General features: G+C 38.9%; 2 protein-coding genes across 2 annotated transcripts; both read left to right on the forward strand.

Moving 5' to 3' along the window:
• The first annotated feature begins 28,348 nt into the window (after positions 1-28,348).
• On the forward strand, positions 28,349-52,205 carry NMU (neuromedin U). The gene is made up of 10 exons (XM_060776182.2): positions 28,349-28,641; positions 33,301-33,359; positions 36,568-36,615; positions 36,721-36,780; positions 38,022-38,051; positions 38,156-38,206; positions 40,511-40,582; positions 46,883-46,936; positions 47,528-47,567; positions 51,331-52,205. Exons 1-9 carry the CDS (start codon positions 28,479-28,481, stop codon positions 47,561-47,563), a joined length of 573 nt encoding a protein of 190 aa, XP_060632165.1. The 5' UTR covers positions 28,349-28,478; the 3' UTR covers positions 47,564-47,567; positions 51,331-52,205.
• A 5,037-nt stretch (positions 52,206-57,242) lies between these two features.
• On the forward strand, positions 57,243-66,438 carry PDCL2 (phosducin like 2). The gene is made up of 5 exons (XM_067468377.1): positions 57,243-57,273; positions 59,191-59,281; positions 61,446-61,589; positions 64,866-65,074; positions 66,317-66,438. Exons 1-5 carry the CDS (start codon positions 57,243-57,245, stop codon positions 66,436-66,438), a joined length of 597 nt encoding a protein of 198 aa, XP_067324478.1.
• The last annotated feature ends 5,651 nt before the right edge of the window (positions 66,439-72,089 follow it).

Consider the following 72,089-nt stretch of genomic DNA (forward strand, 5'->3'; position numbering starts at 1 on the left):
ACACTGACCCCTCATGTATTTGTATACATAATTTTCAAAAATGTCCAAAATGTTTTAAAAGCAATTATTTTCTTTATGATTTTATATATTATTATGAAGATATGGATTCAGCTACACAGAAAATGATGCTTTGCTATAAATCTGAAAAACAGAAGCCACAGGTAGGACAACTTTTTCCTTTCTTTCCTTTGTGTATGTGAGTAGATATTTTATGCCTGAGACAAAAAGAAGGGAGAGATGTTTATGTCAAGAATGCGGAATTTCTTTATTTTTCTTTGTTTACAACATTTGATCCCAAAGGATACCCCTGGCATATAGCAATAAACAGTTTCATAGGCACTCAAACCAATCAATGAAATGGACCACTGAAGAAAAACAAAAGTGCAGAGAAATGGACACAGGGCAGGAGACACTGGAGAGCAACAGCACAGAAAAAAGTGTTAGTATAAAGTTGATACCAAACACCTTGTCAAAGGGGTATGACAAGCTTATCTTGGAAAAGAGTTCTGCAACATAAATGCCAAAAACAAAAAAAAAGTATTCTTTCTTAGAGATACCAGTCACATGGTGGTGGTGGTGGTGGACTGTGGAACAGGATATTGGAAAACAAATAGAGAAGAGCCTATCAGAGGAAAGTGATCCTTTAACCCTCTAGTACAGAGTGGTTCTCAACCTGTGGGTCCCCAGATATTTTAGCTTTCAACTCCCAGAAATCCTAACAGCTGGTAAACTGGCTGGGAATTCTCGGAGTCGTAGCTCAAAAAACCTGGGGACCCACAAGTTGAGAACCACTGCTCTAGCACCAGGATGGGAACCTTCAGTCCTCCAGATTCAAGCTTTGCAGGAGAAACCAAAGAAAATGAGACCCACCATTTTACTACATCCATTGTACATAATGGGACTTGAACATCGATTGATTTTGGTATCCATGGGGGAAATCTGGACCCAAACTCCAGCAGATATCAAGGGCCCCCTTTACATCAGTTGCAGGTTATGTACACCTGCCTGACAGAGTTATTGACTTCAGTGGAACTGATTTCCAGGTGGGCATATAGAATCATAGAATCAGAACTATAGAATTGGAAGAGACCTAATGGGCCAACCAGCCCAACCCCCTGCCAAGAAGCAGGAAAATCGAATTCAAAGCACCCCACAACAGATAGTCATCCATCCTCTGTCCAAAGCCTCCAAAGAAGGAGCCTCCACCACATTCCAGGGCAGAGAGTTCCACTGCTGAACAGCTCTCACCGTTAGGAAGGTCTTCCTAATATTCAGGTGGAATCTCCTTTCCTGTAGTTTGAAGCCATTGTTCTGTGTCCTAGTCTCTAGGGGCCCTTCCACACAGCCCTATACCCCAGAATATCAAGACACAAAGTCCCACATTATCTGAGTGTGAACTTAGATAACCCAATTCAAAGCAGATATTGTGGGATTTTCTGCCATGGTATTCTGGGATATAGGGCTGTGTGGAAGGGCCCTAGGATTTAGGATGTATATTCAAATGCATCCTAAATCTACCTAACTTGAATGTTTAAAGATTACTCTGTTCAGCTTTTCTTGTGAAGAATTTGGATCATAATCAATAATTAGGATTATATGGCAGCGCAGAAGGGGCTCTTGAGATTATTAAAGAGACCATATCAATGAAATATGTAAATAATTAAATCCACAAATATTAAACCTGCAGACATATAGACATAAAGGGCCAATTCACTTTGAAACAGACTTCATTTTTAAAAAGCACCAGAAAAACTTGTGAGAACACATGTGATGAATCTTACTTATTTACAGCGGTATATTATATTTTTCCCTGAAGGCTGCTACTTACATTAGCTGACTCACAAGGCATTTCCTTCCTATTAATTATTGTAAGTAATATAAATTAACACAAATTTTGCTGCAGTGTTTTTGGTTATAATACAGCTGTATTTCCTGACCTCCCAGTAGAGTCAAAATGAAGCGCTGGTTGTTAACCTTCCCTAATGTGGCAATTGCTTGCCTGTTGCTACATTTGCTACATTTTGCTTTTCACCGCAGGAAGCTTCATTAACTCCCCGGTTCCTGAAGATTAGGACTCTTGAACAAAGTGATATTTTTGTGAGTATTGACGATGCACAAGCCTATTGAGCCGGAAAGTCTAATGTATTTCTAAAATTGTTTCAGTTAGGCAAGTCTGAAGATTTGCTGTTGCAGAAAATGGTAGGCATGTGGTGCCTGCTGTGTTCATGTGAACAACCTCCACAGCTGACTTCAGGCAAAAGCTGTACATTATCTCATGAATGTGTGTTCCCCAAACTGTATTTTTCCAAAGTTCACATTTGGGAGGAGAACAGATTTGTAGAAAAGACTCAATGCATTACCCTTCCCAGTCTATCCTGCCCCGGGCTATGCTTACCCTTTTCATAGCTACGGAAATGTCCTTGCAGAAGCTGCCTTGTATGTTTTAGTACACCTATTTCCAGTCTTTGATATTAGAAATGCAAAGCAGATTCTGCAAGTGGGGAAATAATTAAGCAACACTTCCAGCTCATCACAATTCACATTTATATTTACATCAAATTTATATCACAACAGGAAGAAATTGTGTTAATTAATGATTCAGGAAAGTCAACATGGTGTAGTGGATTGAGCATTGGACTATGATGCTTTGAAGATTATGGGCCAGGCTTTATCGCAGCAGGTTAAACTGCCAGCTGCTGAAAATCTTGCCAATTGAAAGGTTGACAGTTCAAGCCCAGGTTGGGGTGGGCTCCCAATCGTCAGCCCAGCTTCTGCTCACCTAGCAGTTCAAAAACAGTAATGTGACTAGATAAATAGGTACCACTTTGGCAGGGAGATTAATAAAAGGTGCCCATGTGGACATGCCAGTGATTCGATTGGAAGAGCATCTAAAGCAGTGCTTCTCAACCTTGGGTCCCCAGATGTTTTTGGCCTACAACTCCCAGAAATCCCAGCCAGTTTACCAGCTGTTAGGATTTCTGGGAATTGTAGGCCAAAAACCTTTGAGGACCCAAGGTTGAGAAGCACTGCTCTAAAGGCAACAAAGCTCCTCGGCATGGAAGATGGAGTGACAGCACCCCCGTGGCCGGAGTCGAGCACAGTCTCCAGATGCTAGAGATGGAAAAAGATGGGAAGCCTTTACCTCTGTTTATGTACTGCATGTCTTTGTTAATTGTATAATTGGTTTTGAATGTTTGCCATATATGCATATTGTAATCCTCCCTGAGTCCCATCGGGGAGATATGGTGGAATATAAATAAAGATTATTATTATTATTATTATTATTATTATTATTATTCCCTGGGTGAGCTTGAGCAAGTCACACACTCTCAGCCCCAGAAAACCCTGTGATAGGTTCACCTCAGGGTCACTGTACATTGGAAATGATTTGAAGGCACCCAACATTTAAAAAAATTAAAATTGATGGACAGTCAAAGGAAATTATAGCAGCCTTTATCATTCTTTTCATGCTAGTTTGGAACATTTATACAGTAAGAGAAACTTAAATGAAGTATTATTTTACTTTTCAAGCACCATGTGCAGTGACAGTGCTATATAAATAAATGATGATGATAATAATGAAAAGTGGTGGTGGTGGTGGTGGTGGTAGGGGAACGAATGATGTTCTAAAGCAAATCTGTTGCTTTTTCCTGATAAAAGTGCCTAAACCTGAGATTTAGTTGGATTGCAACACCCATCATCCCTAAACATTTGCTATGATGACTAAGACTGATAGATTTATCTGAATCGTGAATAGCTGTTTTCTTAAACTATATACTTGTCATTATAGGGATTGGCAGATATAATGGATAAAGACTGTGCCCTTCAACTAAGCTTGGTAAGAAATTATTCTGAACAGTGGAAGTAATTTTTTTTCATCTGCCCCATTGAGGTTTTTGATATAATGTTAATTTGTGGATGAAGTTGTAGGCAACTTCCAATTGCAAAAAGAAATTGTACTCTCCAGAAAAGGTTGAGATAATATCAGGCACCAGGAAAAAAATGTGAAGGGTGTTGGTTCATCTCATATGAAGGAAATGACAGGAGAAAATGCTGCTAGAACATGGCCAGTCCAGAAACCATACAACACCCCAGTGTATCTGTATTGCTTAAAAACTGCACAGTTCATTCAAACATTGTTCCAAAGCAACCATTATGTTCACAACATGTCTTGGGTTTCAGTTCAATTAGTATTCTTTGATTAAAAATATATTCCATACTTTCATTGTGAATTCAATTTAAATATACCTTATTCTTTAAACATATTGTAAATATACAGAACAGAAGATGTATTTATGTGCATAGACAATAAAGTATGGATTATAATAGTAGTACAAACCTTCTCAATTTCTCTTGGCTATTTCTTCCTTTCCACAGATCAGTGAAGGAGCAGAGTGCATATTTATTCCCAAAAGGCTTTTCCTAAAAGCAGCACCTGCAAAATCTAGGCAGATCACTCTAGAAATCCTGAGCAGCTATCCCACAAAGAGAATAATCCAGGAGAGATACAATATGCAACAGGCATGGATTACTTACAAGACCAAACTTATTGGACTACACCTGGCAAAGCATTCTAGACCAGGTTTAGTGACTGGTAGGTATTGAATGGGTCTAAGGGCCCTTCCACCCAGCCCTATATCCCAGAATATCAAGGCAGAAAATCCCACATTATCTAAGTGTGGACTCAGATAACCCAGTTCAAGGCAGATATTGTGGGATTTTCTGCCTTGATATTCTGGGATATAGGGCCGTGGAAGGCCCCTAGCTCTGTTGATTGTGCTTGGCCCCATGTAAGCCACCCCGAGTCCCTGTGGGGAGATGGGGGCCGGGTATAAAAATAAAGTTATTAAATACCTTCAATGAACCATATCCTGTCTGATTTTGGAAGAGCCAGCCATGGGTAGTACTCAGATGGGAGACTGTCAATGAACACTAGGTATTGAAGGCAATATTTCAGAAGAAGGAACCGCCAAAACTACTTCTGAGTATTCCTTGCCCAAGAAAAGCCTATGCAATTCATGGGATCATTGTAAGTCAACAGGAGTCTTGGGGCCCTTCCACACTGCCATATAACTCAGAATATCAATGCAGATAATCCACAATATCTGCTTTGAACTGGGTTATCTGGATCCACACTGCCATATAATCCAGTTCAATGTGGATTTTATACAGCTGTGTGGAAGGCACCTTGGGAAGATACAGGCAAACACATTGGGAAAACGCCACAAGTTTCTGCACAGATATGACAAGACATTTTTTAAAATGTGAAATGCAGTTATTAAAAAACAATTTAACCCCCTTTGTGTTTATCTTTTATTTATTTATCTCAAGCTTTCTGCTTGAAATACTGGTCAAAACATCTTGTAAAAGGACATTAAATTATATTAAATCTATGTATGCAATTAATGCCTTAATAAAATCTCTTGATGGGAATAAGCATTTCCTTATTCAGAACATTTATGGGGTCTTTTCCTAGATCCAAAATGATGACAGGACTGAGGCACAGGCTTAGCAGTTATGAAAACAAAGTTTTAGATGGTCCTACCATAGTTTGACTATTTCAAGAAGTGATTAGGAAACTATTGGTTTAGCTGAAAGATTTATTTATTTTTGTCTAAGAATGGTAATAACCTAAATGCCTACTCAGAATGATCTCTGGATGCAAACTCTTGATATGCAACTTCAGGTGATCTGCTACTTTCCCATGCTTCTTCAAAAACAAATCTAGGCAGCCCTTCAAAGAGAGGATTGTTCTTTCCATAGTACAACACAGTATTGGTTATGTAGCAATTTAACTGTCACAAATTCCCTAATTTTAACTTGGAAAGGAGTTTGAGAATATGCTCTGCTGTAATTCCCCGATTTTGAAAACAGCAATGAACATATAGGTAAATCAGGTATGTGTAAGCAACATTCAAGGAGAGCTCTTACTAGAGAATTAAGTTTAATCAGCATGTAGCGGTTTAGGAAGCTGAGGACAACACAGTATTGGTTATGTAGCAATTTAACTGTCACAAATTCCCTAATTTTAACTTGGAAAGGAGTTTGAGAATATGCTCTGCTGTAATTCCCCGATTTTGAAAACAGCAATGAACATATAGGTAAATCAGGTATGTGTAAGCAACATTCAAGGAGAGCTCTTACTAGAGAATTAAGTTTAATCAGCATGTAGCGGTTTAGGAAGCTGAGGAGTGATATGGAAATTTACATAAATAAACTCTTGGATATGCAAAGACATTAGTTCTTAAACTGGGGATAATAGAGCTTGGAAAAGTTTACTGAGTAAAATTCACAGAATTTCATAGTGGCCATGAAGACGGAGTGATTCTGGAGACTGCACTCCCAAAAAGTAATTTTCCAGTCCCTATTGTTGCCTTTTCATCTTTGCAGAAACCTTTAATCTGTTTGGTGATTATTTGAGTGACATTTTGCTGGAGTTCCCCAAGCAATATGCAGATTTGGATGCCTGTTTCCCTTGTGCACAGTTATTGAATTTCCTTCAAAATAATAGTCATAGATCTGGAATTATTATTATTATTATTATTATTATTATTATTATTATTATTATTATTGCATTAGACTCTCACTCCAGCTGAGTGTTAGTTACCACTGACTCATAGTGTTGTAACCCTAATACTGAATTGTTTGAATCTGTTTCCGTAATTTATCATGCTTCCAGGAGGCATTCTCCACTGATCAATTATCTCCATCTGGAGATTCACTATTCGTAATTTCCCTTCTCAATTTTCCTCTTTAAAATAGCAATTTTATCAAAGTATTATTATATTAATTTAATAGGTTACATTTTAGACATTTTCTGTTAGATGATCTTTCTTGTCTAATGGTAAATAATATGCTGCATTTTATAAACTGCTGCTTTATTTCTTCAGGAGTTATCAAACATATTTCATAATTCCTGACAAAATGAAAAAGAGGGAATTGTAAACATAAGCAATGTTCAGCAAATGGCAAAAATACAATTGCTGTTATAAATGTATTGCTATAAGTGTAATTAGTCTTTATAATTTCTAAATAAAATAAAACTTTTATCTCAAATACGGCTGCAGATAATTGGGATCTTGAGTGGAAGAACAATAATATTAATGGACTTCAATCTTTAGCAAGGGTGCTGGAGAACTGGAATGAATCCAGAGAACAGCAGGAAAGACGGTGAGATTTCAGTGGGCCTGAAATCATTGAGAAAACAGGAAAGAACTTTCAGTCATTTGTGTTGAACCCCCATTTCCTCTTCTATCTGCATAATTCGATCCCACGTCTGGTTGCCCTTTATATCTGTGCCAAGAAGAGAGCATCTGAGATAGATGTCTCTCAAGTCATCAGAATTGAAGAAAAGGAAATGACAGTATAATCCTTTTATCTGCGAAAGTGGTATCCATGGTTTCATTTATCCACGTCTGACAAAATATAGCCTCTCTAGGGATTTTCAAAGTCCTCTGGTATGACTCTATGGTATCTTGGGGCCAGAAGTCCCTCATTACAATAGGGTTTGCTATTGCCCATTATTTTGCATATCCACATGAAGTGTGGGGGCATATCTCCATGGACACAGAGGTTTCACAGGAGTTGCACTGTATTTTCAAGTAGAGTCCTTCAACTAAAAGCAACGATTAGAAGAGAAACTAAGCAATATAAACTTTACTCTTGCTTTTATGATGTACTTCCTCTAGTATGTATGCATTTGACCGACAATACAGTATGGATACATTTGATTAAAATTACATCTAATGTGTACATACAGTATGAACATATTTGGTTTATATTACTAGAGGACAGAGTCAGTGTGATATGCTGCTTTGAGTAGTAGACTAGAACTCTATGAGACTAGAATTTGGATCACTCTTCAGCCATGGAAGCCCAATAGATGACCTTGGGAAAGTCACAGTTTTTCAGCCTAAGAGGAAGATAATGGCAAACCTTCCCTTTATAAATCTTTTCAAGAAGACCGCAAGATAGGGTTCCATAAGTCGGAACTGACGTGAAGGTACATTACTATCACCACAACTTAGTTCCTTTGAATATTGCTAAGTAATTGCACTATAAAGCAAATCTAAACTATAGAAAAGAAAAATCTAGGATGGAAAAAGAATCATTCTATATGCTGAAAATCCACCCTACCAAAAAAAAGCTATGAAAAAGAGAGATAGTTACTAATTTCAGGCTTCTTTGGTTTTACAAGTTTTATGGCCCAATGGGAGAATAGTTCTTGGAATGACCTGATGATGGAGGTTAAGGGCAATATCTATGATTCAGACTATTGTTTTGGCTGGAGGTTGTTTTCTTCAGCTGTTCCCTTAAGAGTTCAGGCAAATGAGAAAATGCAGTGTGGGCTTGAACACAATCCAACTCACGGTTATCCAAGAGCATTTAAACTACAACGGTTGGAAATCATTCTGTCTAAATCCATTTTAATTCCAACAAACAAACTAGATTGTGTGCAATATTCTGTTTGCTATTATGATTTGAACGAGTTCTTGGCTGGTTAAACTTTTAGCAAGGTCCTACCAGGCCTACAAAATCTGAGCCCCACCAAGCTGAATTGAACAAGCAAAGCCACACCTGCAATCCTGGATCAAAAACCAAAAGTAGGTTTATCTTAGGCCCTATCTGCACTGACAACTTAAGTTGGTGAGGATCAGTGGTTTGTTTTATAATCTAAACATGGACCATTCTAAAGTCTATTCTGCTTTTCAGTTGCTTGTTTATGATTTTAAGCTGAAATTCAAATAAAGTGTGCTGCATAAATAATACATTATAGTTGATTGTGCCAATTTCCCTAGAGAGGCAGATAGCTGTGGTGGTGGATGATTTCCACTGGGAAAATGGCACAGGAGGACAGAATTAATCCTCACCCACCCACCAGCATTATGGTCCCGAACCACCCTTCTTTTGTTGCTTTTTTGTAATACGCTTGGGAGATCCAGGCACAGATCTCCAGCTGAAAAATCCAGATGACCTTCTGGTTTTTTCAGCTTCCTTTTCTCTTCATATTGACATACAAGGAACTACTTCTATTTCTAAATTCAGAAAATAGAAAGTGGTGGCTAAAAGTAATAAGCAAAGAAATTAACAATTTGAATGTGCCACCTGTCATGTATTCCCTAAAATGGTTTATAATTGGTGAGTAAAAATGAAAAACAAGAAGCTGAACATCAGGCTTCTGACACACAGTGAATCTTGTTTTTTACAGACTCATTATGTAGTTGACAGGAATTTCAGAGCTTCTTGGAACATATAGTGTCCTTCAGCATTATTAGTTTACTAGCAAATGCCATCATGGTGGCCAATGTGAGAGGGTAGGAAGGATACATCCCTTGCAGTTATCTGTAGCAGCACTGCTGATAATGTGGAGGCTGGAGGCAACCTTTACCTTCACCACAATCTGTTTACCATCATCTCCATTTCCTCTCATCTGAAGAATCCCAGTTTGACTCCTTGCTTTATCTTTCACAAGAGCAAAGTCCTCAGTGATGGCTAGGAATATGCCAAGATAGGAAATAGTGGATAACTCTTCCATGCCATCACCCAACCAACCCAGCCACCCAGAACTGAATTCAAGATATTCAAAAAGTTTCTTTTTATACTACAATTCCTAGAGCCCCTTGTGCCCCTCTTGTGTCTACTTGTGGCCTCTGCCCAGATAATGGAATGGTACCTAATGAATCACATATGTGTCAATGTCTATGGGGCATTTTGTCTTTTTTTAAAGGAACTGTTAACGTATTGTGATGACTAGTAGGCTGGTCAGATATATTCTTAGACCTCCCAAATGTATAATCTAAATGTACACTCTAGATATGAAAGTGGATGTGAAAAACAGCTTTTTATTCAAAGTGGTATAAGAGCGCTATGGCAATAAGGAAAGTCACACTCAAGCTACAAGTATGGTATTCTCAAGATGCAAATGGTACTGAAGAAGCGATAATTATGTGGAGGCAAATTATTATTTTTCTCAAGCCTGCAAAACTGCTTCATGCAGAACAGACTTTAGATTAAATTCTTTTAAAGGTCCTTTTTTACTATTTGCCTCCATTAGTAAAAGGCACCTCTTGAGACTTTCTCTTTCTTTTTAGTATTTTTGTATCCTTTCCCAACCCACAATGTGATGAACAAATAAAAACCAATTTCAAAAATACAAAGATAAAAGCATTTAAAAACACATTAAAATACTGTTTAAAAACTCAAAAAAATAGTCTTTAAAAATAGTGTATAGCTGTACATATATTGAAGGCAAGGAGAGAAGGCAGAGAAAATGGGAGCCAAATCTTCAAGATAAAATCAGTAAGGGAAGGAGGCACAGGGCAATGTAAAATGAGATAACAGAGGACATGATGAGGGAGAATGGAAGTTAGATTACAGGGCAATAGTGGTGGAAGCCCTGAATAATAGTGGAATAGTGATTCACTGCTTCCAGAGCTCTGCAATTTAAGGTGACCATTTCTATCAACCTAATGGAAAGGTCAACTCTGATACTATGACTCCATAATACCTTGTTACTTTCTGCTAGTGGCTGATTAAGTAAAGAGTAGGCAGCTGATTTAGGTAGAAGGTAGGTATCCAAGTGTGTTAGAACTTCATTTCTCATCACTCTCTGCCAGCATTGTTAATGGTTAAGTCTGAAATATCTGGAATAATATCACTAGTTTGTTAATAAAAGTTGTTGTTTTTTTGTCGAGCCACAGCACCCCCCTCCACAAAAGTTTATGATCAATAAGATTTCAAGTAAGAGATATGTTTTTTTCTTTATTTTTAAACATTTTCTGCTCTTTCAAAGTTTCACAATATTGAAGCCAATGGAAGCTCTGGAAGGACCCAGCAACAACTGTATCCCAAACTATATAGAATCATAGAGTTGGAAGAGACCTCATGGACCATCCAGTCCAACCCCCTGCCAGGAAGCAGGAATATTTCATTCAAAGCACCCCTGACAGATGGCCATCCAGCCTCTGTTTAAAAGCTTCCAAAGAAGGAGCCTCCACCACACTCCGGGGCAGAGAGTTCCTCTGCTGAACAGGTCTCACAGTCAGGAAAAGCTAAACACTTTGAAAATGTTTAAAATATAACAAAGCTAAACACTTTGAAAATGTTTTAAATTGATTTCTTTTGTGTAACTTGTATTGCTTGTGTACTGTATTAATTTCTAAATGTATAAACTTGTAGCAAATACATCCTGAAGTCAACTGCTTTCCCAATGTACCTTTCTGCATAAGCTCTTGGGAATGGCGATTGCTGTACAAAAAGTCCCTCCAGCAAGCTCCCAAGCCGGATAATATCAGATCCTTTTGTGTATGAATGTGGGATAGATGACCCTTAGACAGAGAACAAAGTTGGCAGCATAAGCTTTCATACACTACATCTATTTCCTCAGATGCATGGAGTGAAGTGCCTAGTAACAGGCATTTATAAACTGAGAAATATAAAACTTGTGGGTATAGTAATGAGATGATAGGTTCAGTATTAAAGATGGTCGTTGGGTAACCGGTAGCCAATGGATCAGTCATAAAAAGGCATTTGTGTTCTTCCTCTATTAGAGTATTTATTACTTTACACATGGACAGAATGCATATGCATGTCACACTTATCACAATCACAGCAGAACGATGACAGGCTCCTGTATTATCACCCTGCTGCCTGTGAGTTCTGGCATACCTCGATCTGTGGAGTGTAATGTGCTCTCCAGAGGTCTTTGGCAAGCTCTTTCAATTCATGGTTTCTCTAACAGAACATCTGTAGTGCCCTTGGTTTATTGCTCTGTCTTTTCATTTTATTTCACTCTAATCCCTAGAATCTTTCCATCCCTCTTCCATTTTGTTTTGTTTTTTGCTTTTTAAAAAATGTATAATCATTAATTTGTTTTGGTGACAAATCTGACAACTATAGCTGCAGCCAAATCATGACAAATCTGACAACTATAGCTGCAGCCAAATCATAGGAGGCTTCTTAGGTTTCAATAATAATCTGAGGGCACAAATGCAAAAGAAATCTCAGCTTTATGGGTGAAATTCAGCTCCCCTTATCTTTTTCCTTGGCAAAAGCATCTGGCTTTTTCTCTCCTACTACTAAACCAGCTTCCTGCTGCCCTCATGAAAGAGATATTACCACTTATTCTTAGAAGTGGTTCATAGCAACAGTACACTTGCATTAATTGCACAGGCTATGGTTCACTTGAGAGGCAGGATTGTATACCGTAATGGTCTGATTAGGATTCCAGGAGACATAGATTTGAATCCTTGCTCAGCCACAAAACCTTTTGGGTGTTAGGGGAAGCCACACTCTCTCAACCTCAGATGTTAGCAATGGCAAACCCCTCCAAATAATAAACCTTGCCAAGAAAATCCCATAATAGGTTCACTTTGGGGTCACCATAAATTAGAAACAACACAACAACAAGAAATGTTTAACACATGGGTGACAAATAGCCTAGATTTAGCTTTTCATTTTTTAAATTATGAAATAACATTATAAGGCAATCTCAATTAAATGGTTTATATAGACAGATATCATTTGCAGAATGTTCCAAGTTTAAACTCTGACATTTCCTTCTTATGGAGTGTTTATTTTATTTTCAGATATTAGCTAGTAAATGATGAAAAGTACTGCTGATAAGAGATCCCAGAGAGCAGCTGTAGTACAGATCCATGACATGGGAGTGACTTTTCCTATTGCTGGTCCCCTTTCTTCCAAGTTCTCCAATCCCATTCCCAAAGAATTAATGATAGGCGACCATCAACAGAATTTGGAATCATAAAGTTGGAAGAAACCGCAAGGGCCATCCAGTCTGATCCCCTGCCATGTACAAATGCTACTTTCGAGAATGACTTTTTAGTTAATAACTCATTTTGTTATTTCTTGCAGTGTTCAAAAAGTAATGGGCTGAGGTTTATGATTGATAGGAAAACAGCATAACATTTTTAAAAATCTGCCAAAATGCAGTTTAATAGATTTGTTTAATGGTTTTAACTATGTATTTTTAATATTTCAATGTCTAATTCTATTTGAAGGTTGATATGTGTTAGATTTTAATTCACACATTGTTATGGTTTTTAGTTAGCTGCTTTGAGTCCGCTTTGGCAGAGAAAAGGCAGTATAAAAAATAATGTGTTCAGAGTGTATTTTAAAAGCAACTGCAAAACATTACTTGTTACAAGAATAACAATCTTTGTTCCTTTTTGCTAGGTTATTTTTAAAATGCAACTTTTTCACACCCTTGTTACCTCAAAGGATAACTCATTATAGGGAACTATATCGCTTGTAAATTGTTAACACCAAGTCCTGGCAGTGGCCACCAGTTGAATGTATCTCCAGCTCAATGACAAAAACACCCCCTTTTAAACATGTCCTAAGGACAAACGGCCTATATTTGTCCCCATGCAGTTTTGTCCATGAAAAATAGTTCAATTGCGAAATCCCCTTTATTATTTACTGACTCTGTCTGGAGGGAATTGGTTGTATTTTGGAACCTTGCACTACATCTCCCATCCCACTGGGATTAAGATATCTGAAAGCTATCCAACATCGTTGTGGTGTCTCTTTTATACCACATACTCATCTCCATACACATCCAGAGGGAGAATAAGATACTTGTTCTGCTCCTTCAGTGCACTCTCTGCTAAATATGTTAATTATTCATTTTCTTTCTTCTTTGAAGAAAAAAAGTCTGTATTTGCCAATTCATGTACTACATGAGCTGGATACTGAAGAATGATTTTTGAGTTTTCCACTGCACATGGATATAACATAGGGTAAAGAAGTATTATTATTATTATTATTATTATTATTATTATTTACACCCTGCTTTATCTCTCCCACAGGAGACTCAAAATGGCTTAACATAAAAACATACAATTTAAAATATATAAATATACACATATTAAAACAACATTAAACATAATTAGTATTTTAAAATTCAGATTAAATCCATAAAAACAAAACCACAGCACTCCCTGACATGATCTTAAAAACCTTCTTTAAAAGTCTGCCTGAATAAAAAGGTATTAGCCTGCCACCAAAAGGACAACAGGGAGAGAACCATTCTGACTTCCTTGGGTGGGGATTTCCAGAGTCAATGGGTAGCTACCCAGAAGGAAGGACCTCTCTCTCATTTCCAGCTAGAGTCCCAGTGAATCTAAACCTGATCAAGTAGTGATTGGTCCATGACAATGGAACCGTGACAAGTTCCTCCACATAGAGTGTTGTAAACACAAAATGTGTATGTCCTGCGGTTGGGAAACCTATGGCTCATTTTAATCTGTTTTTATATGAAATATTTTATTATCTGCTGGTAGTTTTATCTTAAATATGTGTGCATTTTAACTGTTTCTTTGGCTGGTGCTCCATTATTTTATTATTTCATTTTGTATTTTTAGAGTTATATAGCAGGAGTTTTATTAATGTCTAGATCAAAGTTTGATAAATAAGATTTAAACACAAATTATTAATACCCAGGGGCAGGGGAGGTGTTTTTCAACCAAAGAGGCAAATTGCTCACAACAGATGACAACAGATCTCAAAACAGGTGAACCCCTTTACTGCTGGCATGTTCTCTTATTGTTGACAGCCAATAAAGTGTCCCGTCCCACCACTCCAATTCGATTAGTCTCCAACAGACACAAATAACTGCAATATCAAGTCAACATGGGATGTTCATAAGTGTAAGACACACTCATTCACACTGTCTCTCATTTTCTTTGGCATCCCACATGAAGTGGTAGCATGTTAATTTCTGGTTCTTCACATTTGCTTAACATTTTTGTCTGTTCCAATTCTATTCCCATTTATTTCTATTCTTGTTGGAAGATGATACCACTACTAGTTAATAAATGTACTGGAAAGATATACAGCACAACCATAAAAGAGACACCTCAAAATCTGTGTGGATAATTCCTAGAATTTGGGGAATAATCAAAACATAGGTGCTTGTGTTTGTGCCTTTTACAAGTAGGACAGCTAATGAGAATGGATGAAAATAATTCTGTTCAATATGCTCATTACTTCACGATATAAATTTGCCCGACAAGTCAAACATTATAAAAGCAGGGATTGCTGGTTTCTGCAGGCCTCCCTAGAGTGTTAAAGTATCCTTTAGTATCATATTGTAATTACAACAACAACATAATATCTAAAATTGGAAGAACATTGGAATTAACACAGCTGCAGAAAACATTCAGAAATATACAACAAAATTGTTATAGCTCCTTTTCATATTACAGAATTTGTCCTTAAAGCTTCCAAGAGGCCACGGTCTGAAAATATTATAAGATATTTTCTTTTCTTTTTAAACAAAAAGCCTTATGGATTGTGTACACATTTTATAAGATCATTGTAAGTAACTTTGTAGACTCAAAGATGAAAGAGAGTGAGAAATGGCCAGTAAGTACATTTATTAACTAGTAGTGGTATCATCTTCCAACAAGAATAGAAACATTGAATAAATGGGAACTTGATAAGTCTACACTCATGTAAATTTCATTGACTTAGGAGTGAACAGGGAGGAGGCATTTTCATTGCCACACATTTCTTGCAGTTTATACTGGTATGCCTAATTTTGTTTTCCACTGTTGCTTAGTCAATTTGGGATTTTTTGTTTGTTTGTTTTTAAGATTTGTGAGGGTCTGGGGGGTTAGAGGGACCAAAGTCCAGCATTTTAAGCCATAAGGAGTGATGTGGGGTTTTTTTAATTTGGGGGGGGGGGTCTTGAGGTAGTACAAAATGGGTCCTGTTGACCATGTGGCCATACCTCCTCAGCTGTATATTGATTCAATGGGTCTACTCTGTTGGGAGTAACAATTTGGTCTAGGCTCATGGTAGGAATCCTGCAGCCTTCCACATGTATTTTACTCCAGCCCCCAGTATTTTACAGCAATGCATTCTACACCTCATACCATATAAATGGTCCAGATAATTATTGTTTTAAAAGATAATATAATTCTAGAGTTGGGGATCAGAGCATCACCAGTATGTTTGTGTTGGGGTTCAGTCTGTGATTGTGTCTAATGATCCGGGTACTCTGGATGTTGAGAGTGACAATGAGGTTCATGTGCCTAATGATGAGGTTGATCTAGATGCAGAGAATGACAATGGGATTCATATTCAAAGTGACTTTTCTGATGGGAATGTTTCTGAAAGGTTTGAGGATGATGGTCTGTTCCCAGGGCCTGAATTGTTACCAAAGAATTCCCAAGGCTTGGAGCCCGAGAAAGGCTCGCTGCCTGAGAAAGGCTCAGTGCGTGCTCCAGGTGCAGAAATTAATGAGCCAGTAGATAGGAGAAGTGCTTTCAGTCAGCAAAGAAAAACAAACCAAGCTCTCAGGTGCTCTGCCAGATTGCAGGAGAGACTGATAGCAGATTAAAGGCTGAGAAGTAATCCATTTCTGGCTGCTTGGGATATAGAGTAGATTAGGGGATAAAAGTGTCAAGTACGGAATCTGTAGCCAGACAAAGCAACATTGGAACTGAGTCAAGATTTCATCTCAGATCCGTGGAAGCCTTGCCTTAAATAGATTCCTGTATTAAGTGCCTTGCAATTTCCATGCTGAAGTGCCTTGTTTGATTCATGCTCAAATTCTTTGAGGTTTTGCTTTGCAAGTTCCAGTGTTCGTTTTCATGACCTCTGATGGACTAATTTCCTGGATTATTTGTTCCTATCTATCTTTTCTACCTATTCAGATTTACCTATTTTTGTGAATTGTTTTTTACTGTTACTGCTTTCAATTATCTTCAATAAGCTGCTTGCATTTTCCTCAGCTGTGTGGTGTTTAAATTCAGAGGGTTTCCTGGCCTGGAGTGCAACAGTTCATGACATCCAACTCCATTACTGCTTTCCATTCAATTCCAAGGAGGTTGCCTCTGTGTTAAACCAATGTTTGCCATCAATAATTAACTGGATCAGAGAAACATATTGAAGCTTAGAAATGTGTTGGAAGACAGATCAGAGGAGAATTTGTATGGAAAGGGATTAGACTTCCCCTGAAATCTGTTTGTATTATATGTTCAGTGTAGACTCTTATAATGCAGATAACTGCATTGAACTGGATTATATGAGTCTATACTGCCATATAATCTAGTTAAATCTGTATTATAATGGCAGTGTAGCCGGAGCCTCAGATTTGCAGTTTATGCATACTCCTGGACTCAAATTTGATCCTGAATGTCTGGTTTCAGCAGTGGCTAGGAGTGTCTTTGTAAAGCCAGTAATCATGCCCACACTGCACCTGATACTTGAGATATCCGATCTGCCTATGGTTACACATGCCTTGATTACATCCTGTTTGGGTTATTGTAACACACTCTATGTGAGGCTGTGAGGTTATTGTAACACACTCTATGTGAAAACTGTTTGGAAATTTCAACTGGTCCAAAATGCCCTGGCCAGATTGCTAATTAGAACACTTTTTTGTTGTAGTAGTCTGTCTTCAAGTAATTTCCAACTTATGGCATGCTTGAGGTTGAACCTATCATGGTGTTTCCTGGGGATTTCAGTGTGATTCACCCAAGGTTGCCCAGCAGGTTTCCATGGCTGAGCAGGGAACCAAACCAAATTTCGGAATTCTGAATAAGAGATGCTCAACCTGTATTTTCTTATTTCCCCAATGAGAAAGATGTATAGATTTTATTTTATTAGGCTGAATATTCACATTACTTTAATATTACCATTTCGGGGAAATAACTGTTTATTTAATTCTTCCAATACCAGTACTGCAAGCACTATGTAGAACTATTGTATACAGTTCCTGCTTCGTCACACATTGCCTTTTCACCTAGATGAGAGGCTTTCCTCATCAGTGATAGGGCTGTGCTATGAAAAGCTAGGGAACTGTGATTAGTGTTACATATTAGGGCAGCAGAGGAAGTCATAAAGTAGGAGCCATTTTCAAGCTCTCTCCACAGTGTGGAAACTACCCTGAACAGAAAAAGAAGGAATTACAAAAGTACAAAGTAGAAGTTACCAAAGTACAAATTAGGAAGTACACAATATTCTCAAGGCCTATCCTCTTATCTTTCCCTTTTATATAAGCAACTTGAGAGATAATATGTGTCTTTACAACAGTGGTTCTTAACCTGTAGGCCATGGACCACCAGCAGGCCATGAGGATGAAAATCTGGTCTGTGAGTCTCCTTCCTCTTTATTTTTATTTCCACTCCTTTTGTGCTGCCTGCCACTTTTTTCCTGACCATGGCATATGCTCTGTATCAGAAACTAGAGCTGATATGGTCTATCCAATGCAATTTTCTGAATCAGCACCCCAAACCCCATCTAAAGTTGACCAAAAGCTGATTCATTACCCATTTGTTACTAATGTTGGAGAGTGATCCCTGGTCAAGTAGTCCCTTGTCAAGTGGTCCTTGGTCAAAGTGGTCTCTGGTTATGTGGTCCCTGGTCAAAGTGCTCCCTGGTCAAGTGGTTACTGTTAAAAAAAAGGTTGGGAACCACTGCTTTACAAGAAAAAGAGCTCCATGCTAGTCTATGTTTTACACTCTCCTCTCTCCCAGTTTTAGAAAACAAAAAATTAAAAATATCATAATGAGTAGTTGTTGTGTTTTATAATTTGTTTCTAAAAACATTTTTCTTAGAAAATCAGTTCAATGGAACTTCCATTTAATTATAAATGGGAATTTGAGCTTATTTCATATTAGATATCCTCAATTCCCCCAATTATGGGTAAAGGGTAAAAATGTAGTAATACTAGGGGACATTCCACTACACTTTTTAATGAGCTGCAGTGCAACAATTTACAAAACTATATTGCCATAAGTGAAGAATGCAAGAGCATAGTATGGTACATCAAGTTTACAAATAATGAATTAGTTCTATGCAGACTCTGAAATAACCAGACAGAACATAATTAGTTGTTTTTCTCTTCAGAACACAGTTCAGTGCTTCTTTGGATACAACATGTCTAAGGAAGAAAGTGGGGGCTGACCTTAGCAAAAAGAACCATTAGTAATATTTGTCTGGCACCCCAACAAACTGAGGGTGTACTTTCACATTGCTGTTTCTTTTTTAAGGATATAACACACTTATTTAGCATATGTGTATGTGTATTTGTGTATTCCTAGTCTGTGGACAATCTTCATTGACTCCCTAATGGTCCATACAGGAGACAATAGAAATGTAATGGAAATTGCTAGCTCAGCAAAAACAATGTGTTATGTTTCTGCAGTCTGAACTCTTGCTCAGCTCCCATTAATTTCAGTAAAACTTGCCTTGAAGAACTTCCTAGTGGATTGTAATGTCCTTCATCTGGTTTCATTATGACAAAATGCAAAAACCACTTACAGAAAATTTCAAAGAGACTATCAAGTGGATAATACTCCTTTCCTACTAATCAGAGATGACTGATTACTTTAGGTTGCCGTTTCTTTTGGAGGACGTACTTTATTCTGGTTGCGGACTGAAGTGCACTTTAAAGAAACTTTAAAATTAGCCCATGCACCAAGGAAAGTTGTGAATTCTGCACAAAAAAAACTGGGAAGCGTTTGAACTGATTTACCATTTATTTCCAGGTTTGTTACTGTTTCCATCTTAAAGTCCTCTCATCAGAATTATATTTGCAAACTAAATGAAATCCTGATAAGAATACATTGTTTACCTTATTAGGATTTTTGTTTTCCTGGAAGAAACATGAAATATAGTTGCACTAGAACTATTCTATTGTATTTCTTTTTTAAAATCCTTTTTTCTCACAAGGTATTTATGCAGTCCAGAACCATTAAAATATTTTGGAACTATAGAAGTATAAAAATTCTTATTCCTTACTACAGCATTAGAGTATGACAAGTTCTGTGTCAAGGGAAATAGTTCATCACAGGCATGGGAAAACTAAGGTTTGAGGGCCCCCAAAATTTCCCCCACCCTCTTCGCATAAGGATGCGGTGGCCCGCCATGTCCTTTTTGCCAAAAGGAGGAGGGAAGAAGGCATGCATTGGCTGTGAGCCCTCTGAGGTGCTCTCAGTTGCCACGTGCCTTCCCCGGGCCCTCCTCCCAGCATTAGGATAGGGCAAGTAGCCCTGTTCTGATGCCAGGAGAAGCCTGGTCTGAGAGGAGACAAGCAGGAGGCAAAGCTGCAGGCAAAGTGGCTCCAAAGTGGACTCGTCCACCACCTGCCTGTCACTTCTCCTAGCATCAGAGGGAGGCAAGGCCCGGTCCTGATGCTGGCAGAAGAGAGAGATTGGGGGGGGGGGTGAGGGACCTCCAACACCTCAGCTTTTTCCCACCCAGCATAAAGATGTGAAAATATAAAATCTGCCTTAATGGATCAGACCTCGACTTTGTAGTTTCAAAACAATAAGTTGGTTTCAAAAACGCAATAACAAAACAAAACATGAAAATCAAGCAGACCAAATATTCAAGCACAGGGATAAATTAGCATTTAACTATTTGTCTTTGTAGTTCCTCTAAGAAGATATACTACTCAGAAAGGAAGGAAAAACAACATCAACAACAATCACAGAAATCATTAGCACTGTATTGACTCTATATAAGTTCTTTTCTCCTTTGGTAGGGAGATGCCTTGGTACTGCACTTTGAATCTCTCAGTCAGATAGACGTTTTCAGTCAGCTCCAATATGGAGTTTCTTCTGCTACTTTCTAGGATGAATACAGTATTTTCAGCACATACAGACATCTCACATAAGAGTCTGCATGGAAATAACTTTAGTAGGATTCTGCAAGTTTTGTGTATTCCAGCATGCTGATTCCTACAGTAGCAAGGTAGATACTTCAGAAAGGACTAGAAAACTTTCCCAATTTTTCATCTGCATTAAAAGTATAGTGCTTCTAAGAGCAACCAGAAGTATAATGGAGGCTCAATTTAGTAACTGTGGCTAGTATGCTGGACATAGGTTTCCTTCATCCCCTTTGAAAAAATGTATTCACAGGTGAGATGAATCCCAGGGTAACTAAGTGAGTATACTTTTGAAAATTGAGCAGAAAATTGACTGCTTACAACCTGAACAGGCAGACAATTGCTGGGAAATGGAATTTACAGGAAAGAAATCTGATTTCTAAGCCAATCCCTTAAACTTCAGAAGCCATGTCACTTGCTCTAATCAGATCTAAAGTCCAGCTGGGGCCTTATACTCAAGGCCAATTCACACACACAAAGAGAGTAATTCATAAAGGATAGATAATGGAAAGTGTAGGTTATTCTTGGTAAGCAGATACTGTTGTAGGATACGCAGCCATCTACGCAGAGACCTCACTTCAGCATCATACAAGTCGCAAACCCACACAGCCTGTGTTGTCACTCAGATGGGCTGCAGGCTCATCAAGTGACGTGATATAATTCATTTCAGCTCTCATTATGGTCAAACACTGTCCCTTCTGTTTCCTTCCATTGTTTCCTTCTGTTTTCAGCTACCAAGGCTACTGGAAAAGGCCTGGACTGTTCTGGACATCCTTAACAGTTGGCAATTTCAGCTCTCTCGACTTACCAGTCTGTGAGGATTTTCAAGACTTCATGTACGTCTACACTGCGCTGAAAGACAAGGCAATTTCCCAGACTGGTGGGCTTGTTTCCATTCCCTGCAGCAGAACGCCTGAGCATCCATTACTTCAGCTGTTTCCTCTAGAGATGAAAGGTTTTTAAACATTTACATTTTAGGAGGTGTGCATATCTAACAGTATATAAGAGTAAGGAGTCTATGTGCACCATAAGGCAAAAAGAAATCACCATATTTTATTGATTTTAGTACCACCATCAGAATAAAAACTATATATATATATATATATATATATATATATATATATATATCGCACCAGAGATTCTAAGCAGTTTTTAGATATGTTTACATGGGGGGGGGGAGTATTGAATTGAGGAAATATAGTACTTCAACTATTTTGCTGCAGCAGCAATAACAGCAGTACTATTGTAATTCCACTATATAATTAAATATATGGAGATTTTTAAAATACATATTTCTCTTTATTGGCTTAGAATCTAACAAAGCTGATAGGTGAAACTCTGGCTTACTGCAGGTTTTTTTCTTTTTTCATATGCAAAAGAAATTCGTTCTTTTATCCAGAAATTGTATACAAATTCAATTTGTATGCATTTTGACAAAAACAAAGTGCACAGTGGTTTTCTCTTAGTGCAATATTTTCCAACACCCACATATAAAAACACTGGGGGAAAAAACCCTAAGTTATTAAAAAAGAGTACTTCCAGAGTTCTCCTGTCATTCTTGTTCTCCCTTGTGTCCTTATCTTTGGACATTACATCCTTTTGGATGGTTTTTCTTACTCTTTTACAAAAGGTCATGACATTTCAGGGCATTCATTTCCTTGAGAATTACAACATCTTTAAAATCTTGAAGTAATGAGTTGCATCCACCCTGTCAATGAAATTCTGTCATAGAGAGAAACAAATATTGCAACTACAAGACCAAGAATCTTCTGCCCACTCTCTCTGACAGTTTTATGATTCCTGGAGATCTGAAAATTATTATAATGCACCTTACAAAGGGCAGCAAAACACAATGAGCCATGTTCTCTTGTCATACTTGAAACCTCTCTGTGGTTCTCTACCTTCCTCTTGTCTTACAAGACAATTTACAGGCTGGAATAAATGTATTTGTTCTTTACTTAGAAAGCAATGTATTGTTTTCTGCCTTATTAACTGTGAGCATTTTAACAACACAGATTTACTATTAGATGGAAGGAAAGATGGGTAGGCTTTTTTATGTACATAGTTGGATACAGATGCCACTAACTGAGTACTATATATTTGTTAAGAGAGTAAGCTGATCCTGATTGAAACTGAACCTCAAATATAAAATATTTTGAGCTGATTAAATAGAGACATTGGGGAAAGTTACTAGTATGTGGAAGAGTTTTAGTAAAATATGGTGGGAAAAATAATTCTTAAAAACAGACTTTTAGGGGTATTGTCCAGGAAACAACAACCTGTGTAATGGTCCAAATGTGACCAGCAAATATGGGACATCATTTCCAGTTGCGCCAAATGATGGCTCTATAGTTCACTCTAGAAGACACTGAAAGGATGTGATGTTGCTCCGGGATCGAGCTCACCCCTGATGTTCCTGTTTTGGACGTGATTTTACATTGGGAAATGACCCAGCTGAAAAATCAAATAATGGTGAGCTGTAGAACAGATTCCTAAAATAACAAAGAAACAAATAAGAAACAGACTATGGACACTAAATTATATACAGTTACAAAATTAACTGTTACAAATGTTGTTATTAAATAATAGCAAGTCAAATTTAATTTACGGTGATCCCCAAAATTAATTAAAATGAAATAGTGTACTGGTAAAAATAATACTGAGTCATACTTATAGAAAAATGTACATGAGTGTATGTGTCTGCCAAGTTATTAATTTCACCATGTTTTCTTAGAGAATTTCAAAGCACTTTCTTAAACAAGGCATACTCCAATGTCATTTCTTCCTCCAAAATATGCCTACAGCACCTGGTTTCCATTGACAGTTTTCCATCCATGTACTAACTAGGGCTGGCCCTGCTTAACTTTAAAATGAGGTAGGATCCAGTGCCTTCAACTTATTTAGGTTCTTTTTTGGGGAACATACAAGTTAACAAAATGTACTTTTATTCATTCCTCTGTCATTTATCTTCTTCCTTTAATTTTCATTCCCTTGTGTGTTGTTGCACTGCTTTTCATATTGTTTTTATTATTCTAAAATGATTCCTGGTGCATTAAGATATTTTCCTGCTAGACTGTAAATGCACCAGGACCATGAAAAATATATTGAAATCTGTTCCTCTTCAGTTTTGTATAAAATATGTAAATGCATCAAAAACCTATTAATTAACAGATGCAGGAGGTGATGTGTGTGAAAGAAAACATGAGCCTTCCTAACATATTAACAGACAATTTCAACTAACCACTATTTTGCTTTCCAATATACATCAGAAGAGAAGCTATACGAGAGCCTTATGATCTATCTGTGCAAATTCTTTTGCAGTGGTGGCTTTATATTTGTATATTCTTGGCTGTTATAGCAGTGTTTGCCATCTGGCCAAGCAGAGCTCATGGGTAGGATGTCAGGCAGGAAACAGTCTGGCAGGTTTAATCTTCAAATAGCCTGTCTACTTATGGTGACCCCTTGAATTTCAAAGCGCTTTCTTAAACAAGGCATACTCCAAGGTGGTTTTGACAGGGTTTTTTTCCCTTTGAAATTGCTGCTATTGTTGTGTTCCTTCAAGTAATTTCTGACTTATGGCAACTGTTAAGTGAACCTATCATGATGTTTTTCTTGGTAAGATTTGTTCAGAGGGGTTTGCCTTCCCCTGCGGCTCAGAGAGTGTGACCTGCCCAAGATCACCCAGTAGGTTCCCATGGTTGAGCAAGGATTTGAAATCTGATCTCCCAGTATCCTTGTTTAATACACAAATGACTACATCATGCTGGTTGTCTTCTTCCCTGAAATTGGCTTCCTAAAAACAGAGCAGCAAGCTTTTCAGGACCCTGGACAGTGTCTCTAATGAATGCAACTGTATCAACAGAAGTCCTTTCCTATTCATTGTATTTGACATCTTTCAGCAGGTAAACATAGAATGCAAAGCCTTAAAGTAAGTATTTTGGCCTGACATCTACAACTTTGCCATCTCATGTTGTCACTCTGGCTTAGTGGCATGCTTGCCTCTCAATGGAAATTGATTTTAAGGCTACAATTGCTTAGGAGCCATGATAATTTCAGATTTGGGGATCTTTGATGTTTTAGATTCGGAATTCTCTGGTTCATTGCTTAATTAATTTATTGTTTATTATTTATTTCAAACATTTGTACCCTGCCCTTCTCAACCCTCCCCCCCTCCGGGGGGGGGACGGACTCAGGGCGGCTTACATCTGGCACAATTGGATGCCGTTACATATAAATAATACATATTGTAATTACACAGTAAATTAATTTTAAAATTAGTTTTAAAATAAAAAGTACATTAATAAAAATGCAAACCAGTAGCCTCTCATAGTCTCTGACTTGGTTACTGCCAAAATTTGGGCTCACAACAACTTCCTTACTTGGGCTAATTCTGTAAAACTGATACTGAGTCCAACTAGCTCAGAATTGTTTCTCCAGGCCTTTGATGTCTACTCTGATTAGTAATGACTGATGGGGATCTCTGGAACTATCTTTCACTATGATGCTTTTCATTTCCTTTCATAAGTTAGGATCCAATGTTGGGGTGTGCGTGTGAATATATAACTTTTTACATGTAATTTCGGATGCTTACTCTTTGCAAACCTTCCCCAAAGACACTTTTCATGAATCCCAAACTTATGCCCATTTTTAGAAGTATGTCTCACTATGTTCAATGCAACCTACACCCACAACTTGCTTAGGGCTAAACTAGATGTGACATCAAAAGATTTTTTTAAAGAAAAAGTTTAATAGTAGCTATAAAATGGGCCAGAGAGAATTATAGGAAGGACTGCAGAGTTGTGCAAGAGATTTCAGTGTTTCTTCCTGTCTTTTCCCTATTAAAATCCTAATGTCCAATCTGTTCTCCCTTGTAGAAACATATAGGTATTTGCATACAACACCAGAATTTTTATATCCATAACAGGAACGGATTTTTTGAGGATCTTCTTCATATGTGTCTTGAACACCAATTTCCATAAACCCCCAGACAGCTCCTTAGGTGACTGCAAATTTAGGGAAGCTCTAGTCCAGTGGTTCCCAACCTTTGGACCTCCGGGTATTTTGGACTTCAGTTCCCACAATTCCTAACAGCTGGTAAACTGGCTGGGATTTCTGGGAGTTGAAGTACAGAATAACTGGATGACCAAAGGTTGGAAACCACCTCTCTAGTCCAACAAACCTGGAGAACAACTGGGATGGGGTGGCTGAAATGTGCGCACAGATGGAGTCTTTATGAATAGGAATACAGTAAATCAGGGGTGATCTATGGGGTCCCTCCACATGTTGCTAGACTGCAGCTCTTAGCATTTGTTACAATTGGATATGCTGATAAGGGACGATGAAAGAGGAAATCTCTGAAGCAAATGAATATAGAAATGGAAGAAATTTCTCACCTGGAGCATCTCTACCACCTTCTGCTTGGGAAGTCTGGTCTACACATAACATTGAATGATGCAATAATCCTGGATCATATCAGAATGACATTTTTAAAATGTTCATCCCTGGGAAATGAATCTCCTTGCAAGCAGAAAACTATCACATAATTGAACTGAAAGAGAAATAGAATCATTTTTTCTAGTGCACATTCTCTCGTAGAGCACTGAATAGGTATTGAAGAACCAAGGTCTGTTTTGCCACCTGAGGATTCATCACCTTGTTCCATGCTTGCTACACTACATGTGCTAGTCACAAAAGACTGATGGGACCAACAGCTCTTTTCATGATATTGTAACCTTCAATCCAGTTTTGGGGATGGTTAACTTCCAGACTCAGGTGTTAACCCTGTGATCTTCTGAATTAGTTCTTTGTTATTACATTTGTTTGCTGCATTAATGTAAAACATGGTTGTGTATTCATGTTGTAGATGGAATAATTTGGTGATCTGTCAGGCATGGAATGTTCCATGTGAGGCATGGATTATTGGGACTTGTGATCAGCTGGTTTTCTGAGGGGATTGTAAAAGTGAAGATGCATATGGTTGTTAGTCTGGTGAGAATTGGGTCTGTCAGTATTAGAAATTAGTTAGTGGGATGCAGAATGTGAATGATTATAAGTTAGGATCTGAGATAGAAGAGAACTAAGACTCAGAGTCAGACTTAGCAAGGAGATGTGTATGAGAGGGAAATATGTCATTTCGATGCATTAAAAACAAATCTAATCTCATGTTCGATTTCTGATAAATACATCTTTTTGCATGAAATGCTTTGGTCTCTTGGAAAGCCAAGTTCAGACAAGGTGTCTATGGTGGCAGTTCAGAATCAAGAGTGGGGTGCCCAGTGGAAAAAGAAGATAAATAAAATCTCACACAGAACCACAAGGGCTTAGAGGAATAAATGGAAGCCCTCACATTTGGTAGTTTGCGTGGGATAAATGGAAGCCCTCACATTTGGTAGCTGTGGGTGATAAAATGGAACCCCTCACGTTTGGTAGTTTGGTTGGGAGAAATGGAAGCCCTCATATATTGTAGGTGTATTTGGGATAAATTGAAGCCATCACATGAGGTAGTTGTATTTGGGATAAATGGAAGCCAGCATATGAGGTAGCTTGGTTGGGTTAAATGGAAGCCTTCACATTTGGTTGCTTGGTTGGGAGAAATGGAAGCCCTCATATTTGGTAGCTGTATTTGGAATAAATGGAAGCCCTCTCACAAGATAGCTTGGTTGGTTAAATGGAAGCCTTCACATTTGGTAGCTTGGTAGGGATAAATGAAAGCCTTCACATTTGTTTGCTTGGTTGGGATAAATGGAAGCCCTCACACTTGGTTGCTTGGTTGGGAGAAATGGGAGCTTTCATATTTGGTAACTGTGTGTGGGATAAATGGAAGCCCTCACATGAGGTAGCTTGGTTGGGTTAGATAGAAGCCTTCACATTTTGTTGCTTGGTTTGGAGAAATGGAAACCCTCACATGAGGTAGCTTGGTTAGGTTAAATGGAAGCCTTCCCATTTGGTAGCTGTGGGTGGGAGAAATGGAGGTCCTCATATTTGGTAGCTGTAGTTGGGTTAAACGGAAGCCTTCCCATTTGATAGCTTGGTTGGGATAAACGGAAGCCCTCACATGAGGTAGCTCTATTTGGGGACAAATGGAAGCCCTCACATTTGGTAGCTTGGTTGGGATAAATGGAAGCCCTCATATTTGGTAACTGTGTGTGGGATAAATGGAAGCCCTCACATGAGGTAGCTTGGTTGTGTTGAATGGAAGCTTTCACATTTGGTAGCTTGGTTTAGAGAAATGGAAGCCCTCATATTTGGTAGCTGTATTTGGGATAAATGGAAGCCCTCGCATGAGGTAGCTTGGTTGGGTTAGATGGAAGCCTTCACATCTGGTAGCTTGGTTGGGAGAAACGGAATCCCTCATAGCTGTGTTTGGGATAAATAGAAGCCCTGTTTGCTGGCAAGGGTTGGGATAAGTGGAAGCCTTCATATTTGGTAGGTGTAGGTGGGATAAATGCAAGCCCTCACATCTGGTGGCAGATGTTGAGATAGGTGGAAGTCTTCATATTTTGAGGAAGGGGATTGGGAGAAGTGAAAAACCCTCATATGTGGTAAAAAAAATGGGGGAAAGCCGTTTAGTCCCTTTCCCTACCAACTGCTAGCTAGAGCTGGTGACTAAATAATTTGAGAAATAGGAGAACTCTTTGGAGGGTGTGTGCGTGACCAGGTTTAGACAGTTGCCTTTCTGACAGAGCGTGACTCTGAGCCAAGCTCTGCCCTCCTCTTCCTCCTCCTCCTCCTGTCCGGGAGATTTAAAAGTCCGCTCTGTTTGGCTGGGAGTTGCAAAGCCGGGAGGAAAGCAGCGGCGGCAAAAAGCGCGCCAAAGGCAGAGAGGTGCCCAGGAACCATGCAAAGCCGGGCGGGCGCTTGTTGGCGACCCCAGCCTTCCTTGGCAGCCTCGGAGGAGGGCGGGAGAAGCCTTTGCCGCCCCAGGAAGATGCCCCTCGGGTCGGGCACCCCTTGGGGGCTGCTCCTCTTCCTCCTCGCCTTTGGGGTCAGCTCCTGCAAAGGTAAGGGCTCTTCCCACCCTCCCCTCCCTTCGCCACCCCACGCCTTTCTCCCTCTTTCAGGCGCTCCTTCTGTCTAGAGATCTACTCCTCCCTCCAAGTGTCCCTCCTTATCTTTTCTCCTGGGCTTGCTTGCTTCTGAGATCTATATGGATGCATTTGTATGTATATGTATATTTATGTCACTTTTGGTTGTTAGAGGTATCAGGCTGGATCTACACTGCCCTATATCCCAGAATCTGATTCCAGATTATCTGATTTGAGAGTTCTAGTTTTTGTTTAATAGTTTCAGTTGTTAGGTTGGATATCTCTTTTTATTGTTAGAGGTATTAGGCTGGATCTGCACTGCCCTATATCCCAAGTTCTGATTCCAGATTATCTGATTTGAACTGAATTCTACACTGCCAGATAATCTGGGATAAACAGATAATCTGGGATCAGATCCTGGAATATAAGGCAGTGTAGATCCAGCCTCATATCCTACAAGCAGTTTGATAATATCACCTAGATCAGATCATAATTAAAATTCATATATATATATATATATATATATATACTTAGTTATAATTATATTAATTATGATATGATTATTCTTAATTAGGATATAATTTAGATAATACTACAAAACTGCTTGTAAGATCTGAGGCTGGATCTACACTGTCCTATATCCTAGGTTCTGATTCCAGATTATCTGATTTGAACTGAATTCTATGAGTCTACACTGCCAGATAATCTGGGATAAACAGGTAATCTGGGATCAGATCCTGGAATATAGGGCAGTGTAGATCCAGCCTCAGATCCTACAAGCAGGTTTGTAATATCACCTAGATCAGTGTTTCTCAACCTGGGGGTCGGGACCCCTGGAGAGGTCGTGAGGGGGTGTCAGAGGGGTCACCAAAGACCATCAGAAAACACAGTATTTTCTGTTGGTCATGGAGGCTCTGTGTGGGAAGTTTGGCATAATTTTATCATTGGTGGGGTCCAGAATGCTCTTTGATTGTAGGTGAACTATAAATCCCAGCAACTACAACTCCCAAATGTCAAGGTCTATTTTCCCCAAACTCCATCAGTGTTCACATTTGGGAACTTTGAGTATTCATACCAAGTTTGGTCTGGATCCATCATTGTTTGAGTCCACCGTGCTCTCTGGATGTAGGTGAACTACAACTCCAAAACTCAAGATCAATGCCTGTCAAAACCTTCCAGTATTTTCTGTTGGTCATGGGACCTTGAAGGAGCTGGGGGTGGTGACGGCCGACAGGGAGCTCTGGCGTGGACTGGTCCATGAAGTCATGAAGAGTCGGAGACGACTGAACGAATGAACAACAACAACAACATGGGAGTTCTGTGTGCCAAGTTTGGTTCTATTCCATTGTTGATGGAGTTCAGAATGCTCTTTGATTGTAGGTGAACTATAAGTCCCAGCAACTACAACTCCCAAATGACAAAATCAATCCCCCCAACCCCACCATTTTTTAAATTTGATTGTATTGGGTATTTGTGCATAATTTGGTCCAGTGAATGAAAATACATCCTGCATATCAGATATTTATATTACGATTCATAATGGTAGCAAAATTACAGTTATGAAGTAGCAACAAAAATAATTTTATGGTTGGGGATCACCACAAGATGAGGAAATGTATTAAGTGGTCATGGCATTAGGAAGATTGAGAACCACTGACCTAGATCATATCACAATACATCATCTCTCTCTCTCTCTCTCTCTCTCTATATATATATATAATTAAAAATTATCATAATTAAAAATTATGATATGATACATATATGTGTGTGTGTGTGTGGGTGGGTGTGTAGAGAGAGAGAGAGAGAGTTGTTGTTCATTCGTTCAGTCACTTCCGACTCTTCGTGACCTCATGGACCAGCCCACGCCAGAGCTCCCTGTCGGCCATCACCACCCCCAGCTCCTTCAAGGTCAAGCCAGTCACTTCAAGGGTACCATCCATCCATTCATCGTGCCCTTGGTCAGCCCCTCTTCCTTTTTCCTTCCATTTTCCCCAGCATAATTGTATTCTCTAAGCTTTCCTGTCTTCTCATGATGTGGCCAAAATACTTCATCTTTGCCTCTAATATCCTTCCTTCCAATGAGCTGCTCTCTCACCCCCTCCCTCTATATATAATTATATTTAATTATAATTATTTTAGTTATGATGTGATTATTTTTAATTACGATATGATTATTGTTAATTATGATATGATCTATATAATACTACAAAACTGCTTGTAAGATCAGAGGGTGGATCTACACTGCCCTATATCCCAGGATCTGATCCCAGATTATCTGCTTATCCCAGATTATATTATTTGGCAGTGCAGACTCATAGAATTCAGTTCAAATCAGATAATCTGGGATCAGAACCTGGGGTATAGAGCAGAGTAGATCGAGCCTGATACCTCTAACAACCAAAAGAGATATCCAACCTAACAACTGAAACTATTAAACAAAATCCAGAACTCTCAATCAACCCAATAACACTGTGCAACACCAGTTTTGTTCCTGGGTTATAAATGTCGTTTCCTAATTGGTTCTATCATAAAAACATGGGGCAAGTTTATTAAACTGCCCATATTTTGTTTTAGACGGACCTCCTGCAGCACATTTTTGCTATGTTTTTCAAGGAATATATTTTTAAGTTTCAACCAATTTGACCTAATTTGTGGCAGCCACAAAAACAAAGTTTCTGAAGTAGAACTATTATTTTCAAAATAAGTACTGCCCATTTAAACAGGAAATAACACTTTCAAACCAGGAACAGATTTTGTTTTCACATTTTGTTACATATTTTCAATAAAAAAGCTGTTTTTTTAATCATTCAGTAAAACAGTAAAAGTGTGAGACCCGAAATTCAATGTGCCTTCATTGGTCTTAATATGCATCTAAAGACTGCATTTCAATATTTATACCAAGCCAATGCAGAGCATGGTATAGTGTTGGGTATATAATAGAGAGCAGCTATGAGTCTCTCATGTAGAGAGATAAAGTGGATACAAATAACAACTACAACAACAATATAGAATAAGTTAGGGCTATTTTTAATATTGACTCTTAAGTAACCAGAAATTAAATTTATTTGACGTCGACTAATCCCTATGGATGCTTGTTAACTGAGAGTATACTGTACTATAACTACATGACTATCAAGGGAACTTCGGTGACTTGCAAGTCATATAATATCCACTACATTTATCTCCTCTGTGTTTTATCGATACACATGAATATTTAACTTGTATCCTTTTAACTATTTTAACTTTCACTTGTATTTTATTTTAATTAGCTACCGAAGCCTAAAAATTACCCCTGTAGTTTTGCTTAGTAAACACCATACTTATTTGAACTTTTCCATTGTTTTTTCTTTAATTAAGTTAATTAGTTTCTCCATTTCTTCTAGGTTATTAAAACCCTTCTGGAAGTCATAAAAGGCTTGTGTGTATTGCTGTTATAAAACAGATCTAGCTTCTTTCTTCCATTTTTCTGTGTCTCTCTCCAACTCTGGTGACCCACTGCTCTGCTCTCATTGCCTTCGATCAAACATAGGGCCCTTCCACACAGCCATATAACCCAGAATACCAAGGCAAAAAATCCCACAATATCTGCTTTGAACTGGATTATCTGAGTCCACACAGTCATATATTCCAGTTCAAAGGTGATAATGTGGAATTTTATTCAGCTGTGTGGAAGGGGCCATAGACGGTTGCAGGATTTTACACTGACCTTGAGAGCATTTTGCCTGTTTACTAATCATATAATACGTTGAACTTTTAAAAAATGGAATGTCTTAAATAGAAATAAATCAGCCACCTACACAATCTCAAGGGCTCTGGTATTCCTTGCTAATTGATCCCACTGTTGAGGAATATAAAATAAATTTTAGAATCCTGCCCTATTTGAGATTATACATTAATATTACATCAATTCTGGTCACTCTTCACTTACCTACTTGTATTCTTAACTAAGTATCTTAAGTGTAATTGCTACAATTTTGAAATATTGTTTCTTTCATTCTTTTCTCTGCTCGAAATTTAATTAAACATTGTGAAAATTCTCAGTCAATATGTTGAGGTAGGATCTTCCCACGATTTCATTTTTTTCTTGTACAAACACCACTGGAATGAATGGGAGCAGTTGAAAAATATAAGCCTATGCAGTTGTTTCATTTTACAGCACAGTGTGGTCCTTAATGAATTATGTTCAGTATTGGTACTGAAGTTCAGTGTTGTTGAAATTGATACATGTATGATCTTGAGCTTGGTGTAGGTGCTAATGTGTAAAATAAGAGAACAATTTTTTTGCTTATGATAATTTATTTATTTTCACTCTCCTGTTTGTTCACAGATATCTCTGTGTGATAAATCATATTATCAATAGGAAATTTTATGTATTTAAAAAATATATTGTTTTATAGTGTACATAATAAACAAAACGGATGAACAAAAAGAAAGAAGAAAAGAAGAAAAATATGCAAAAGGTTTACAGAAAGGTGTAGAGTCATTGCTCATTAAACATATGAAAAATCAGAATTGGCTGCACAATTATACCTTAACATTTCTTATCCCTCTATCCCCACACCTGTGAACCCAACCCCCATGACCTCTGAGGAAATGTTATGGATTTAAGAACAGGAAATGTCTTCTTTTTTCCAGGTGCACCAACAGCACCCCACATCCTGCAAGGAGAACAAGATTTACAGTTGTGGAATGAGGTAGAGAAGAATTTCCCTTATATTATTTGCTTTTAATTTTGCTATTGTTTATGATGTTGGCATGCCAATTCCAGACCTGTTATATGTGAAAAAAGAGAGTGAATAGGATTAACAAGTAAAGATTATAATGGGACACAGTAAACAGGCATATGAAGGATTCCAGCAAAGTACAAAAATGTGGCCCACAACTTTGTGCTAGCATTCAGATTAACTTGGATTTTTGTATGTGTCTGTAAAAGAGAGAGTGTTTTTCATTTACTCTATATATGCATGTATAAATTGACCTCATGTATACTCCAAGGGCAAGTTTTAGGACCAAAATTATGTATTTTGATATGACCTGTGGATACATCAAGTATCACAAAGAGGGACAACATTAATGCTGCCTTGGGGGTTAGCGGCCTCCGTCCACTGCCATTCAAAAAACCCAGAAAGGTTTTGATAGAGTAGGGGGGGGAATAGCGCTGCTATTATGTTTTCCCAGAATGGACTAAGCTTTCCCTTTCTCTGCTCTACTCAGAGAAGAGAGTGGTTATTTTTTTCATAAGACTTACTTTTAACTCATGGATAAGATGACCCAGGTTTTGGGGGATTTTTTTATGTGCATGTTGATTTTTTGACTAAAATTTGTAGACGTGTACATGTGTATACAGATTACGTTAAGCACTTTTCTAGACTCATACTGTTGCACTAGAGCAGGGGCCCTCAAACTTTTTAAACAGAGGGCCAGATTCCAGTCCCTCAAACTGTTGGAGGGCCGGATTATAATTTGAAAAAATATGAATGATTTCCTATGCACACTGCACATATCTTATTTGTAGTGCAAAAAAACAAAAAAAATGCATAAATCCAGTGGTTCCTCAATACAATAATTAAAATGAAGAATAATTTTAACAAATATAAACTTATTAGTATTTCAATAGGATGTATAGGTCTGCTTTTGACCGATGAGATAGGATTATTGTTGTGTGCTTTCAAGTCATTTCAGACTTAGGTTGACCCTGAGTGAGGGCCGGGTAAATGGCCTTGGAGGGCCATATCCGGCCCCCGGGCCTTAGTTTGAGGACCCCTGCACTAGAGCCCTGAAGCTTGTATTCACCACAAACCACACAGATAATCCAATGTAAGGGTTTATTAAAACCAGAGTATAATAAAAGTTGAAAATATGAAAAGTAAGCAAATATAAAAAAGAATAAAGGTTTACATGTTATGTCCATCAAAGCCAAGGGTTCCAAAAATCCCTTTGGAGAAAATCTCTTAGATCAATCCAGCGAGATATGTAAGTACAAGTAAATAAATCCAAGGTAAGCAAAACTTTGTCATTCAAAGACAAGGTACATGAAGTTAAAACTATGTCTCACAAAATCAGATCACAGAAACAGCTTAACTCTTGATTACATGTATTCCACGGCTCTTCCTGAGAGGTCTGTACCTGAAAGCAGTGTTGCTCTCACAACTATTGTATCAACATGAACCACTTTTAAAAGCCAAAAATCCCTCCCATAAGATCACTTCATTTGCACCTGGTCTCCTTAACTCTGAGCCAGCAGGAGAATTGCCTGCCCTGTTGACGTAGCTCTAATCTCTCTGACTTCACAAACATTCATCTGCTCCAGTTTCCTCAGACAATACTCCTGGTTGGTTCCCATGAAAATGGCTTTCACCGTTCTGCTGGGAACCACCAGGCAAAACCAAAACATTGCTGTCGGAAGATTCCAAAACATTTCCCTTTGGCCCCTCTGAAACTATCCCAGCATCCCCAGCCTCATCTTCTGAGAACTCAAAATCTGATCAGGCTACAACAAAGGCATGCAATGATGCAGGCATCCTCAAACTGCAGCCCTCCAGCTGTTTGGGCCTCCAACTTCCAGAATCTCTAGCCAGTTTGTTCAATGCTCAGGAATTCTGGGAGTTGGAGGCCAAAACAGCTGGAGGGAAAGCAGTTTGAGGATGCCTGCAATGAGGTGTTTGAAAATCAGTTGAGAACATTGCTTAAAATCATCACAAGGAAAGAAGAAAACATCAAGAGGGTTAAGCAAGCCTTTGTGTTGGCTGGTGTGTTATTTAACATCAGAGAATGCTGTTGTACACCAGAGACACCTGTGGAATATACCCATCTTTACACTTTTTTGGAATGGAATGTCTCTACATTTCAGGTTCAACATTATTGTGACAAGAAGGTTAAAATGTTGATAGGAAGGGAACACATAAAGGGATATTGGTTTATGGACTTTCATAGCACAGCAGACCACTAACTACAGTTATAAGGGAAATATGAGGCTCTGAACAGCAGAAGCTTCATATGGAATTGAAAATTCCCCTTTTAGGTTCTTTTTTGTGAGCATTACCATCTCTCCCAAGAAAACATGCTTTCAAGGTCACATAGCTAATCATGAAGAAGCAGCAGAGTCACTGGGAGTGAGGGGTTGCATACCAGATCGTAACTGTTCTAAAAGGTACAATTGTATATGGATAGAGCATTGTAGTTGATAGGATACTTGTAGGGGCTTGTATCATACTAGCCTTAGTTCATTTGCATTGGCTAAAATTGTTATGGGATGAGTTTAAGGTGTGGGTCTTGACCTTTATGTCCTGAATAGCTTGAGGTATGCTGATTCGAAGGACTGTATTAACCCATTTGCACCTACCTGGCCAGGTGCTGGTGTCTGATCTGGCAGAAAGGACCAGGTTGCTGCATACTAGAGGCAGTCTCAGGACACATCTCTCTGCTTCCAGTACAATTTCTCCATCTTTCTGCTTCTATTACCATTCTATTAAATTGTCAGATATAATTAGACTTCTCGTGTTCTTACATGAGTATTTGTGAATTATTGTAATTTTCTTGTTGCAAATTATGATTCTTACCTTTCATTAATCTATCTGTTAGCACTTGATTCTGATGCTATTTAGTGTTTATAAAACCTGCTTAAAATTCATTTACTCCCCATTAGACATTTACTTTTCCATTGATCGACAGGTCCTTTTTCTGGTTGTCTTTGGAATCCCATATTCATCTGAGTTGCTGATATATTTGAAGCAGCTCTGAGTTGTTTTCTGAATATATATAATTGTAGGGACATTGAATTGTCTGACATTATCATTTTGACATTACAAATTGTAGAGCCTCATTTAAAGTTCAGTTTCCTTGTTTTTTTCCTCAATTCAACCTTTTTCTGTCTTGTCCTTGTTCTTTTGTCAATCTTTATAGATAGATGATGTGTGTTCTACATACCTGACCAGGGAATCTCCACCTCAGGTCAGCTCAATTTACAGAATATAGTTATAGTAATGCTGAATTTTTCAAAGCAAGTGCTATCAGTTTAGTAAACTCATTTCTAATATTCTGTTTCCTTGCCTTTAGTCCACTAATACAATGGAAGAGCTTTGCTTTTTGGTTCTGGAATTTCTGCAAAAAACTCAGGTAATGGCAGTTAACATTTCACTGTATTTCTGAAACATGATTGACAGATCACCTTGTACAATGCATTGTGTTATAAGGAAGATCTATGCCGATATTAAGCACTAACTGGTTTCTCGGTTGTGTGGTTCCACAACAGAGGTCACTCCAGGGACATCCATAGACAACTGGGTGGTAGTTAGCAAAATTACTGCTCAGGAACATTAATGATGTACTGTTGAGGTGAAGTGATCTAGGAAGAACTATTTCCTGACTGGATAATTCAAAATAGGTTATTTATTCTCTGTCTAAGGGAATTAATACATTACTTCATGTATACATTCAAGAAATTGCTCTGCTTGGAAAAGCAACAGGACAACCATCAGTGGAAGTTTGGGCCCTTCCACACAGCCATATAACCCAGAATGTCAAGGCAGATAATCCATAATATCTGCTTTGAAGTGGATTATCTGAGTCCACACTTCAATATAATCCAGTTCAATGTGGATTTGATGCAGTTGTGTGGAAGGGGTCTTAGATGAATCATGGTTACTTTCACTCTTTTCCAATTTATATTAATGGTGAGCAAACAGTATGCTTATTGAGAAGTAAAGACACAGCCAGATTGAATAGATTTTATTTATACCTAGGACTGCAGCCTCAAATCAACAATTAGGAATCTACAGATTCAGTCATCCTTATGCAAAAAGCTCGGGATCAGAAGATTGTGTGTGTTTTTTTAATGCAATACCTGTGAATGAGGAATGGGGATTAAAGGGACCAGTCACACACCCAGCGCTGACAGAGTTCTTCAGCATTTGTCAGCACACTTTCTACCCTTTTATCAAAGGAATCTCTCTGGGCTGAATGCAGATGGCGGGCAATGGAGTCATTACTTGTTCATCTTCATGGCTGTTTCCAGGGCACTAACATTGCTATGTGCTGCCATTGCCAGGTGGAAGGTAAATGCAAAATCATATGGGAGACCTGCATTTTACAGGGGACTCCATCCCCCCTCCCAATTATTAAACCCTGAAGGAAAACTCAGTGAACACTGGCCACGTGACTAACCCCCCTTTCCCCAAATATGAAAGTGATTAATGTTTTAGTTTGTCAAGTATTTCATATTTCCAGTTAAGGGAGACAGATAGGGGAGACTCAACCTGTATAAGCAAATGTAGTGTCTATTGTACCACACTGTTTTGCATTGTCATAAAAATGAACCATTCTGCATTGTCATATGACTTGTGTCAATATTTCCACAGGAATTAGATGAAAAGGACATCACAAAAAGGGTAAGTTGTGTTTTTTTTCCAGTCTTTTTAAAAGTATGTTTAATACCTGTCTCATAATGGTCACCTCTTCCAAAATAAAATCCACATTTAATTTCTTTGAACAGTTCTTATTTCATTATTCTAAGACCCATGATATGGGCAACTCAAACAATCTGGTAAGTTAAACTGCCCTTCTTCCTGTGAGTAAACCTGTGCCTGCATCTAAAAGCAGCATAACATCATTATTAATCTGACTTCATTTAATCTCTCCAGGTAGAATTATTGATAAACTTTGTGTTAAGCGGTGGGGGGGGGGGGGGGGGACGACGACGAGTTAATCAGGTGCTGCTTTTAAAGTGCACAAAACATCACGACTTGTCCTTCATGTACATCTTCGTCCTTGCAATATCAGTGTTCTATGTCTATGGTTGCTGTTGTCAAAGTCTTTGTATATTAATGGGAAACAGCAAGAATCCTTGCTCCAAAGTGTTGTATAATATCAAAATAGTATGTATTTATTAGGGAAAATAGAATATTCTTTCTGACAGTAATGTAATATCTCGTACAAAATAGCGTGGCCATGATTTTTCCAAGCACCCTGATGATTCTTTTGAGATTTGAGATATCATGTTACTTTTGAGGCTATATATTATTTGATGTCCATCTTATGACACAGCCACCATGTTTATGTCCTACTGTAACAGCTAGGAAATGAGAAAAGATGTATTCAGCTATGTAGCTCGGTAAATGTTGAAGACAGCTTGAGACCCATTTTGGCAGAAAACTGAAAATATATCAAATTATTTATATGGAATTTTTTAAAGTAAAAACAGTTGTATCATACATATACCTAACTTAACATAGGACTGTAGAACAATTAGTTTTTTAAATCTTGATCTTTTGTTTTGAGTCCCAATGGTAGAATGTGTAGATTCCAAGACCACGTTTATGGGTAGCATTCACATTGCCTTGTGCACATTAGTTGTGTGAAATATTTCCCACTTGTGTAAAAATAGTGTGAAGAATAATTAGAAACATCTGGTGTACATCCACTGCAATCCAGTTACAGTAGAGTCTGTAACATTATGTAGTAATTACTGTATTTACGAATTTAGCACCAAAACATTGCAATGTATTGAAACAGCTGTGGATCTGGGTGGGAGGCAGACTGCGTTGGATAATGCAGAACATTGGATGAGCAAAGGTCGGATAAGCGAGACTCTACTGTATACCAAACGTCTGATGCCCTAATAAGCCAATCTATGGCATTCATTATTAGAGCTTGTTTAGATTGGCAGGTTCTAGCTGGCCACTAAAATGTGTGGGCATTGTGGCAACAGAGAGGAATGAGAGCATGCAAAGATAAGAAATGAAAAAGTTAAGAGGTTAAGAATTTAGAAAATCAGGGATTTATTGTATGACTTGTGGGCAGAAATCAAGAGCTTCATTTTTAATCATACAAAACTGCAAATGGCTGCTTTGCTTTTGCATCTTCCAACTACTGAGGAATATTGAAGGATCAAGGCTAGAGTTGTGTTTAAGCCACTTTGACCAACAGAATTTTTGTCTTGCAATGAGTGTATTGATTAAGAATTTCTGAAGTGACATAGTATTCATGGGGTGCTGAGTAAAATCAAAAAGGCACTGCTTTTCGCCTGGGAGAAGTTACCTTTGGGGGCTGCAACTCCCAAAATATTCCAGCCACCCACAGTAGCCATGCTGGTTGAGAACTGGAAATTATCATCTCCAAAAAAATAATGTTTCTAAACACTGTATTGTTCCTTGATTAGTGATAATTCATTCTTTGTTTTGTGACTAAAAGATGCCCAGAAACTAAGAATTATCCTGTTGTTTCTTCCTGATCTAGAGTTGTGAAATTTTTGCTTAGAATTAGCTTTTTACCAGGATTGTTTTTTGTTTCATACCTACAGTGGAAGACAGGCTGCTTTTTTGTTGGTTGAGAGAGCAGTAGTAAAGCCAGTCAGTAGATATTGCAGGTATAAGTGAAACATTGACAAAATCACTCTAGCAAGGAAGTTTGTTTGGCAATGAAACAGATTTCCCCCAAAAGTGGTGACTCTGCTTTGCTTGGGATATTTAAGCATAAGGTGATCAGGGAACTGTCAGTTGTTATGGTAGCATTCCTCATTACATACTGTATTGACCACAAGGCTGCACCAAATGGTCTTAGCTCTGCATGTATATTAGTTCAAACATGCAAATTAACACAGTAATGAAGACCTTCTGACATTATGATTTCCATCATGAATGGCCTTTATGATGTCCATCTGTGAAGTAAACTACAATTTCAGAAGCCACCCAAGCAGTCTAAAAGTATGCTCCATTAAGAATTGTCTGTCCCTTGCTTTGCATGTTATACGTATGAGTTATTGATGCATTTAAAAGCTTCTGTTTTATTTTTTACTTCCTGAAGTCAGGATTTTGTTGTTGCTCATATGTCTATATTCATGCCCTTTTAGTTGTCTGTTCTGCATCCTTTGCTGAAACTTGTTCCCCAACTGCATGAGACGAGGCTGAAGAGATACAAAGACGTATGTAACTTTTTATGCATTGTATGCAGTTGCATAAAAATAAACAGTTTTCATTATTTTCTTTCTTTCTTTCTTTCTTTCTTTCTTTCTTTTAAAAGCACAGCACATTTATCCTTGGTTATTTTACTCAGTTTAATCATGCTTGTGAACGGAGACATTATATTCCATTGTGTTCAGTGAGGTCCCTTCTATACGCCCAGATACAATCTAGATTATCTGCTTTGAACTAGATTATATGGCAGTGTAGATTCATATCATCCAGTTCAAAGCAGATAATGTGGACCCCTCCCAGCAGGCCCCAAAACAACCCATAAAACTTTATTTATTTATTTATTTATTTACTTACTTACAGTATTTATATACTGCTTTTCTCATCCCCTGGGGGGACTCAAAGCAATTTACACAAAAATAATGGCAAAATTCAGTGGCTTACATACATAACTTACCCAGACAACATTAAGGTCTTCATTGTGTCCTCCTGGTGCTAGGAAATGATGCACCAGGAGATTTGGGGGCGGAGGTGGGGACAGAAGGGATGTTCTGCCTCCCCCCCCCTCCCCGTGTAATTTCCTCATGCCAGGAGGATGCAAGTAGGATCTTAATGGCAGCCGGGTAAGGTTTTTAAAAAAAGTTTTAAGGGTTGTTTTGGGGAGCTTTGGGGTGGCTGCATATCATCCTGGTAGTTACAGGGATGGCATGTAGCTAACCCCACAGGAAAGCCTGGGTTTTTTTGGGGAGAGGAGGAGTTATCTTTAGTGTTAGGCATCCTATCTGAAATTAAAGCTAGATTCACAGTGTCATATAAGTGGACAGTTCACATTATCTGCTTTGAATTGGATGACAGGAATCTACCCTGCCATATAATGCAGCACTTGAATCATAATGTCCTGAGGCCTAAACATATAATCCACCATGTTGGCACACATGCCTTGTAGGCTGAAGCTTATGGACCTAATCCAATGCTGGGAACCTATATTTGATGTAATAATAGCAGTATCAGTGGTACCACTGCTGTGCTTGGGAGTTACTTTTTGTGACAGAACTTTTTTCCAGGTTGGTCTCCACAATTCCAGTTCTTGGGCCCCTATTTATCGCATTGTCCTTTTCCTAAATCAGATACTTGGGTCTTCCATAAGCATGGTATTTAACAAATTGATGTGTTTATTGATAGGTTCCATTTGGAAATGCATGATCAATGTATTAATCTTTCAATTAATATATATCCAGGCATAGATGTAGAAAATAAAACATTAAAGATTTACTGTATTTTTACTAATATTAGTACCATACACAATGAAATACCTTAGTTAACATGAAGTCAAATGAGTTTTTAGATGTGAGGGAGGGTACATGCAAATTTAAAGTTTTATTTCAGTTTTTTAAAATGTTACTATCACAGTGAGGAACTCAGAACATTGTAAGCAGCTTTCAGATCAAGATTCATTTGTTCTCTTGAAGCTTTGTAGTAACCCAGTTCCAAGTATGTGTGGTTTAGAGTAAATCCTACTGACTTCAGCGGAGTTTACTCTGTCATTGTTGTGCTTTAGGCCTCTTCTACACTGCCATATATCCAGTTTAAATAACATAATCTGGATTTTATATGGCAGTGTAGAAGGGGCCATAAACTTCAGTTCCTATCATCAATGAACATTCATGAAGTTAACAAGGACTTTTGGGAGTTAAAGTTCAAAACATGTGGAGAGTCAAAGTTTGAGACCATTATGTTATAAATTCCCCCTTGTATAATTTTAGTTAATCTAAGGATAATTATACACCATTTATAGTTATAAAGCCAATTATCTGTTCTGCCTGTCACTCACTTTAATGAGGCTTTCTCCTATGTATATACAGAATTGTAGTCTTCACCAAGCATTTCTACAGCAAAATGTTTTGCCAGCATCCTCTCAATTTCCTGCACTAATTAGGCTTGTCCACCATAACTCTGAATACCAGATTTCCTTGAGCAAAATACTCACTTGAAAGAAAGTCTGTTGTAGTATCACAGGATCTTTAGGAAATAACCTGCAGGTCACTAGGCATAAGTAGGGGTAAAGTATTGGTTTCATTGGTTAACAAACATTTAGTGTATTTATCTGACAAATCTGATTTAAGTCACAGATTGATCCCAAGCTGTAATATATGCATTCCTTTAAAAGGGGAATTTCTGTTTATTTATGTATTTATTTATTTATCGTGTCAGGCAACCAAACAGTAGAACTGTTCGGAATTTCTACTGATCTGCTCTGACACATTTTGGTTCCATCTTATTATAATTTACAATTCGTAGCTCACTTTTTCTTCCAAAATAACTGAAAGCAGCTAACATAACTCAGATATGCAAGGTTAAAATTAATAAAATAAATTAGTAGGGACACTTAAGTGCAAGGACATAGATAATGTATACGGTAAAGGTTGTCCCCTGACATTAAGTCCAGTCATGTCTGACTCTGGGGTGTGGTGCTCATCTCCATTTCTAAGCCAAAGAGCCGGCATTGTCCATAGACACCTCCAAGGTCATGTGGCCAGCATGACTGCATGGAGTGCCATTACCTTCCCACCGGAGCGGTACCTATTGATCTACTCACATTTACATGTTTTTGATCTGCTAGGTTGGCCGAAGCTAGAGCTGACAGCGGAAGCTCAGTGCTTTAACCCACTGTGCCACCGGGGGCTCAGATAATGTATATCCTCCAACAATTCACAGATAAAAATAATAAGCCCAAGCAACACCAAAGTGTGGTCAAGCTGGCAAGAGTCTCCAATGTTGAGGAAGCATCCACAACATAGGAGAAGGCGAAACAGTTTACTTTTGTCTGAATCTACTGAGAAGAGCAAGAGCCTGACTCCCTTCTGTCCCCACTAGAAGTTAAATGAGTGTGAAGTGCCTTTGTACTTTGAACTCAGCTCCTTCTACATTGTCATATAATCCAGATTATCAAATCAGATAATCCACATTATCTGCTTTGAAATGGATTATATAACTCTACACTGCCATATAATACAGTTCAAAGCAAATAATCTGTGTAAAGGGAGCCTCAGATTGTAGATTTAAGGGGGAAAATGGAAGGAGGAGGGAGGTAGTGGGCGATGATCAAGACTTCCTCTGCTAAATAGGAACAGCTGGAGAATAAGGATGACGACAAGGAGGGGTACACAGGAGAGAAGAGTTTCTTGGGCACGTTCTACACTGCCATATAATCCTGATTATAAAAGCAGATAATACACATTATCTGCCTTGAACTGGATTATATGAGTCTACATTACTATATAATCCAGTTCAAGTGGATACTCTGAATTTTATATGGCAGTGTAGAAGAGGCCTCAGACCCCTTCTATACTGTCATATAATCCAGATTATCAAATCAGAGAATCCAGGTTATCTGCTTCGAACTGGATGATATGACTTTACACTGCCATATAATCCAGTTCAAAGCAGATAATCTGGATTTTATATAGTAGTGTAGAAGAGGCCCCAATTGTCCTATACTATTCAGCATTTTCAAGATCGTTGCAATCATCTTAAATTGAGTATGTTATTAGTGTAAATAAATAAAGTCATTGGTTGCCCTCTCCCTTATTTGGAAGAACTGTATAGGTCCCGCAACATTAAGAAAGCTCAGAGCATTCTTAAGGATCCATCTCACCCGATATATTCTTTTTTTGAAATATTACCATCTGACAGAAAGTACAGGATGACAAAGACAAGGATAAACAGACTGAGAGTTAGCTTTTGTCCTAGAGATGTAACTATATTGAACATGGTTTCACATTGATGTGGCATTGGAGGCTGTGGAAGCATGAGTGTGTTGTTTTTGTGATATTTGCTGGGAAAAGCATTTCATTTCATTATACAATGTACAATGACAATAAAGCTATTCTATTCTATTATATAGCAGTGTAGCTCCAGCCTGAGAGAGGTGTTCTCTGTACCTCTTCAGAGGTACAGAGAACACTTCTCTCAGGCTGAATCTACACTGGTCAACTTCTGCTGGAAATTCTGGAGGAAATTGACACAAGAATCATGTTGGGAGCCTAGAAAACACACCTCTTTGGGCATTGCTAAGTCCTCTTGTATGGTTACATGGGATGCTTCCACTGGAAGCCTAGGACATTGTTCATTTCAGACAAGAAAAATAGCGTTCCAGATTATATGCATAAATTGTATTACACAAAGGGACCTGGAATAAATCCTTTATTCAATGTATAGTTCCTACTGTAAGGCAGCTTGCCAAATAAGATACAGAAATACTGGAACAGTCCTTTGACCATTTACAGTGTCTTGTTGTATGTGAAATGGGCTAATGTTAGTGCATATAAATACGCAAATGGCCTACAGAAAGGACTAGACATTCTGGGTATTTTTGAAAGGGAGAAATAATTGGCTCAACCCCTTATCAGAGATGACCTCTGGATTTTTCAACAATCTTCTGAAGTGTTCTAGCTTCACTATACACCAGGTAGGGTAGGTGCAGCTTTTTAGACTGATCTTCAACATGCTTTTTGGCATGGATCATTTCTCTCTTTTTCCTTTCCTTTCCAAACCATCTGATTCATTTAGGCCTGTCCCACAGGATGCTGGAAATATAATTATTAAAGATGAACTACCCAACACCTCCTCACTTGCCTTTAAGGGCAAAGAGAGAGATCGTGATTTTAACAAAACTTTAATATGTGACCTACTAATAAATATTTCAGAGCATTTGTTATTAGCGCCTGATGGTTATAAAAATGTAACCCTGTATTTGGGATAAACACTGATCACAGTGAGACATCTTTTGAATAGATTTATATAGAAGTGAAATATTAAAAACAATCTATGTGAACAACATTGAACTAAGGTGGGTTGGTTGACATTGTTTAACAATTTAATATAAATTACTTGCAGTTTAAAGTACTATTGCTTTATCCATGGATTTGTTATCCATGGCTTCAGTTAACCATGTTCCAAAAATATTCCACCCTGGCAATGTTTGTGTGCCTCTCTCTAGGGGAGAATTAATGCAGTTTGGCATCACTGTAGTTGGCATGGCTCAATGCTATGCAACCATAGAAATTGTAGTTTTACAAGCATTTTAATCTTTTCTGCCTGAGAGTACTGGTGTTTCACTAAACTACAAATCCCAGGATTCTATAGCATTGATTCATAGCAGTTAAAGTGGTGTCAAGCTGCATTATATATCCAGTGAGGATATACCCTAGGTCCTCCAGTGGAATTGTTTATGAAGATGGTAGGGTTGAGTTGATCAACAGCTTGGGAAACATACTTTTTGGACTACATATCCCAAAATCCACCAGATGGCATGGCCATTCCTTTAGTGACCATGTAATCTGCAAATGCTGAGTGTTGCCATTCAAAAAATAACTTCAGGAAACTTTCACCATTTCCCACAAACTCCCATAACTGAGTGTTTGAAGATATTTCTCTCATTTGACTCAATAATTTACTATTCAACAACTGCTTTTCAGTAATGATACATATTTATTACTAGCTTGGGTACTCAGCAATGCCCGAGTTATTTGAAAAAGTCAAATTTTTTAATTGTACCAAATGCATAAGGTTGTGGGTAAACCCCAAAAACCCCCATCAGTACTTAAAGTTTGTTATGATGGGCAAGTTTGCTCTAGATGCATCATCGGTGGGGTTCACTATGCTCTCTGGCTGTAGGGTAAACTACAACTCCCTTTATGGTGAGTAAGTCCCCTCAAACCCCTCCAGTAGGTTGAGTTAGTCATGGGGGTTCTGTGTGCCATGTTTGGTCCAGGTGTATCATTGGTGGAGGTAACATTTTCTCTGGTTGTGGGTGAACTACTACAACTCCTAGAAAGGAAGGTCAGTTCCCCCCAAACCTCTCTAGTAATCAAATTTCGCCATATCGGGTATGTGTGCCAAGTTTCATCCAGATCCATCAGTGTTCACAGTGCTCTCTGGATGTAGGTGAACTACACCTCCCCCAAATCAAGGTGAATTTTCCGCAAAGACCTCCAGTATTTTTTGGTGGTCATAGGGGCTCTGTGTGGCAAGTTTGATCCAATTCCCTCTTTGGTGGAATTCAGAGTGCTCTTTGATTGCAGGTGAACTATACATCCAATACCTACAACTCAAAAATGTCCAGGCTAATTCCCCTCCAAACCCACCAGTATTCAAATTTGGGCATACTGAGTATGCATGCCAAGCTTGGTCCAAATCCACCATTGTTTAGGTTCATAGTGTGAACATACTGTGCCAACTTCTATCCTTTCTGGTGTTGTATCCCCATGAAGTTTCAAGCTGTCTTTATTAATAATCTATTCTCATTTCAGGATGAACTTCGAATACCTGGAGGAATTCAAAGTAGGGGCTACTTTATTTTCAGGGTATGTAGATTGGTGTTTGTTTCAAACCCATGGTTGTATTACAAAACATGAGAGTATTGTCAGAATTTGGAATAAATTTTTTTTAGTAATTCCTGGGCTGATTAATACATTATAGTCCATTATAGGGAAATAGATAATAAAATCAAAACGTAAATGTGGGTCTATAAATTTGAATGTATAGTGCAGAAACACTGAGCTGAACATCTACGTCAAGGGAGCTTCTTTACTGGTGAGACAGTGAATCCACCCTGGGTTTTAATTTTTTTAAAATGAGCTATCCAAGGTTCTGGTCCTAATTTAAATTCTGATTCAACCCAGAAACATATTCTCCACCCAAGTGACAAAATCTGTCATGCAGTTAAAATTGATATTAAAGTCTGAGGGCACTTGTCATCTGTCCTTGAAGTGTGTGCTTTTATCTAGTTTTGAAAATGTTTGGCTAGAACTCAAAGGACCGCTACTTAGCTGACTGCAACACAACAGTTCCTCAAAGAACTGTTCCTCAAAGAGCTTTAATAATGTGCACTTTAAAAATTCTTCAAGAAGCAATTTAGTTTCCTTACTGTTTATCCATCATTATTTCTTTTCCAGCCACGCAATGGAAGGAGATCGGCTACATTTCCTTAAAATGGTATTGACTTGATTTTTCAATCAGAATTAATATTTACAGGCTGTTCTATACTGGCTATGCTTTTTGAAAAAAAAGTGCTATAGAACTGTTGTGCTAGAAAAATGTGTGCTTGCTATGAATAAAATTTGATTAAATTCACATTATGCCCAACACCCATGTACTTAGCATTTTGAAGAAGTAATTCTTCAGGATGACACCTAAGGATGGCTTTGCTGGTTTATTATTCATCACACTGAATGAGTCATTAACAATCTGTAATATTATACTGGTAGAGAAGAGCAAGTAAGAAATACGGCTCTTGAAATTTTCTGACATATAGGCAGTCCCCAAGTTACTAACAAGATAAGTTCTGCAGGTTTGTTCTTAAGTTAAATTTGTATGTAAGTTGGAACAGGTACATTTTTAAAGTGTAACTCTGGTCAAATATAGAATCTATTTGCTGCTTCTTTAACATGGGTGATTTAGGTCTCCTCTACACTGTCATATACTCCAGATAATAATATTTATACCCCGCCACCATTTCCCCAAAGGGACTCGTGGCAGCTCACAAAAGGACCCCAAAGTGCCGCACACATAAAATACACAATACATAAGCACATAAAATGATGACAACATAAATTTACACAACGATTACACATAAAACATCACATAATAAGATTTTAAATTCCATAAAACGCAGAAGTACCTATGGATAAAAATGGCTGTCTTCAAGTATCAATCCAGTGTTGGAGTGAAGCAAATCACTAAGTCCTTGAGTCTAGCCATTACAATTCTAATGAAAACCGAAGGCCTGTTCAAAAAGCCATGTTTTCAGATTAGACTGAAAAACTTGGTGGAGACTAATCTAATCCCTCTAGGGAGGCCATTCCAGAGCCGGAGGGCCACCCAAAGAAGGCCTTCTCTCTTGTCCCCACCAACTGTGCTTGAGAGGTGGGACTGAGAGAAGGGACCATGGGAGATCTCAGAGCCTGCACCAGTTCATAGAAGGAGATGAGGTCTTGAATTACCAAATTATCAGATTATCAAAGCAGATTATCAAAGCAGATAACCCACATCATCTGCTTTGAACTGAATAATATGAATCTACACTGCCATAAAATCCAGTTCCAAGCAGATAATTTGGATTTCATGTGGCAGTGTAGAAGGGACCATAGTGTAGAAGAAAGTTTGCTCTCTCCACTTCAATTTAATGCAGAGCTTGGGCTTCCATTCCCATAGGAAAAACTAGTGAACTGAGGAGGGAGTGATATAATAATAATAATAATAATAATAATGATGATGATGATGATGATGATGATGATGGACTCTTAAGGCTCTTGAACAACCCACAACTCTGCCAAATTGGAACATGATACAAGAAGGACTCTCTTAGGAAATTGCTAGTCGTCTCTGGTTCTGGAGGAAAGCAAGAGTCATCGCCATCTTGAAGCCAGGCAAAGACCGTAATGACCCAAAAAGCTACAGACCAATCTCCCTGTTGTGCCACCTCTACAAAGTTCTGGAGAGACTTATTTTGCATAGAATTATGGAAAATATAGACCCCTGTCTGATCCCACAGCAAGCTGGCTTCAGAAAAGGCAAAAGCTGCACATCGCAAGTGCTGAACCTGACCCAGCACATAGAAGATGGTTTTGAAAGGCAGCAGATCACAGGAGCTGTCTTCATAGACCTGTCAGCAGCCTATGATACTGTGAACCACCGCCTCCTCCTGAGAAAAATGTATAATATCACAAAGGACTACCACCTCACCCGCCTCATAGGAAACCTGCTACAAAACAGGAGCTTTTTTGTTGAGTTCCAGGGCCAGAGAAGCAGATGGCGGAAACAGAAGAACGGCCTGCCTCAGGGGAGCGTGCTTGCTCCATCCATGTTCAACATCTACACAAATGACCAGCCACTGCCAGAAGGGACAGAGAGTTTCATCTATGCTGATGATCGTGCCATTACTGCTCAAGCAGGGAGCTTTGAGATAGTAGAACAGAAGCTCTCCGAAGCTCTAGGTGCTCTTACTGCCTATTACAGGGAAAACCAGCTGATCCCTAATCCATCTAAAACACAGACATGCGCCTTTCACCTTAAGAACAGACAAGCATCCCGAGCCCTGAGGATTACCTGGGAAGGAATCCCACTGGAGCATTGTAGCACACCCAAATACCTGGGAGTCACTTTGGACCGCGCTCTGACCTACAAGAAGCACTGCCTGAACATCAAACAAAAAGTGGGCGCTAGAAACAACATCATACGAAAGCTGACTGGCACCTGGGGATCACAACCAGACACAGTGAAGACATCTGCCCTTGCGTTATGCTACTCTGCTGCTGAGTATGCATGCCCAGTGTGGAACACATCTCATCACACTAAAACAGTGGATGTGGCTCTTAATGAGACATGCCGCATTATCACGGGGTGTCTGCGCCCCACACCACTGGAGAAATTACACTGCTTAGCCGGTATTGCACCACCTGACATCCGCCGGGAAGTAGCAGCCAATAGTGAAAGGACCAAGGCAGGGACATCTCCAGCTCATCCCCTGTTTGGGTATCAGCCAGCACGTCAACGACTTAAATCAAGACATAGTTTTCTTAGATCTACAGAGACACTCGCTGGAACACCCCAGCAAGCGAGAGTCCAAAAGTGGCAGGCCCAAACCCAGCACCTCAATTCATGGGTGATACCAGATGAGAGACTCCCCCCTGGGCACTCAGAAGACTGGGCGACTTGGAAGGCGCTGAACAGATTGCGCTCTGGCACCACGAGATGCAGAGCCAATCTTAAGAAATGGGGCTACAGGGTGGAATCCTCGGCATGCGAGTGCGGAGAAGAACAAACCACTGACCACCTGCTGCAATGCACCCTGAGCCCTGCCACATGCACGATGGAGGACCTTCTTGCGGCAACCCCAGAGGCACTCCAAGTGGCCAGATACTGGTCAAAGGACATTTAACCAAATACCAAATTTACAAAATCTGTGTGGTTTTTTTTCTTTCTTTTTTTTCTTTTTCTTTTTAATCTCTGTGTTTGTTTTGCTCTGTTAGAATTGTAATACAATGGTTGCTGATGACACGATAAATAAATTAGGAAATTGCATTTGCATCATCATTTTTGTGATTAGACTAAAAGAAGGATATGCTCAGAAATGCAGTAGTGGAAGGTCTGGAATAATTTAAAAAGGGTGCATCTACACTGTGGAATTGATGCAGTTTGGCAGCACTTTAACAGCCAAAGTTCAATATTAGGGAATCCTATGATTTATAGTTTGGTGAAGCACTAGTGCTCTTTGGCAGAGGAGGCTAAAGACGTTGTAAAGCCGTTACTGCCATGATTCCATAGCATTGAGCCATGGCAGTTTAGGTGGTGTCAAACTGCATTTATTCTGCAGTTCAAATGTACCCAAAGTCACTTCACTAGAAAACAAGCGGGCACAGATCTTGTATTGAAACCAATGCAGCAGATGTATAATGAATGATATCAATATGCTATTTGACACATAGGTCCCTTTTATTGACTGACAGAAAAACATAATAAACTCACATGCTGACATGGAGAGCTTTGTAAAAACGTATTAAGCAAACTCAGTAGGATTCATTTGTGGAATAAAGTATTACTGGTAAGGGAATAACCCTTGAGTTGTCCTTTGTACTGCCTTGTGTGTTCATTGATTGCTACCTTTTCAGGTTTTTTGTTGTTGTTGTAAATTCACCATGAATTATGTTGTTTTTTTTAAAAAAAAATATTCAGTGTCAAAACCTTCTGTCTTTTTCAGAATTGTTCATCCTTGAACGTAGAATCACCGTACGACTACAAACAAGATGAGCATCTTATCCTTTATTACATATACAACTGGATTTTTTTTAGATATTTTATTCACAAGTCAATTTCTATAATTAAAAGTGCAATATAATCCTCTGCATGTTTACTTACTAGTAAGCCACATTAAGCTTATTGGAGCTCACTTCCAAGTAACAGTGTACAGGATTGTAGCCTGAGGCACAAATGTTTCTTTCTTGAAGCACCTCGAAATAATTATGTTTCTCCTTATTATAATGTTTGTAACTGTGTGTAATAAAACTAAAATAATAATAATTTCGGTGTTGGCATAATTGCATGCAAAAAAACGTTGTCAATAGCAGAAATGCTAAATAAAGGGTTCCCCTATCCTTTTATTGTAAATAAAGGCACTCAGTAGAGAATTGTTTTTAATGAGAATATTTTAATGAGAATTTTTCTGGTTTTAGTGTCATCTTTTTCATGGTGTGGGTCTTGTGATTTGCAATTATGGTTTAAATATTTTTGTAATATAACTGGTCGGCTAATAGCTAACTTTGAATCAAATGAGCCATCCTTGCATTGTGTGAGAATTTTGCTGCCGAAGGAGCAAAGCAATGGAACTATAGTCAAGGAAATTTTGAAGTGTAAAATCTTACAAACAGGAGAACTGGGTGCCATGAATGCAAATCGCATTTAAAATACACAGAGAACAGTGCCAGTTACTGAGATGACTAAATCCATTTGTAGCAGAGGGGTGCTCACCCAGATTCTGACATTAACCACGAGAGCAATCTGCTACCCTTTGACTAACAAAATATATCAAGCCATTCCATCATCGCTTAGGACTTACTTTGTGCTTGAGATCCTCAGAAGCTGTGGAACACGTTAAGTTAAAATAAAGTGCTTTTGTGTGCCTTCTGTTCTTCTCTTGTGACCAATGAATAGCCACAATATTCCACTATGTATCAGAGAAGGAGAAAAGTGTTAATGCTCTGTAGTCTCTCTCCTTTCAAAAAAATCAAGCACAGCATCATGTCAGATGATACCCGCCATATACACAGAAGAGAGATTAGGAAAACATTGGCCAGGATATGTCTTCCTGTGGGATATGTCAGCCTACAGAAGTCACTCACAAACAACATTTGTTTATTTTAGGGCAGTAGTTCTTAAACTTCCTATTGCCACAACCTTTTAATACAGTTCCTCACATTGTGGTGACACCCAAATTTTTCGTTGCTACTTCACAACTGTCATTTTGCTACTGTTATGAATTGTAATGTAAATATCTGATATGCAGGATGGATTTTCATTCACTGGACCAAATTTGGCAAAACACTCCATAAACACAAATTTGAATACTGATGGGGTTGTGGGGGATTGATTTTATCATTTGGGAGTTGTCGTTGCTGGGATTTATAGTTAACGTACAATCAAAGAGCTTTCTGAACTCCACCAACGATGGAATTGAACCAATCTTGGCACCCAGAACTCCCATGACTAACAGAAAATACTGGAAGGGTTTGGTGTGTAATGACCATGAGTTCTGGAGTTGTAGTTCACCTACATTTAGAGAGCACTGTGGATTCAAATCACGATGGATCTGGACCAAACTTGGTACAAATACTCAATATACCCAAATGTGAACACTGATGGAGTTTGGGGGAAATAGACCTTGGCATTTGGGATTTGTAGTTGCTGGGATTTACAGTTCACCTACAATCAAAGAGCATTCTGAACCCACCGACGATAGCTCCCTGTCTGTTTTCTAACAGGAAGAGAAGGACAGGTGGAGAGATTTTCAGCCTTTTCTGGCAAAGGGGTTCCTAAGGCAAGCAGAAATATGTGTTTTCTGATGGTCTTTGGTGACCCCTTTGAAGCCCCTCATGACCCCCCCCCCCACCCTGGTTGAGAAGCACTGTCCAAAGGCTATCTCTCTTCTTACTTTCCTAAGATTATTATGGAGACTAAAGTCCAATACCTGAAAGAAGGTGGAGTTTCACAAGGCAGCTGGAATTCTGTAGTTGTTCTATGGGCTCCTCCCATGTCTTCTTCAGAACTGGCAGCATTCTGAAACAGTTTGTTGGCCTTTCTACGTACTGGGCTGAACAGCTGTATGTAGGTTTGGGTCTCATCTTTCAGACGACTGGAGGGCTGGGTAATGTGGAAGTCATTTTGCCACCCACGAGGAAGCTAACATGCAGGTCAGAAAAGTGGGATATATCTGAAATGGAATACATTTAGGATGCATTTATTTATTTATTTCAAATATTTGTATCCCGCCCTTCTCAAGCCCTGGAGGGGGACTCCTGGCGGCTTACAATTCGATGCCCCCCATATACAAACAAAAGAAACAGCAGTTACATAATAAGGAAAACATTAAATTAAATTAAACTTAAATCCATTTAAAATAGTACTAAATTGGTTGGCCATATCTAAAACTGAATTCTACAACCAACGACTTAGTCCGAAGCTTGTCCATAGTCCATTTTCGTAGCATTGTCATAATTTTTATTATCAGCCTGCTACCCAAATACTTGGTCTCACAACCATTTTTTCAACTATTTCCTAAAGGAAAAAAGAGGGAAGCAGTTGACCTAATTTTGCTGGGGAGTAAGTTCTACAGGCGGAGGGCCACCACCGAGAAGGCCCTGTCTCTCGTCCCTGCCAAGCGTGATTGTGACGGTGGCAGGATCGAGAGCAGGGCCTTCCCTGAAGATCTTAAGCTTCGAGGTGGAACGTAGAGAGAGATAAGTTCAGACAAGTAAGCTGAGCTGGAACTGTATATTTGAATTTTTAGGCAGCAACATTCATTCCTTCATTAAGTTCAGTCATGAATGCAGCTCAAGCTGCCACTTCAGTAGGAACTGCTATTTCTGTCTGCTTTTTTGCCTTGATCAAGAAGTACTTTGCCATCCATGTAGCCCCTTATGCAAGATAACAAAAGTAATATGATTATTTTAGTTGCCTGTTATTTGTTTAATAATTTACTACCTCTAAAAGATGAATTATGTGGAATGGGCATATTGAGTAGCTGTTCCAGAAATAAAGTGCCTGTGCAAACAACACAGGCAAGGAAGAAGCTAAACAGATAATTCCCACCACCCTCCAACTCTCCTTCCACCACATGCTGTTGGCAGGACCCAACTAGTAGCATCAGGGTTGTGAAGAAGAAATTGACTGAACATGGTAGTGCTCGGTAGAGAGTAGATGGCTGAAGGTATGATAGAAGGAATATAGAGATAGAAGCAAAATGCTAATCATGGTCTACTTGTTGATTCGTCATGTAATCTACACCAACCATTGAGTAGATAAAATGCTTCAAGATCAAGCAAAAAATTGTTAAAAGTTCTGAAAACTGAGCTGACCAAGAAAGCAAGATACATGAAAATATTTAGGACATGTTATCCACACTGAGGTGTTAGAAGCTTTATTCAGCACACAGTGAAGAACTTGTCCATCATTTTGCAGATAAGCTCGCTCGGATTTGATTTGACTCTGGCCCCATCCACACTGCCATATAAAATCCAGATTATCTGCTTTGAACTGGATTATATGGCAGCATTGACTCATCCAGTTTAAAGCAGATAATGTGGATTATCTGCTTTGATCACCTGGATTATATGGCAGTGTAAGAGGGCCCTTACAAACCACATTTGATACAACATTGTAACCTTGTGCACCTGCTTTTTTAGTGTTGAGGGATACTTTTCAGTGTGTGTAGTCTGAGCATGTGGACAGAATCCTTGGAAAGATGAGAGCCATCACGTGTGTTAGACCCTTGTTCCTTCTGGCTCATTAAGCAGATGAGAGGGGAACTGGGGGAGAGGGTCACGGAAATGATTAATGCTTTGTTGCATCACGGCAGGGTCTCAGGATCCTTCCATACAGCCCTATATCCCAGAATATCAAGGCAGAAAATCCCACAATATCTGAATGTGGACTCAGATAACCCAGTTTGAAGTAGATACTGTGGGATTTTCTGCCTTGATATTCTGGGATAGAGGGCTGTATGGGAGGGCCCCCAGCATGCTTCCAGGATGCTGTAGTAAGATGTCTTCTAAAGAAAACTTTCCTGGACCCTTCTGTACTTAATAGCTATTATCTTCTATTTTTCGGAAGATACTAAAGCATGTGGTGGCGATTCACCTCCAAGGGTTCCTGGATGAGGATTATTATCTACACCCATTTCAGTCTGTTTTGATGCCTGATTATGGAACAGAGAAGGGTTTGTTGCCTTGGTAGATAACTTATGCAGGGACCTGGGCAGGAGATGTGTTACCTGCTGGTTCTAACTTTCAATGCCATTTTGCCATGACAACTTTCTGAGTTGCCTTCACCTACAATCAAAGAGCATTCTGAACTCTTACCAATGATAGAATTGAACCATGTTTGGCACACAGAGCTCCCATGACCAACAGAAAGTACTGGAAAAAGGTTTGGCGAACATTGACCTTGAGTTTGGGGGTTGTAGTTCACCTACATCCAGAGAGCACTGTGGACTCAAACAATGATGGATCTGGACCAAACTTGGCACAAATACCCAATATGCCCAAATTTGAACACTGGTGGAGTTTGAGGAAAATAGACTTGACATTTGGGGGTTGTAGTTGCTGGGATTTATAGTTCACCTACAATCACAGAGCATTCTGAATCTCACCAATGATAGAATTGGGCCAAACTTCCCACACAGAAACCCCATGGCCAACAGAAAATACTATGTTTTCTGATGGTCTTTGGTAACCCCTCTGACACCCCTTGGGACCCCACCAGGGGTCCCAACCCCTAGTTTGAGAAATGCCTACTTATCTACCTACTTACACTTTTAAAGCCCCAATTCCTGCTTCATATTTGGAGGGCCATATTTTACCTCAGTGCCATTTCATTTCAGCATTCATAAGAGGCATGGCTTTTTATTTGAAGTGACAAAGACAGGTGACTTCTCTGATTTAATACATTCCCTATCTAGTTTCAAGTAAACGAATAGTCATAGAATCACAGTTGGAAAGTCCCCATGGGCCATCAGATTGAACTAGCAATCCTAATTCTGCACTAACACAAATGACTATATAGTTATTTGTAATCCAGAATTAAACTTTCAGAGTTAAGTTTTCAGAGCCCTGAGCTTACCTCAGATGGTTTGGTCTAAAGTATCAGTTTTGGTTTTCCCCACAAACATATTTTTTAAAGTGACTGATCCTATGTCTGGACAGCTGTGTTGTATGATCTCATAGAATCATAGAGTTGGAAGAGACCTCATGGGCCATCCAGTCCAACCCCCTGCCAAGAAACAGGAAAATTGCATTCAAAGCACCCTCGACAGATAGCCATCCAGTCTCTGTTTAAAAGCATCCAAAGAAAGAGCCTCCACTACACTCCAGAGCTGAGAATTCCACTGCTAAACAGCTCTCACAGTTAGGAAGTTCTCTTAATGTTCAGATGGAATCTCCAGGGTAGCAGAAAACAAGACTGCTCCCTCCTCCCTATGACTCCCCACCACATATTTATACATTGCCATCATGTCTCTTCTCAACCTTCTCTTCTGCAGGCTAAACATGTCCAACTCTTTAAGCCACTCCTCATAGGGCTTGTTCTTAAGACCCTTTAACATTTTAGTAGCTGTTCTCTGGACACATTCCAGCTTGTCAACATCTCCCTTCAACTGTACTGCCCAGATTGACCACAGGTGTGGTCTGACCAAGGCAGAATAGGGGGCTAGCATGACTTTCTTGGATCTAGACACTTCCTGCAGGATGTGCTGGTTTGGATCCAAGGCGGCATACTGTATGCTAGTGATACAATGAACTTCTGTTTTTAAAGGATCCAAATGAAGATACGGAATGGAATGATGTTTTGAGAGATTTTGGGATTCTGCCCCCCAAAGAAGAAGTTAAAGATGAAATTGAAGAAATGGTTTTACGTTTACAAAAAGAAGCTGAAGGTAAGGAGTTGCTAACATATTGCTGTCAGTGTGCAAGCAATTGTTGGAATTAAGATCACTGCATTTTAGCTGTCTACAATCTAAGCATTGTAATACAATCCTATCCTGCTCATATGGCTTCCAAAGAATAAAAAGGCTAGAAAATGGCTGTTGTATAGTTTTCTTGGGCAATGTAGTACTTCACAATTCAGATGGGGAAAGGCACAACCTTGTATTCATCTTAAAATAAACAAAAGGCAATTGGATTCTAAGATAGCTTTGCCTTCCTCTGATTTCTACAAGTCAGGAATTTTTAGCACAAGGAAAACACCCAAACAGTATATTTTAAAACAGGCCAATCAGAGAAAAACGAGAACTCATACTTCCTAAATTCTGAATTAGCAGATCAGCCCTAATACTGACACAATTAGAACACATCTGGAAATAACATCTGGCAAAAGGTTATTGCACTTAATGGCCATTAATTGGAATTTTGTAAACATGGGGTTTCTGTTTAGGATTCAGCATCATGCACATCTTTGGGAAAATTGATTTTTAATTCCATTTAAGTGTTTGTTTTTGCTTGCATCATGTATATCTTGGCTTTCAGCAAGAGCCCTCAAGATGGCTTGGGAATAAATCCATACAAAAACACAGTGAATATCTAATATTACTTTCTGTGTTTCTTCTAAATAAGGATATAAGAAAAACTATGCTGGATCCTAACCAAGGCCAGTGTCAGGATCCAGCATGTGTTCCCATGATGGAAAATCAGTTGCCCTAAGCAAAGCCAATGAAATAGGATATAAACACAACTTCTCCAGAAACAAATCATAGAATCATAGACCTCGAGGGCCGTCCAATCCAAACCCCTGCCAAGAAGCAGGAAAATCACATTTCAAGCACCCCCGACAGATGGCCATCCAGCCTCTGTTTAAAAGCCTCCAAGGAAGGAGCCTCCACCACACTCTGGGGCAGAGAGTTCCACTGCTGAACAGCTTTCACAGTCAAAAAGTTCTTCCTAATGTTGAGATGGAATCTCCTTTCTTGTAGTTTGAAGCCATTGTTCCGTGTCCTAATCTCCAGGGCAGCAGAAAACAAGCTTGCTCCCTCCTTCCTATGACTTCCTCTCACGTATTTATACATGGCTATCACATCTCCTCTCAGCCTTCTCTTCTTCAGGCTAAACATGCTCAGCTCTTTAAGCCACTCCTCATAGGGCTTATTCTCCAGACCCTTGATCATTTTAGTCACCCTCCTCTGGACACATTCCAGCTTGTCAACATCTCCCTTCAATTGTGCTGCCCAGAATTGGCCATAGTATTCCAGGTGTGGTCTAACCAAGGCAGAATAGAGGAGCAGCATGACTTCCCTGGATCTAGACACTATACTCCTACTGATGCAGGCCAAAATCCCATTGGCTTTTTTGCCACCACATCACATTGTTGGCTCATGTTTAACTTGTTGTCCACAAGGACTCCAAGATCTTTTTCACACGTACTGCTCTCGAGACATGCGTCCCCCATTCTGTATCTTTGCATTTCATTTTTTCTACAGGAGCACACTTCCTCTTATACATGAAGTGATATATAGTCAGTATGACTAGTAGCAAGTTATGGCCTTAACCTCCATTTCATTATAGAAATTCTTCTCAAAAGTAACTTTCCAGGTTCTGCCCAGAAATATACAGAAGTGGCATTTTATTTTTGCCCTTTGTTATACATTTTTGTATATTTTTATAACAGCGCTCCATGCAGTCATGCTGGCCACATGATCTTGGAGGTGTCTACGGACAACGTTGGCACTTCGGCTTAGAAATGGAGATGAGCACCACATCCCAGAGTCAGACACGACTGGACTTAATGTCAGGGGAAAACCTTTACCTTTACCTATACATTTTTGTAGCTTCTAAGGTTGTTTTGGGTTTTTTTTGCTCAGTGAAACCATATGAAAAAATGAATCTGAAACAACTCAAAGAAGCTGAAGATGAATTTAATGAAGAAGATATGAAAGCTGTTGAAATGTACAGGTATGCTCAAGTTTATGGTGAGCACATTTAAAGACAAAATAACACGAGAAGAGCAAAGATCTCAAAATGGATATGAAATTAGAATAAATAGATGGTCGTTATTCATATTTTATTCCTTTGCTACTAAGCAAAGCATTTAACAGGTTTGAGTAAACGAGGAAAAGTAGTTCTAATACTTATATGTACTCCATAGGCAAGTAAGTGGTGCCATCTAGTGTTTTCAATTGTGTACATTTGTGCGTGAGTTTTATGCATTCGAAACTGTTGTTATCATAGAAACACCTAATTTAGTACAGGTTCTGTGTTAAAGGAACTTGTATTAAGGGTTTTTACAGAAAATCTCTTGTACATCTATCAAGAAATAAGTCCCAGGGAATTCAACAAATATATGTGTGAAGGATAGCAATTTAAGTTATTCAGTTGCTTAAATCTGCTGACATTACAATATTTCTGAAGAAAAATAATAGGCTAGTAAAGCAGGTCGGTGCTTATTTGAGGTTCTCCTGAGATTGACTAAACTTTCATCTTTCACCACTCAGGAAGGGGGGTACAATCTATGTATCTATGCACGTAATAAGTGAAAATATGCATGTGTGTGTCTGTGTGGTTGGGGATTCCACTTACACAGACGTGCTCCTGCCTCCACAAACAGCTATAGCCCCCACTACTCAGGAGACACCAATAGCCCTCCCTCCAATGACATTGCAGGTTATAGTGAGCACCATGAACATATACAAGAACCCTGCCAGTGTCCTCCACAAACACAATACTGCCCACCACCTAAGTGAAGGCTTTCATATGGGGACAATTCCAGCCTAGAGTTTATGTGTTTCCTCCACCACAGACTTCTCAGTGTTTCTTACTCTCCCCGTTGGTGTGGAATTTGCATGACCCCACCAATTGCCTCTCCTTTAACCCTTTCCTATTATCTTCTATGACACACAACAAACTGATGAACTGATCAGCAATGGAACACATTAGAGAGGTTTGGGGAGAATTCACCATGATTTATAGGAGTTGTAGGTCCTGGGATGTATAGTTCACCTAAAATCTAAGAGCACTTTGAACTCCACCAATGATGAACTTGGAACTAATTTGGCATGCAGAATAACTTGGGCAATGCCGGGTACTCAAGCTAGTTCTTATATATATGAGTTAAGGTAGAGTACTCACAGTGGCTCATGGCTAAGCCAACCCAATTTTTTTAGGTTGATTTTTTTTTACTAGAATTTCTAGACCGGTACTTGAGTATCGGTCTAGAAATTGATTAACAGGGCCATGTATACAGAAATAAATACACAAATATAATCATAATGTTTGAAATAGGAGAATATATCAATAGCATTACAGACAGAGGAGAGATTATTTATTATTATTTATTTATTTCAAACATTTGTATCCTGTCCTTCTCAACCCCCGAGCAGGGACTCAGGGCAGCTTACAGCAGCAACAATTCAATGCCAACACACAACATAACAATATAACACAATTAAACATTGATTAAAACATTAAATATAAATAGGCAATTAAACACAGAATTAACAACAATAATATCAATCAGCAATTATCTGAGGTGGTGAAAGGACTGCCTACATCAGGCATGGGCAAACTTTCTAACTTGGGGGTCGTATGGCTGGCTGGAGTGGGGTGGGCAGGCCGGGAGGGAGGGGGTTCTCCCCAAGTCCCCTCCCTGCCCTTTCCTCTACTTTCTTTTCTCTTTTGGAGGAAGAAATTCAAGGAAAGACAGGAAATGTTGGATCCCAAATGGGTTGGTCTAGATCAGGACGAGAAAAAGTGTAACAATTAGACCCCATATTGTCTGATATAGAATCCTAGAATCGTAGAGCTGGAAGAGATTGCCAAGGGTCATCCAGTCCAAACCCCTGTCATGCAAGAAGGCACAATCAAAGCACTCCTGAGAGCTTAGAGAAGTTACTTTTTGGAAAACAAACCTCCAAAATCTTTCAGAGAAATTCTGAGAGTTTTAGTTTTAAAAGGGGGAAACATTGCTCTGCTTATATCTCACATCTCTCTTTTCTCTGAATCACTAAGGAATTAGAGTGGTGCAATTATTATTGTTCATTTGTATATTGTCCATTTTATTCTGCCAAATTTCTTAATGATTATAACAAGAAAAGTGATTTCAGTTTTTTCTTTGAATTAGGAAACAACGTTTAGAAGAATTAAGATCTTTACAGAAGCAACAAAAATATGGAGAACTTGTAGAAATTTCTGGTGAGCAGTATGTGAAAGAAGTTTCAAATGCAGGAAAAGATATATGGGTTGTCATCCACCTGTACAGATCAAGGTAATAAAAGGGATAGTTTAAACATACACATGCTTGCCCATGTGGGTTGTCCTTTAAAATATAGCCAGGGATGCATCCTGTGATGGGTATTGAATTACAAAGGCACACTTGAGTCCAAACATAACTATCTGCAGTCCCAGACAATGTGATGCTATCTTACATGAATGAGATAGATATTATGGTAGCCACTGTCTGTAGGATCCCAGCTATGCATCACAGGACATGTCCATCTAGTTCCCAAAAAAATAGCTATGTTAGTCCATCATAGCACTGAAAAAAAACGGGAAGACGAAATCTAGTTGCACTCTGAGTCAAACTGGTTTATTTCAGCAAGAGCTCCCATGGATACCAATCCACTCGTTCAGATGCACTCATGGAGTATATTAAGTATAGGAATGTATAGGAAGAATGATGTTATCGAAAATTAGATACCAAAATTATGAATCATCAAACACAGATTCATTGGGACATATGTATTGCTCTTTCCATTGTGCCATGTAATAACCTCCCATGAATTTTCTTGGAATGTTGCCTCACCACACCTTGGACCCCAGGAAATGATCCGTCAGTTACCATAATCCTTTCACAATATACACTGGGTGACCCGGGAAGAGGGGGGATGACAGCAATGGGCTTGTGTAAGACCCTAGCAGTCTTTTTTTTGTTCCTCCCAGATATGATCTGATTTATTCCTGGGAATGCTTCCTTGTTCTTCTCACAAAACTGGACTACACCCAGGGCATCAATTGATAAGACCAGCATCCTAAGCACCCTTTTGTTCTTCTGGACTGAGACCCATAGTATTAACGAGAGTTGAAATATTAAGACCCATTTCAGCCCATTATTGCTTGCCCCACAACCAGGCATGTAGCCGGGGGGGGGGGGGGCTTGGGGAGCTTCAGCCCCCCCCCCCCCCGAAATTCTGATGGTGGTCCACAAGAAGGCCTTGCTGGTACATTATTAAAACTGTTATGTTTATTCATATCATGATCTGATCACCATGCTCAATATATCCCATATGCATGGGGGTATTGGGGTAACAATACAAAAGGTTTGCTAGGGTAGACCCTCTTTCACTCAGACTCAGCCCTCCCCCTCTGAACCAAACTCAGCCCCCCCGAACCAAACTCAGCCCCCCCCCCCCAAACAAAATCCTGGCTACGGGCCTGCCCACAACATTGCTTTCTAATCTCGCCCCTCTTTTGGGCAGATAAATAAATAGACACAAGCCTTCAATATACCAATGGCTGTTTATTAAATTTCACTCCAAACTCAGAGATCAATTGGCACCAATGACATATAGTGAGTCCCAGCCAACCAGCCTGCAGACCTTAGCCTGCCATGATCTGGACCAATTGACACTCAGGGCAACAAAAGTCTTTTGTTTCAAACTTCTGTGAAAGTGCTATAAACATATCTGTGTGTTTGCATTTGGTTATGTCAGTTATTTGGTGTGCTGTCTCCACTGATATCCTCTTTGGCCACTGAGAATTGTTGAGGCCTGTGAAGCCTCTGATGATGACGAGGGGGGCCTTTTGATGGGACCTGAGGTTTTTACTTCTGATTCTGTTACTTCTGTGGGGTCTCAGGAAGTTCCCTTGGAGGATAGGAATGATACAAGCAAAATTGCTTTTATGGGAGAAGAAAGTGTTTCTCATGATAATGGGAATGTTTCGGTTAGATCTGCTGTTAGGGAAACAGAAAGCGGTTGTCATGAGAATCCACCAGGGATGGATTCTGAAAGGAATGTAGAGGAGAGAGTGACTCTGCCTATAACTCAACGTTTACAGTTCTGAAGAGATAGCGCGAAGTAGAGACAACTATGTTTTTCCCAGAGGCTGAAAAATAAGCAAAGGGAACCCAGGTGTGAGAAAGAGTGATGTCATGGGTAAGTTAGAATTCTTAAGCGATCTGCAATGATGTTCATAGTGAGAGCAATGTTGGATGTTCATGTGTCAAGTTGTCTGTTTTGGGAGCTCTGTGTTAAGAGTTCTTGCCGTTGATTCTGTGCCTTGCTTTCCTGTTTAAGATTAGCATTTCTCAATTGGATTACTGTTTTTTGTTCAAGTTTTCAAGTTTTTGGATTATAGTTCCTTGTTCAAGTTTTCAAGCCTTTGGATTATAGTTCTTGGTTTGAGTTTTGAAATCCTTGGACAGTTTCCTGTTTTTATCTTTTGGGATTTTAGGATTCATGTTCAGAATTTGTCAATGCCAGTTGTTATGTCCAAGAATATCAAATTTGTTACTTTGAAAATGCTTTAAAAGTCTGGATTTGGAATGTATCTTGGTTATTGCCTATTCTGATTATTTTGGTATGACTTTTGGATTATTACTTGCTTTTTCTATTATATACTCTTTTCTTAATAAACTTCATACTTATTGTTGAATACCTTTGAGCTGTGTGGTATTTGGATGAAAAGGAGTCACACAGGCAGCTGGGCCACAACAAGAATAAGGCCTCTGATTTTGCCTTCAACCTGCCTGTGCCTCATCTGCCCTTCTGGAAAGCTTGACACACTGGTCTCCGAACCCATGGTTCTTGAGGAAACTGATATCACAAAATAAGGAGACCAAATGATAGAAATGTGGTCTGAGCTTACAAAAGAAATCCTTTAAGGAAAATGCTTTGATTCAATTGTAGTTATGAGATTCAGCATATGTGTGTGCACACATGTGTAAATACACACACACACACACTCTCACACGCATTCACACTGGACCCTTAGTATTTACTGGGAGTTTATTCCATGGATGCCCAGGTCCCTTTATATACAATTATATAGAAAAAATGCTGCCTTTTATATAAAGAGGCATTTTTAAAAAAATCAAGCTATGGATTGTTACATCTGTGGATGCAGCACCTGGGATGACTCTGTGTGTCATATGCTTATAAAATATTATTTGTGTTCAAGTCTGGTAATGGTTTGGAATTTGTGATTATACCCCAAATTTAGTCATTTGAAATTTCTGCTTCATATTGTTTGGACTACAACTCCCCAAATTGCTCCCTTCCTCCCACCAATCATGGTCACTGACTTCTGGGAGCTATAGTCCAAGAAAGTAAAATATTTCCCTTCTCTTTGACTAATATATGCCGAATTTAACAAGGAAAAATGGGATAAGGCCCAACTGTTAATTTGATGATAATCTGAGGTACTTCTGATATAAGACTCCATGTTTGAATTGATGGCGAATCACTATTAGAATATAAAATGTTCTATTTGTTACTGTTTAATGATCAAACATGGTTTCTCTTTTGGACATTTTTATTTTTAGCATTCCCATGTGTTTACTGATTAATAGACACCTCAGCACACTGGCTACAAAGTTTCCTGAAACCAAGTTTCTGAAATCCATTGCTAACAGCTGTATTGAAAACTACCATGACAGCTGTTTACCTACATTATTTGTATATAAAAATGGAGAAATAAAGGGCAAGTTGATTGGAATCACAGAATGTGGAGGAATGCAAATTACAGCTGAAGGTAATGTTAAAAATGTTTTAGTGAACTTTAGGCAAAAAAAAGTCTGAGGTTTTCAAAGCCACATGGACTTTGGCTTTCTCTTGGATAGATTTACTTCTAATTTTCTGTCCACTCTTTCTTCTTTTATAATTTTCCTTTCCAGAGTCCTCGTGTAGACATGCCATCTCTCCCCTTGTAATAGTCTTCTGCTGCTCTGAATCCTGTGACCCATGTAACATAGGGGACAAATCAAGGGCAGCCAACAATTCTTGGAATTAGAGCGGGATTGGGAGTCACATCACCCTTCAAATATTGTTAGATAATAAATGCTAGAAGCCAATGTAACCAGTGGTGAAAAACAGTGTGAGTTGAAGCCCAACATTATCTGTAGGGCCACTTAATTCCCAACTCTGAGAATTTAGAACATATGGCCCAAGAACAACTGGCAGGATGTTTGCGTATTTAAAAAAAATGTGAACCCTCTTGAGGTTTTGGACTACAAATGCTACAATTCCTTGCCACTTAAAAAACTAAGTGATGCTGATAGAACTGATTACCCAAAATAGGGTGAAATGTTCCCTATCCCTATTCTAATATGATTTGGCTTTACAGTGTTCCCTCACTTATTGCGGGTGTTACGTTCCGGGATCACCCATGATAAGTGAAAATCTGTGATGTAGGGATGCTATATCTATATCTATAGCTATATATATTTACAATCTCAAACTTGACGCCTCTCCCACCTTTTTTTCCTGCACATGGTTGGTCTTGTGACGTCAAGTGGGTCCCCCCTTCTTCCTCCCTCCCGATCCACCTACCATTCACCCCTCTAGACCTGTCCATCATCCTTCCCTTCCTTCCTTCCCTTCCTTCTCCCGCTTTCAACCCAGAAGGGCCCCCATCTGTCGGGGAGAGTGAGGAAGTGGAGGGGAAAGCAGGTGAGGAGGAGGAGCTGTGTGAGTGGGACACCTGTGGGAGGCGGCTTCCCAGGCTGGCATCTCCCATAATGCACCTGGTAAGGAGAGGAACAGCTCCAGTGTAAATATATACATTACTGTATTTCTTGAAAAACCACGAAACAGCAAGTCCGCGAAAAGTGAATTGTGAAGTAGTGAGGGAACACTGTACCAGCCTGGCATTCTGTAGCCCTTGTATGCATCTACACATATTTTTGTTCTGCAAATTCAAATAGTGGAATATGTATGTATTAAATAAACAATTTCTCCCATTTATCTGAACATCCTTTTTTTTTTTTTGCTGCAGAACTTGAATGGAAGTTGGCAGAGCTCGGTGCTGTGAAAACAGATTTAGAAGAAAACCCCAGGAAGGATGTTGTTGATATGATGACTTCCTTACTCAAAAAAGCTTCTATAAATTCTAACTAGATAATGAGTGGCAGAGTTTGCAAAGAGAAAGATGCTGCTTATGTGAGGAAAGTACTTGAAAGGAGTTGACATCTCTGCATTTATATTGGGTCGAATAATATTTAACCCATACTGCTAAACAAATAAAGAACTGCTTGAAAATATTTCCTGCATAAACTGGGTGCTTTTAGTGCCTCTCAATGTATATACAAATCTCCTGCAAGGATGTCAGTGTACATACTAGTGATATGCATACCTACACAGGGTGCTTCCACACAGGACTCAAATGCACACCGGAGCGGGTTTCAAAATCTGGCTGGCATCATCTCCCCCCCTCACAACCTCCTGACACATGTTAAAAGATGTGCCGGAAGATTGGGGGGGGGGGCGAGGAGGAAAGTCCCTCCTCATTCCTCCTCTCCTGGCATATCATTTTTGGGTAACTTTTAAAAACTTTTAGGGGCTTATTTTGGGGTTTGGTGGAGGGAGGGGATGGGTGCCCTGTTAGTTTTTTGGGCTCATGGATCCTGAAAAACTGAGATGGCTGTGTGGTTTGGGCCCAGGGATCGTGTAACGTGGTCTCTGAGCCCTATCCACACAGGACCCACCTGGTAAGACCCGGATCTTATGTAAGATCCAGATCTTACCAAGTGTTTAATTCATTTGGAACAAAGCAGGAAATGCTGCTTTCCCCCTGAATTAATTCAGTTTTATAGGAGCCTCCGGTAAAACAGAGACAGGTCTTGGTTTTAAGGCCTGTCTGGATGGGCCCCTAGACATCAGTTCAGCAGTTTTCTAGTGATCTCCCATTATAGTAAATACACTTATATTTGCAGCCTCATTCGTTCATAGAGATGTTTCTAAGAAGCAGAACTTGAAAAGGTTTATTTTGGGGAATGAAAACTCCCAGAATTTTCCTGTCCTAATGGCTACTAGATTTCGAGAGTGGTAGACTAATCAAGGTAATTTTTCCAAGCTTTGTCAGGAATGCGAATTCCAGTGGTCTCCAACTCCCAAATAATTGATCAAAGTTCATTAAAAAAAACAATCCAATAATGATTCGGAATCTAGTAATTTCAATGTTTCACAGCAGGAGTGAAAAAAGGCAGTAAAGTGTCTTTACACTGAAGGAAGAACATAACATAAATGATACACCAAAGGAAGACTAAATGCATTAATATGTACTCATTGTAAAAAACAACAACAATTAATTCATTTTATTTTTTAAAATCATTATTTGATTGTGCATTTATTACATGATGGCTGCTTCTGATCACTTTCATAAGGCTTTTTTTTATTACATTGTGTTAGATTTGAAGTGCATTAGTACATTTAAACCAACTGCATGAACTGATGCAAAGAATTGGACTTACCTGATAAATGGGAGAAATCATTTTTGACATGGCCAGAAATCTGTTCTATAAATAGGTGGATACTGTGAAAAATGTGTAATTGTTCAACTTTCCATGGTGCTTGTTTTAAAATAAAAACCATAAAAAGGTTAGGAAAAATTAATATACAGTAGACTTCAATTAGTCTTGCCAATTCTTCACATTTCTTCAGATGGATAATTTTGAATTTATGAGCGATTGTGTGAAAAAGCTGGAATTAATTTTTGATTAAATATCATTTGAATGGTAAACATTTAATGATCACTCCCTCTAAAATCTAACAGCTAAATCTAATTATTACTCACAACTAGAATAGTCCCAATTGATCAGTGAGAGTCACATAGGTTTTGATTAAATTAGTTTTCTCTTGGATTTCATGGTAAGTGAACTATTAATGACCAAAGAAAAGCCCTTCACAGGGATCTTACCAATTCCAGAGGTTTCTACTGTATTATTGATTTAACCATTCCTTTCTTTAGTTGTGCTATAAAACATCTGCTGGCTTGGTCTTAAAGGAAATCTCAAATTCCAGAAGAATAGCCATTTTATTCGGTTGTAATAAAACCAGCAAAGAAACCTGTGGGATTTTAAAAAGTAACACTTGAAATAGGCTTTCCTTTATACAATTTGTCTAGCCTTTAATACAAAGAATACATATGAAATGAAGGATAGCAATAAATTGATATAATTAATTAATAGACTGAAGTATCTTTAAAAGATCTCTTTCATTACTCCATATGTCTACTGAGCACTCAATAGACATATGGAATGCTTTTAAATCATTTGTATAGTCCGCATATCTTTCCCCTAATATTATTTTGGATTTGGTTACTGGTGGAAACTCTTTGGACCTCCATTTGTTTTGAAGATCTGTCTTCCTATTAAAAAAACCCATCAATTATAAGCATCCATTTAAAAACAATGGACTTGTTTTTATCCAAAGTCACAATTCAAAGTCTGTCCATTGTCAATCACATAAGTCATTTACATTGTTATCACTGTGTTTGCTGCTCGAATGCTTGGTCCCACAACTATGATTTAAGTTTTTTCCTAAAGGATAGGAAGGAGGGGGCTGACCTGATTTCATTAGGGAGTTCCACAGACTGGGGGCCACTATGGAGAAGGCCCTGTCTCTCGTCCCCATCAATGGCACTTGTAAGGGTGGTGGGATCGAGAGCAGGACCTCCCCCAACGATCTTAACCCTCCGAGGTGGGTTATAGAGGGAGATACATTTGGACAAGTAAGGTGGACTGGAACTGTTTATGTTGCTCTGGTGAGCAATTTGGACTAATTGAAGCTTCCAAACTGTCTTCAAAGGCAACCCCACTTAGAGCATGTTGCAGTCATCTATTCAGGATGCAATAAGAGTGTGGACCACCATGGCCAAGTCAGACTTCCCAAGGTATGGGTGCAGCTGGTGCACAAGTTTTAATTGTACAAAAGCTCTCCTGGCTGCCACCCAAACCTGGAGTTCCAGGCACAGCGATGAATCCAGGATCACTCCCAAGCTGCAAATCTGTGTATTTAGGGGGAGTGTAAACCCATCCAGAACAGCCTGTTTGGCCTTTTGACTAACCAGGAGGACCACTAGCTTCTCTATATTAAATTTCAATTTGTTCGCCCTCATCAAGTCTGACACAGCTGCCTCCTTAGTGACAGATGGAAAGGAGTGACAGAGCTGGAAATCATCTGTGTATAGATGGCATTGTATTTTGAAACTCCGGATGATCTTTCCCGGCAACTTCATGATCAGTGGCAAGGGCTTTTGGAAATTGTAGTTCCCAACACTTGGAGACTTCCCTGACCTGGTCTAAGAGATGACTTTGCAGAGATTTCAGGGTATCTTATGCAAACAGTGCATTTGAGCTAGTGTGCTCATCTCCAGTAGCAGCTTGTTTGTTCGGCTGAAACAGATCTTTTCAAAGCAAGCGGATAGTTGGACCCGTAGTCCAGTTTCTCCCCACAAGATACGAGGAAGGAGAGGGTTTTGCTTCTTGAATTGTCTCTTTGGAAGTTTGAGTTTACTGCAAATATATTTCCTGTTTAATGAATGCCTTCACAAGACTTTTTTCCTCTTTGCGTTAATAATACCACCTGTCATATAATTCCTCAGATATGAGCTTACCTGTTTCCACTGAAGTCAAGCTATTTGGCATAGCACCACTTCCAATTTGCCTTCAAAAAACTGATTTCCTAGTGTGGCTGACGCATGAAATCAATATAAAGAGTTCCCTTTCACAGAAGCAGCACATAATTAGCAGCCTGAAGCTTTGACTCAGCAGTAATGACATTCTTAGAATTAAATAGCTACACTTGAAAATATTAATGGAGAGGCTGTGTGTGAGGATATGGGTGAATGCTCTCTGCACGAGGAGTCATGGGATCGTGATGTTTTTAGTATAGATTCATAAATGTTTACCCCGTGGCATGTGGACTACACAATTGAACATGACCAAATTCAGTGATCCTTTGCTATTTCTCCTATGATGCTAAAAATAAAGGCCATAGCTGAAAGCATTCATTTGCCAGCACTGGTGTAAAACACCCTGAGAACAATACAGCAAGAAGGGTTCTTCACAGTGGACATGCTTTGAAGACTTGAAAAGACATCAGATGAATGGTTTGAGGAGCACTGATGCTGCAACAGGCATAGAGAACTCTCAACAGATCAGATGTCTTGAGCTGCAACTCCCATAACATCATGTAACAAAATTTGAAAAATGTTCTGTTCCTGGTTTGAAAGTGTTATTTCCTGTTTAATTGTGTGGTACGTACTTTGAAAGTAGTTGTTCTACTTCAGAAACTTTGTTTTTGTGGCTGTCACAAAGTATGTCAAATTGGTTGAGACTTTATGAGGTATTCATTGAAAAACTAGAGTGAAATGTGCTGCAGCATGTCCCACAAAAACAAAGTTTTTGCAGTTTTAATAAACCTTTTCCATGTTTTTATGACAGAATAAATTAGGAATTACATTTATAACCCAGGAACAAAAATCATGTTACATAGTGTAAGCCAGTGGTTCTCAATGTGTGGGTCTCCAGATGTTTTGGCTTTCAACTCCCAGAAATCCTAACAGCTGGTAAACTGGCTGGGATTTCTGGGAGTTGTAGGCTAAAACACCTGGGAACCCACAGGTTGAGCATCACTGGTGTAAGTCTTTACTACTAATCATGCTGGAGAACTAAAGCAATTTTTCCTTTATGCAGTCGTAGCACACATATGCAGGCTTTGTTTTACTGCAGAATTTCATCTTAACCGTACCATTGTTTCAATACTTATTCAATACTTCTTTCAACTTGAAATAAAAATAAAATTACAGCTCCCAGAACAATAGGTAGGCATTCCAGCTGAAACTACTATACAATATCCCAGAGTACTTGTGAGTATATGTTTGATGTATCCATTATCTTTACTACTGTAATTGTCCTGGAAAATACTTGTTACTCTATGTCAGGGGTCCTCAAACTAAGGCCTGGGGGCCGGATGCGGCCCTTCAAGGTCATTTACCCGGCCCTCGCTCAGGGTCAACCTAAGTCTGAAACAACTTGAAAGCACACAACAACAATCCTACCTCATCAGCCCAAAGTAGGCCCATACTTCCTATTGAAATACTAATAAGTTTATATTTGTTAACATTGTTCTTCATTTTAATTATTGTATTGTTTTTAAGTGTTGCATTACAAATAAGATATGTGCAGTGTGCATAGGAATTCATTCATGTTTTTTTCAAATTATAATCCGGCCCTCCAACAGTTTGAGGGACTGTGACCTGGCCCTCTGTTTAAAAAAGTTTGTGGACCCCTGCTCTATGTGATGTTATGATTTGTTATAGATAAGAGTCTAGAGTTGCTGATTTTATCAGTTCCTGAGGAAGGGGATTGCTTTCACCGAAACAGGGTACAAAAATACCCGGGAACCCCTGTTGAATGCCATTTGGACCTTTCCTTTGAAGACTTATTTTGAGAAGCAGTGGTCCATTCTCACTGGACTTGATTTGGATTTTTTCCATGAAGATTGTTTTGAGAGTGGTGCTCCATCTTCATTATTGTCTTCAGTCTACATATAGCCTCATGACTCAATGCTTACTTTGTTTATATGATTTTTCTTATTGAATGTATCCCTGAAGCCTATATACAGTGGAATCCTTATCCAGACCTAGAACTGTTACGTTTGAGAGCGGCTCCTCCTCTTGATTTTGCTGTGTGCCACTGAATTGAGCTATGTACTGGGGATTTTGGTAAATGGAATACTATATGCTCTTTTGATAATACACTTTGACA

This window comes from Anolis sagrei, chromosome 5 (assembly GCF_037176765.1).
Source record: "Anolis sagrei isolate rAnoSag1 chromosome 5, rAnoSag1.mat, whole genome shotgun sequence".
Taxonomy (NCBI): Eukaryota; Metazoa; Chordata; class Lepidosauria; order Squamata; family Dactyloidae; genus Anolis; species Anolis sagrei.

Excerpts from the sequence above, each read along its gene's own strand:
- NMU (XM_060776182.2), top strand. The coding sequence starts at position 28,479 with ATGCAAAGCCGGGCGGGCGCTTGTTGGCGACCCCAGCCTTCCTTGGCA. Across the intron at positions 33,360-36,567 it reads ATTTACAGTTGTGGAATGAG|ATAGATGATGTGTGTTCTAC; the intron begins GTAGAGAAGAAT and ends CAATCTTTATAG. Across the intron at positions 36,616-36,720 it reads CCAGGGAATCTCCACCTCAG|TCCACTAATACAATGGAAGA; the intron begins GTCAGCTCAATT and ends CCTTGCCTTTAG.
- PDCL2 (XM_067468377.1), top strand. The coding sequence starts at position 57,243 with ATGGTTTTACGTTTACAAAAAGAAGCTGAAG. Across the intron at positions 57,274-59,190 it reads TTTACAAAAAGAAGCTGAAG|TGAAACCATATGAAAAAATG; the intron begins GTAAGGAGTTGC and ends TTTTTTGCTCAG. Across the intron at positions 65,075-66,316 it reads AATGCAAATTACAGCTGAAG|AACTTGAATGGAAGTTGGCA; the intron begins GTAATGTTAAAA and ends TTTTTGCTGCAG.